The sequence below is a fragment of the Notechis scutatus genome, chromosome 2, assembly GCF_049901735.1.
Source record: "Notechis scutatus isolate UNSWTSFEM ecotype Mainland chromosome 2, rNotScu1.2, whole genome shotgun sequence".
Classification (NCBI taxonomy): Eukaryota; Metazoa; Chordata; class Lepidosauria; order Squamata; family Elapidae; genus Notechis; species Notechis scutatus.
Window position 1 is genome coordinate 73,114,955 of NC_142010.1, and position 71,298 is coordinate 73,186,252.

Here is a 71,298-nt window from a genome sequence, read left to right on the forward strand (position 1 = left end):
CCATGCCCAGTTTAGTGAAAGGGGGAAAAGTTTTGATACATCACATGACACCACCATGATGGTGTGAGTTTGACACCCCTGGTCTAGGAACCTCAGTGGCTCAGTGGTTAGAGTGCAGTATTGCAGGCTACTTCTATTGACTGCCAGCTGTCTGCAATTTGGCAGTTCAAATCTCACCAGGCTCAAGGTTGACTCAGCCTTCCATCCTTCCAAGGTCAGTAAAATGAGGATCGACATTGTTGGGGCTATATGCTGACTCTGTAAACCGCTTAGAGATGGCTATAAAGCACTATGAAGTGGTATATAAGTCTAAATGCTATTGCTAAGAGGAGGGGCTTCTCTGTCACTGTCCTTGCATTGTGGAACATCTTGCTTTCAGATGTGAAGAAAGCCCCCAATCTTTTGGCCTTCCACAAAGAGGTAAAAACTTGGCTGTGTAGCCTTGCATAGGTGAGATAGTGACCTACAGAACCATGGGGTAGTCTGGCCCCATGAGAATCTCCCTTCCAGCTGTAACAGCTAATAAACAGCTCTAAATTCCCCATCTTGGAATTCTTCACATTCTGACTTTTTTACGATAATTTTAAAGCTTTTCTTTTCATCCTAAATTATTCTGATTTAAATGTTTAATTTTGTTGATTATATTGTATACTGCATGGAGCCCTTCTCTGAGGAAGACGGATCATTAAGAAATGTGAAATACAAAGAAATAAACAAATGGTTATGGAAAGTATGATGCTAAAACAAGGAATGTCCAGCAGGGATAATCTTTGGTTCTTTTTGAAACTATGATGCTGCAGATGTCAGTGCATGAGCAGCTCTCCAGATGTTAGTGCCCAGGGTGGGGTATATTGAAATTTTCAGAAGGGTGCATAAGGTCCACCTTTCCATACAGACATGTAGATGTTACATTATGCCATGCTCTCATGTACAGGGTTTTACATGGCTTCCATCCTTCTTCTTTGAAAGGAAAGATGAGCATTAGCTCATAAAGCTAACACATTCCCTGTAGTCCACTAAAATAGGAAGATCCACGAACCATGAATTTAGTTCCAAGGACAGAAGCTTGCATCCCATCTGCCCAAATCTGAAGAGTAACCAACAAAACTGGTCACAGTGTGCCTTCTGGTGGCCAGTGTAACCATCCCAAAGATGCACTGTGTAAAAGCAGATAAATGTTCCCCGCACTCCACTAGCCCATATAATTAGTGGATTTCTATGACTAACTGTAAACTATCATATACCTGGTTTTGATTCAACATTGGCTTCAGTTAGATTGTTCTAGAAATAAACTGGAAGTCAGTGCAGATTTTAGTAGTACCAGCAAGATATAATCCATGGAGCGAGTAGCAATTAATAATTTAGCTGCTATATCCTGAATGTTTTGAATTCTCATAAGCAGTTCAATCCAGAGGTACATATATTCTCCACTATTAGCAAAAAGTACATAGGAGATTTTTGCTGTTGGAGTGGTAAGTGACAGCTGCCGAATTAGTAAATCTTCTCCATGGTGCTTATTTGTGACTGAGAAATGGAATGTTGTGTTCTGATTTATTTTCTCTATTTTGTGCATCATTAATACATTAGTTGAGTTCAAAACAGTTATAACCCAGATATTATTGCTTTGTTTGTAGATATAAATTGTATTCCACCACATTTTTATGGGGTTAAGTATCCAACAAGGAGTGGGTATGGGTGGATGGATGTGGGGGTGTGAAAATCTGACCCTTAGTATGAATATTGAAAGGCCAGCATAGGTATCTGCCCCAATGGACAAATTCTTGCTTTGATAATCTATTCTAGTTTTTATTGCTGTACTGTAATGAATTAGGAATGAGGATACATTTGGGAACTCTTCTAAAATAGTCAGAATGTAACAGCTAAATTATTAACTGATATTCACTCTATGGATTATATCTTGCTGGTATTAAAATCTAGATTGACTTCCAGTTTATTTGTAGCACAATTCAGTGAAGAGCCAGAGTTGAATGGAGACCAGAGATATACAGGATACAGTTATCAGTTAACTATAGAAATTTGCTGGGTGTATTTGGGCTCCTCATTAGTACTCAGTCCAACTTACCTTGCAGTCTTGATCAAGTAATAAACTAGGGAAAGGAAGTTGTACTGCAGCAACATGACTTCCAAAACAAAGTGACCAACATTTTGAAGAGTTGGAGATCACACCACAAGTTTTGTGACAATGTGATCACAAGGGCTTGCCAGTAATTTTGGAGCCTACAGTTTAGCATTTTGGGAATTAAGTTTAGGTATTGGAATGAAGGCATCTCTCTCTCTCTCTCTAGAGCAGGGGTGGGCAAACTTTTTGGCTCGGGGGCCGCATTGACTTTTAAAATTTGACAGACGGGCCGGGTCAGCACAAGATTTTTTGGGAATCGCCCCCTTCCCCCTCTTCTCCTCCTTCCCTCCCCTCGGAGGCCCCTGAGTCAGGAGTTGCTACCGCCAGCGCGGCTCGTGCGGCTCCAGTCGCGTTGCCTCGGGAAGGGAAAGGCAAAAAGGAAGAGCCGCGGCGGTGCTTTGCAACGGGAGCAGCGGCACCGGAGGCTGAGGCTCAGCGGCTCCTGGTTTTGCCTTTTCCTTCCCAAGGCAATGCGGGACTGGAGCCGCACGGAGCTGTGCCAGCGGTAGCAACTCCTGACAGCCCCAGCCGGACACCTGAGCGGAGCCCAGGCGAAACTGCCTGTTGCTGCTGCCGGAGCACCGCCGGTCGCCTCCTCCAAGCAGCCCGCCCACCCGCCGGGCTTCCCTCTGCCGTGCAGCTCGGGGCCAGCGCGAGCGCCCGCGAGTTAAAGGAAGCCAAAAGTTGCTGGGAAGTTGCTCGGGTGCTGGGAGCAGGCTTTTAAAGTGCCGCCCGAGCAAAGTTTAAGCAGCCCGCCCGCCCGCTGGGTGGAACCCTTCCTGCTCCTCGGCAGGAAGCGCTCCAGCCTGCAAGCTTTGCCTTTGCAAAGTTTAAGCCTGGAAGCCCGGAAAAAAAGGGGATCGCAGGGACTCACCTTCGGAGAGGTCGCATTCAAGGTGATTTGAACACCAGCCGAGGCCTTTGCAAATTTCTTTTCTTTCCTACCCCTAGATCGCTCCGCACTGTTTTGCAGCTTTGGGGGCCACGCGCACAGGGCAATACGCCACGGCCAGCAATTTTTTTCAGGGGCGGGCGGATTGGACAGACCAATGGCAGCGATTTTTTCAGGGTGGGCCACATTGGACAGACCAACGGGCGGATGTGGCCGCGGGCCGTAGTTTGCCCACCCCTGCTCGAGAGAGAGAGAGAGAGAGAGAGAGATATTCACACCATTAAAATTTGCAATCTCAAAATGTAGTGTAACAGTGTAATCTCAAGATGCTGGAAGTTGCCCTCTATATTTAGAGGAAAGGTGGATTATAAATCCCTAAAAAATACATGTTTCAACATATGTATTACCTTTGAATAATTGAAGTCACTTATTTCAGGAGAACCTGAGAAGTGACCTTCATCAAATGCACTGCTTTAGATGTTGCCAGTGTTTTTGATAACATTGTTATAGAAAGCTTTTCATACTTGCATAGAGAGCTGGGGGATGACCTTAAGACAAGAACCACCATATAAGCAGAGTGAGCTGAAACATTCCCTAAGATCTAGAGAAAAAATAGTATCAAAAGAGACTTAGTTAGGTTCCTTTTTAATTCACTGGGATGTAAGAGAGAGAGGAGTAATTTTTTACCATAAAAATTCTTCCAAACAATAATTGTCTTCATCTTAATAAATCCTTCTTAATTTCATTCCATATTTTAACATAATTATGACATGAATTCATATACTTCATGTTAGTTACGATACCCAAATATTTTTTTCAATCTGAAAGCCATTTATTTATTTATTTTTGTCTATCTTAATGTTCTTTGTCAGTATCTTTGTTCTTTTCCCTTATTAATTTTAAATCCAGACAATTCATCCAATTCTCTTAATTTTCCATTACTACACCTACTCTCCAATAAACAATTTGGTTTCAGAAAAAAACTATCCTGTAATCTACAACTCTTACACTGCAAAAACATATGGACGACACAACTCGACCAGGGCAAAGCAATAGACGCAATCTACATAGACTTCTGTAAAGCCTTTGATTCAGTGGTACACGACAAACTACTCCTAAAAATAAAATCCTATGGTATCTCTGGACAACTGAATAACTGGATAGAAGCATTCCTGTCAAACAGACAACAAATGGTCAAAATCGGGAGCGTCCTATCAAATCCAGTACCTGTCAATAGTGGTGTCCCCCAAGGCAGTGTTCTAGGACCAACTCTCTTCATACTCTACATAAACGACCTCTGTGATCATATTAAGAGCAATTGCGTTCTCTTCGCTGATGATGTAAAGCTGTTCAATACCACAGACAATACTGCTACCCTACAAAAAGATCTTGACTATGTATCAGAATGGTCAAACAAATGGCAACTTCAAATCTCAACAAATAAATGCTCTGTCTTACATATTGGCAAAAAAATCAGAAAATAAAATACAAGCTGAATAGTCAAGAACTTGTTGATGACCCAAGCTCTGTAAAGGACCTTGGAATACTCACCTCTAATGATCTAAGTGCTAGAGCCCACTGCAACTACATAGCCAAAAAGGCATTAAGAGTTGTTAACCTAATCCTACGTAGCTTTTTCTCTGGTAATATCACACTACTAACCAGAGCATACAAAACATTTGCTAGACCAATACTCGAATACAGTTCATCAGTCTGGAACCCACATTACGTATCTGATATTAGCACAATTGAGAAAGTCCAGAAATATTTCACAAGAAGAGTTCTCCACTCCTCTACTCGTTGTAGAATACCTTATGCCACCAGACTTGAAATTCTAGAACTAGAAAACCTTGAATTACGCCGTCTTCGGTCTGACTTAAGCATGGTATATAAAATCATACATTGCAATGTCCTACCTGTCAGTGAATACTTCAGCTTCAACCATAACAACACAAGAGCACACAATAGATACAAACTCAAAGTAAACCGCACCAAACTTGATTGCAGGAAATACGACTTCAGCAATAGAGTGGTCAATGTCTGGAATACTCTACCCGACTCTGTAGTTTCTTCCCCAAACCCCAAAAACTTTAACCTTAGACTGTCTACTATTGACCTCACCCCTTTCCTAAGAGGTCTGTAGGGGGCGTGCATAAGCGCACCAACGTGCCTACCGTCCCTGTCCTATTGTTTCTCTTATTCTTTTATTTTTCTTATATGTACCCATTTCATGTATTCACAACTATGTATACACTTATACTTATTATCTTGTAAACAATTGGCAAATCAAATAAATAAATAAAAAATAAATTTTAAATCCAGACAATTCATCCAATTCTCTTAATTTTCCATTACTACATCTTTCTTCCTAAAGAGTTCTTCTCCAAAATTAGAACCAAATCATCAACGAATGCCTTCAGTTTATACATTTCTTTCTTAATTTTCAGTCCAGTAAGTCTCGTTTCGATTATGTTTCTATTCAAAACTTGAAGAATCAAGATGAATGACAGTGGAAAAAGCAGCATCCCTGCCTCATTTCTTTCTGTATTTTAGAGCTTGGTCAACCCCCATTCACAATTATTTGTGCTTTTTGTGAAAATGTATAGATTTCACACATATAACGAAGTTCTTTCCAAAAATTGGTATATTCCAAATTTTAAACAGAAAAATCATTTAAATTGCCAAAACGAAAAGCTTTCTCTGCATCAAGAAATATTAACCTTGTTTTTCACTATTGTGCCAAGTACCCTAATACATTAAGTACTCTAATACATTAAGAACATTTCTAATATTATCTCGTCTCTTGGGTGTAAACAAAAATCCACTCTGGTCTTCATGGATAAAATCTTGAAAAACATTTTTAGATAAAATCACTGTGAATATTTTATAATTATTATAATTTTATAATTATTAGTAAGTATCCTCCTATAATTTTTTGGCAAAATCCATCCCTGGCCTTCTTTTGGAATGACTGCTACATATGCTCCTGACCAACTATCTGATACCTTTCCATTACCTAAAATGGAGTTTATCATTTTTTGTAAAGATAATAAAAACTCATCTGGAAAATATTTGTAAAGTCAATAATACATCTAGAACAGGGGCTATTTATTCATCTTCTTTATAGCATCACAAATTTCCCTTATTATCATTGGTCCAGTCATCATTTGCCTTTGGGCATTTGATAGATTTTATTTCTTAAATTCGTCATCTGCCCTTATCTCATTGTATAGTACTAATTTGCTATTAGCCAATCTTAATAAAGGATAGTCATGGTCTTCCTGTGATGTCCATTTCCCCTTCTGATTTTCCTTGAAGGGCTGACAATTGTGGCATTATTTATTACCTTTATTGTCAGAGTACCTGTGTACAATGAGATTGGCTGAGCCTCCCTTCGTGCACCCCCCCCCCAACTCACAGTGAGGACCCCTAACCCAGTCCCAATCTTATTACATTATGTGACTTTGTTGCACAATGCTCCAGCCCCGCAGGTCTATCATACTATGTTGACATGAAGTTATTTTCTGTTCAGAAGTCTGACAGCCCATGGGTAGAAACTGTTCTTCAGCCTGTTGGTGTGGCTGGCTATGCTTCTATATCTCAATGGTAGGAGAGTAAAGAAGCGCTGACCAGGATGTGAGTCATCCGAGAATTTTCCTTATTCTTCTAAGGCAGCGAGCCCTAGCAATGTCTTCTCGTGGTATCAGGGAACAGCCCACAATGTTTTGTGCTGTGCTGACGACTCTGTAATGTCTTTCTATCCACGGCTGTCAAGCCAGCATACCACACCATAATGCAATGTGTGAGGATGCTTTCTATTTGTGGACCGGTAAAAGGTGGTCATCAGTTGTTGTTCCACTTTATTCTTTCGCAAGATCCTAAGGAAATGGAGTCTCTGTTGGGCCTTTCTTGCCACCTGGGTTGTGTTGATTGAAGCACACCAACGTGCCTACCGTCCCTGTCCTATTGTTTCTCTTATTCTTTTATTTTTCTTATATGTGCCCATTTCATGTATTCACAACTATGTATACACTTATACTTATTATCTTGTAAACAATTGGCAAATCAAATAAATAAATAAATAAATAAATTTTAAATCCAGACAATTCATCCAATTCTCTTAATTTTCCATTACTACATCTTTCTTCCTAAAGAGTTCTTCTCCAAAATTAGAACCAAATCATCAACGAATGCCTTCAGTTTATACATTTCTTTCTTAATTTTCAGTCCAGTAAGTCTCGTTTCGATTATGTTTCTATTCAAAACTTGAAGAATCAAGATGAATGACAGTGGAAAAAGCAGCATCCCTGCCTCATTTCTTTCTGTATTTTAGAGCTTGGTCAACCCCCATTCACAATTATTTGTGCTTTTTGTGAAAATGTATAGATTTCACACATATAACGAAGTTCTTTCCAAAAATTGGTATATTCCAAATTTTAAACAGAAAAATCATTTAAATTGCCAAAACGAAAAGCTTTCTCTGCATCAAGAAATATTAACCTTGTTTTTCACTATTGTGCCAAGTACCCTAATACATTAAGTACTCTAATACATTAAGAACATTTCTAATATTATCTCGTCTCTTGGGTGTAAACAAAAATCCACTCTGGTCTTCATGGATAAAATCTTGAAAAACATTTTTAGATAAAATCACTGTGAATATTTTATAATTATTATAATTTTATAATTATTAGTAAGTATCCTCCTATAATTTTTGGCAAAATCCATCCCTGGCCTTCTTTTGGAATGACTGCTACATATGCTCCTGACCAACTATCTCATACCTTTCCATTACCTAAAATGGAGTTTATCATTTTTTGTAAAGATAATAAAAACTCATCTGGAAAATATTTGTAAAGTCAATAATACATCTAGAACAGGGGCTATTTATTCATCTTCTTTATAGCATCACAAATTTCCCTTATTATAATTGGTCCAGTCATCATTTGCCTTTGGGCATTTGATAGATTTTATTTCTTAAATTCCTCATCTGCCCTTATCTCATCGTATAGTACTAATTTGCTATTAGCCAATCTTAATAAAGGATAGTCATGGTCTTCCTGTGATGTCCATTTCCCCTTCTGATTTTCCTTGAAGGGCTGACAATTGTGGCATTATTTATTACCTTTATTGTCAGAGTACCTGTGTACAATGAGATTGGCTGAGCCTCCCTTCGTGCACCCCCCCAACTCACAGTGAGGACCCCTAACCCAGTCCCAATCTTATTACATTATGTGACTTTGTTGCACAATGCTCCAGCCCCGCAGGTCTATCATACTATGTTGACATGAAGTTATTTTCTGTTCAGAAGTCTGACAGCCCATGGGTAGAAACTGTTCTTCAGCCTGTTGGTGTGGCTGGCTATGCTTCTATATCTCAATGGTAGGAGAGTAAAGAAGCGCTGACCAGGATGTGAGTCATCCGAGAATTTTCCTTATTCTTCTAAGGCAGCGAGCCCTAGCAATGTCTTCTCGTGGTATCAGGGAACAGCCCACAATGTTTTGTGCTGTGCTGACGACTCTGTAATGTCTTTCTATCCACGGCTGTCAAGCCAGCATACCACACCATAATGCAATATGTGAGGATGCTTTCTATTGTGGACCGGTAAAAGGTGGTCATCAGTTGTTGTTCCACTTTATTCTTTCGCAAGATCCTAAGGAAATGGAGTCTCTGTTGGGCCTTTCTGGCCACCTGGGTTGTGTTGATTTTCAGGCAAGATTTTTGCTGAGATAAGACTCCCAGGAATTTAAAGGAGGAAACTCTCTCCAAACAGCCCCCCACCTCAATGTAAAGTGGGGCGGGTTCCTCTCTTCTTCCAGAAGTCTAACACCATCTTCTTTGTCTTGCTGATGTTTAGGTGCAGGTTGTTTTCTAGGCACCATGAGGATAATTTTTGAACCTCCTCCTGTATGCTGCTTCATCTCCACCTGTAATTAAAATAACAACGTCCGGATAACAGAAGAGTTTTAAACAAAGATTATATGTGAGGGAAGGATTTTGCCCTTGAATAAAGGGAATCTGAAAGCCTTAAATCAACATTAGCTCTCTTAAAAGTCCATGGACACACAAAAATTTCGTGGACACTAAGTTAAATTACCTCCTATTTTAATTCATTTTATAAGTCATTCAGAATTTTTAATTAAGAAACTAAAAAACAATAAATGGTATTTTCAAAACAATAAATGGCATTTTCATATGAAGAGTGAACTTTGTTCTGTAATCTACAAGGATATGAAAATACATAAGGCAGAAAGTTGCTTGTCGTTATAACTAAGGGAACTTTTAATTACGATCTGATACTTTTTGAAATCTAAAGTACACATGCTATGCAATTACTATTAAACGATCTATTTTCTGAGGTTTTCTAGTTTATGCATTTCTGAAATCTTATTAATGAACCTGAGTACGCAGGCAAATTTCAAGGATTGCAAGTTCTACGGAATTTTCTATGTACTCAGTAAAATAAATGAACAGGCATGCCATCTGTAATCATGTTTTATTGCACTGAAATTTCATTGCATCACTCATTTACTGTTCAGAAATATATTCCTTGTGAAGAATTGGAAGATAATGAAGAATCGTGAAACTAAATTCCAATTATCAACAAAACAAATGTATTTTTCATATTTTAATGATACATTATGAAAGAGCACAAAGTTTTAAAAAGCTAGTTGGAATATTAGGTACATTTTCTCTTAGTTTTGTTTGCTCAACATTGGGAATTGTTTTATTTACATCCAATCTTTCTTCTCCGATGAAATTCAATTTCCACAAGATTCCCAAGTAGTTTTCAATGCAGGCACTTATCAGATCAGGACAATGTTCTGCCTGTATTAGAAGTATTGGACATATTGCCTTCCACCATCCAATACAAAAAAGAAGTATCTTATTTTCTGACCACCATTCCAACTCTAAAAGCTCTCCATTAGCAAAAGCTCCCTTCCTAAATACCAATGTACAGCATAATATATGACTGTTTTCAGAAACAGGAAATTGAAAACTTATTTATAAAATGTACTTTATTTACATTTCAAAAAGGAAAATAGATACAGTGTTTTATGAGAGGTGTCATAGTGTATTAATTATGGTTCGTTTCCGAAGTTGTTCAACGTACTCCTTAGCCTGAACAAATCCAGTTTTTGCAGGCGCTGGAGGTGGAGGTGGTCCTTCAACTAATCTCACAAAGTAATGACATTTGACTTTGTTCATAATCCCAAAACAGCCTTTGCCATGGTAGCGGATTCTTTTTATATAGTGCCCTTTTCCAGAAAATGATTCAGCTAGAGAATATCAAAGGAAAAACCTGGTTACAACAGAGATCCAAAGAAACACTTAGTAGAACAGTCAGTTCAGCAATTCATTATCTGTTTAATGCATCTCAAAGAAAACAGAAAATGGTTCAGACTTCTAGGATAATCAAGCCAACAGAATAATAAGAATGAATGATTCAGGTGGTCCTCGACTTATGACCACAATTAAGCCCATGTTGTTAAGTGAGACACTTGTTAAGTGAGTATTGTCCCATTTTACGACTCTTTTTGCCACACTTGTTAAGTAAATGTATTTATTTATTGTATTTATTTATTGAATTTATATTGCCGCCTATTTGCTCATGGCAACTCGAGGCGGCTTACAGAATGTAAAACCATATTTAAATAAAAAACAATAAAAACTAACAAAAAGAATCAAATAAATTAATAAAGTACAATAGAACAAAATCTGGGGGGGGGGGAATTACCGCCAACTCCCACCCGCCACCCCGACAACAGCAGATCACACGAGCCATTTGATGGGCTCCATCCCATTCTGAGTTCCCCAAGCTTGCTGGCAGAACCAGGTCTTCAGTGCCTTCCAGAAGGGTATTAGAAATTGGGACATTCTAATCTCTGGGGGAATGATGTTCCAGAGAGAGGGAGTCACCACGGAGAAGGCCCTTCTTCCGGGTCCCACCAGGTATATCTCCCTCAGGGATGGGACCTGCAGCATTCCCAGCCTCCCCGCTCTAATGGGTCAGGTAGATGTGAGTGGCAAGAGATGTTTCCTCAGAGAACCCAGACCCAAGCCATGAAGGGCTTTAAAGGTGACAACCAGCACCTTGAATTGCACCTGGAACCAAATTGGCAACTTTCAATGCACTAGCAATCCTAAAGACTGTGTAAAGGGTTGATCCATGTGCACACTGGGCCCTTCTGAACTAGTAGGGCTTTTAGATTCTTCTCTTTTTTTCTGTTTTCGAAAAAACACAAGACATAAAGCTGACATTTTGCCTTCTTTTTTTCTCAACTGAGCTTCCAACTGTTCTTAAGCCAAGGGCAGTCTACACACCTGCCATCCCATTCAACCACAAAAGCATTAGAGGACATAGTTATAAATTAACATCTCTAATCATATCTATCGTCTTACTTTTAAGAAAGTTTCATATAATTATAAAGTATTTACCAATATATAAATTGGATTTAAATTCTACATTATATTTTGTCACTGCCAGTTCCTGGGCTTCCAGAAGAATCTATTATGAAAAAGGAAAAAATAATAAAGTCACAGAGGTCATGAACATTTTTAATTTAAGAGTGTAAAGCTCTACAATGAGAAACAAAGGAATATTTGAGGCTTAGCAAAATGGCCTGCACAATTGAAAATCCTATACTCTTCACAGCAGAAGCTTCCGCAATGGAATTTTTATTCCATGAGCCTTACTGCCAGATCACTGAACATTAGTTAACTTTTAGAAGTTCAAACAAGTCCATGCCACAGAGGAGCAGAAGCTGGTGGCATTCTTCAACTTGAGGATATGTAGGCATGTTTGTTCAGCTAGACTGGCAGGAGCTGGGTTGAGTAATGAGAGCTCCACATGTTGACAGAAGCATCTTTCCCACAATGCGGGCTCCCTTGGCTGAGAATCAGAAATAAGCACTGCCCCCTTGAGTCGGTCATGACTGGACAGGGGACACCTTTAAACCCTTTTTTCAACATTCAGCTACAACTTACATCATCCAACCCCAACATCCTTAAGATGGGTGCTTTAATAAGATTCCATCCCCCAACAATATTGAGTACGCCTTCCTGAACGCCTAGAATTTTAGGATTATTCTATTCATCCTACTGGCTTGTTGAGATATTTTGAACTCTTAAAAAGTAAGAAAAAAATTAAATAATTTTCAAGGAGCCTAGAACCAAAACTTTCTATTTTAAATTTCGCACTCTCATACAGGCACATCTGCCATACAATTCATGCAGAACTGCATGGTTATCCCAATTACCTCATCCCTAGAGCTTACCTATACAGCACAATCATATTTTTCCCTCTAATTCCATGTCTCCTTGAAATGCTTTTGTGTGCATATAAATGCGGCTATCCAGAATCTTTGTTTACTCAGAGTACTAACCTTGTTTATGCACTATGCAAATTGAACAAATTATGATTTCTTCAGTAGCCATCGTTAAGAAAACTAAGTTAATGAATACGCTATATAATAGTTCCATTTGTTAGCAGGGGTGGGATTCTACCGGTTCTGTCCACCTCTGTAGAACCGGTTGCTCTGAAGAGCAGCAGACATAGAACCGGTTCTATGTCTGCTGCTGTTGTGGCTCACACACCTGCCCGGGCTCTTACCTGACCTTTATTTCCTGCTTTTTCAACTGCAGCTGCTTTGCACGACACAGCTGCTGTTGAAAAAGCAGGGGGAAAAGGGCTTTTCCAACTGCTGCGCACTTGCACGCAGTGCTGCTCAGCTGTCTGGGCAGCTCAGCAGGTTGTAAATTGCACTCGCACAACTCGCACATGCACGCACGATGCTAATAGACAGAACCGGTAGTTATACCAGTCGGATCCCATCCCTGTTTGTTAGTGTGTTGCCTTAACACGCTTAGCTAGTGGCTAGATTCACACAATACTCTATGCCAGAAAAAAGCAAAACACATTTTAGCTCAGCATGTTTCATGAATCCAACCTACAATTGTATTCACTTTTCCTTTCTCCAAATAGTCCATTCCACCTTTATATTAAGCATCACAATTTTTTTCCAAGATTCATTTCTATTTTACACCTGTTTCCCTTTTCTGTCAAAACATATTAACCATATTTTTTTCTAACCCATTACTGTTTAGCAAACTTTCTTTAACTTTCTTGTATTAGCATTTTTTATTCTTCTGCTTTCTAACGCTTGGGACCCTTCCCTGCTTTGACCTACCCAAATATCAAGTTTCACCACAGCCAAATGGTCATATTTTCCAAAGTAAAAAACTCATTGGAAATTAAAGAGCCACATAATATACAGAGAAAATATACTGAATATATTTTCAATATGTTCAATAATATATTCAATAATAAATGTAATAATATATTAAATTTAAATTTAACAATAATATATTGAATAATATATGCATATATTGAATAATAAATATCAGAAAATCTCTCACATAAATGGCTTTAACCAAAACTGAATACATTTTGAAGAAAAATGTAACATACCTCTTTGATTATTTTTGCTCCCTTTTTATCATTGAATTCCAACTGAGACAGTGCCTCATCAATTGTCATTCCCCGTATCTGAAATGGAAGGAAATAATATTTTGTACAAAAAAAGTCTCAAATGATTTCAATGGCAAATATATTTTGGCATAAAAAGGCAATGCAAGCAGAGACTGGCAACTGTCGTTAAGCAACACAGTCGTAAAGTGAAACATCATATGACCATGTCCAACTTATGACAATAGTTTCAACTGGTTGTTAAGCAAATCACTGCAGTTGTTAAATGTGATGCCACCATGAAGCTTGCTGTCAAAGTCACAAATGACAATCACATGACTGCAGGACACTGTGATCAAAATAGAATGTGCACAGGTTGCCAAGCACCCAAATCATGATCAGGTGACTATGGGGACACTGTGACCAGTGCAAGTTCAAAATTAGTTGTAAGCCTCCTTTTTCAGTCGTTGTAACTTCAAATAGTCACTGTATGAGCAGTCAGTCAGCAAGGATTACTTGTATAACATTGGTTTTTACTTATTGCTTTGAGGTCTGAGTAAAACACTGAAGTATCATAACTATAAAATAACTATAAACTGATGAAGCAGGAAAAATTAGGATCATATAAACATCTAAGAAATCTACCAAAAAAAGCTCTTACCAATTTGGCCAGGTACCACATCTTATCCTTATCATATTTGATATCTCTTCGACTGTGGTATACTTCCTTTAAAAAAATGGGGAAAAAATGAAAAAAAGTGTAATGTGAAATGGTTATAGCAATTTATCCCTAAATGAATGTATCCATATTTGAGCACAGAAGAGACAGAACCAAGATCCTTCAAGACTCAAACCCCCAAAGGTATCTTTTTGAGTCAAATTATTTTAAATAGTACATATCAGTAACAAACCACAACCCTAGAACATCCTATAACATCTTGGACACTACACATGGCTGCTTTTGATTACAGTTTTAAAAAATAAAAGCTAGCTAATCTCATGAGATTTCTAGGAAAGACTGCAGAAATCTCATGAGAAGTGACTAGGCAATCATCTGAGATCACAGAGGCCGATCAGTTTTACATACTGGTTCATCTAATTGAATACTAGCTAACTAGAAAAAGTTGTCAGGTATCTTAAGAAAGTCCTGACGTTGTTGCTGATATTATTTTATATAAACCCCATTAGCATGGTATATTGAAGCAGTTAAATTTTAACACATTTTTATAGGAGATATAGGAATTAACTGCCCATGACCAGAGTCCACTCAACTATGCTATTGACATTCTTCTCTATTACCATTATGTCTTCCTTACTTTTCCCTTCCAGGTATTTTCAGTTGATCACTGGAAGAGAAAGGTCCAGTTGCTAAAAAAATAAATAAAATGCATTATCTTAAAGTGTGGACCTTCCCAAAAATGAGGGCTATTGACCTGCTGCAGTGATGAGTACTAGAATTGTTTTGAAAGAAGACATAGCAGTCTTCTATGGTTTTTCATACCCTATCTCACCTCAAAGAGGCCAAAGAGCGAAAAGGAGTGAATATATTTTAGGCCTATGAATTTAATTCAAATGAGATGCTATAAAATGCTCAACATTTATTTCATTACATTTATTATAACTGCTGTCTTCCAACAAATGTGCTCACTATGGACCACATCCACCATAAATACAGCACCAAGATCAGATTATTTAATGCTATTGTCACACTGACTGCCATCTATGCCAGTGAGATCTGGAAATCTACAACAAGAATTACTGATAAGATCAACTTCTTTCAACAATGTTGCTCCAGAAGGGTTCTTTGTATCCAGTATAGGGACTATGTCACAAATGAGAAAATTTTACAAAGAAGTAATTCCTGAACTCTCTCTGAGATGGTGACAGAATGAAAAATGTGCTTTGCGGACATGTGCTCCACATGAGTGAGAACATCCAGCAAAGATAGCAATCAATTGGACACCACCAGATCGTCAGAGAAAAAGAGGAAGTCCAAAGAAAACCTGGCACCAAACATTTCAGGAAGATCTGAAAAACATTAATCTTAAATGGAAGGATGCAGAGATTGTAGCTACAGACTGAGAACTGTGGGGTATGCTTGTAGACCAATGTTTAGCACAGGACGTGATGATGATTATAACTGCCAACTCCAACACAGATTTCAAAAAATACTCCTCATAAAATTAGGACTTACTGCTGGTCTTCGGGGTTCATCTGGCCCTTGTGGAGGATAGGTGATCTTGTTCTTTTCTTCCCACTTTGTACTGTACCCGAAAGATCTACACATATTTGAAAGAAGAGGAATGCAGGAAGATGCCAGGACCCTACAAAACAAGGTTTTGTCATTTTACAAAAGCTAAATCCTATCACTGGTTGCAATATACATAAAGGAGAATGTTTGTAGCTCAGGGTTGAAATGCAGGATCCTTGGTGCTCTCTGGGCTTGGCTGTTTTCTTGCAGACATTTCATTAGCCACTGATGATGGTATCTGTTTTAGGTAATGAAACGTCTGCTAGAAAACAACCAAGTTCAGATAGCACCAAGGACCTGTCACTGATTGCAACAATTATTATGACACTGAATGCTAAATTCATCCCAAATAAACTACATTTATTCTAATTCTTTAACCTAGTACCCAATAGAATACTTATTTTAGGCCAACATCCTCAACTGCACTGCAAGATAATATATCCACAAATATAGCTATTTATTAATATTTTACATTTATGTATAATCTAAAGATAAGGAAACAACAAATATAATTCTTTGGGGCAAAGTGAAATGGATATACTTAAGCCTAAACTCAACTCCTGTTAAAATACTGGGTTTTCAGTGGCAGCTGTCACTTTCACCCATTAAAAAGTAGCTTACTGTAGATCAGAAAGGGATCCATAGCAATCAATGTGGCTTTGAATATTGTATTAAGCAACCTTTTAACTGCTTTTTTTCAATCAACCAATAATCACTTGACTCATATTTATGTTATGCCATAAAATGTGGTTTAATACTGCACTGACTGAATTGGTATGTAATAGTAAGCAAAAATCAAAACATTTGACTTAGTAGAATGAGTGAATCTAGCCAATGAGATGACTATCGCTATTACTTTTATCAGTCATTCTTGCATTCTCTCATTTTATACTTACTATATTCCATTCTTTCTTCCATACAGTTTTCAGTTTCTTCTTTTTAACCGTGTAGCCTGGGGCTGGCTAACCCAGTTTTTAATCCTTACATTCACTCATTCATTTACATCACATATACATTTTAGGAATATTTCATCATACATAAACCTTTTTTAGTGTAGATAGTGCACATTTGATTATATTTATGTGACAAAAACAGACAAATACTAAATGTATTGTTTCAAATAAAGGAACTCACCCCTACTGTTATTTAATAATTTGAGTGTGAAATTACATTAGGCACACATATCTAATGCCCTTGAAATCTCTTTTTGGAATATTATATGGTAGTATTTGATTCCAATTATTTGAAAAGAATAGAAAATCAGAGCTACTGGAAAAAATTCACATTGATAAGAAGCAGTCAGCTGGTTGTCAAGTCATGTAAATCCTAAGCTTCTTAAGTTATAAAATTTTTGTATGTATCTTTAGATCTCTACTGGCTCTATACCAATTCTTAAATTTCATGGAAAGAAAGTTTTCCTTCAGTAACCTATTCTGTAAAGCATATATCTTATGCTTTCCAGGGTGTTCCAGTGCCATCTAGTGATCATAAGTATATAATGCTTTCATACTATCAGAGAATGTGAGATCACTCAAAAGCTAATTGATTTGAATTAATATCTATTCATTCAGCTACTCTTCAAAATTACAAAAGCACTGAAAAAATGAGCTTGTGCCCAGTGCTTGTACAACTGTTGTGGGACCCCCACAGTCACCTAAAAATTTGGGCCAGCCTGCATTTACAACTGCCTCCCTGCAGTCATGCCCCTAGCTGACCTATGTTGTGCCTTCATCTGCCTTCTCTCTGCTGGGTTCACCATCCAGGAGAGCATCCCATGTTTTTATTAAAAGACATGAAAAATAATTACTATTTCATTTGTATTATTTCTAATGTTTAAAACAAGTGAAAACATTTCTATAGTTCCCTACTTTACTTATTCTGATTAATGCTAATTCAGCCCCCATGGAATTTGTGGAGAGAAGCATCTGGCTATGACTACCACAGGACTATTCAAAACTGGGAGATTTTATATGATCAGTGTCTCATAGCAATATTAGCAAGGATCAATTTGTCAGCTTTTGACTACAGGAGAAGGTCACCAAAGAAATATTTTCCCTGCTGTTATATCACATATTTTCTGGCCAGATTACCTACGGCAGTGGTTCCTGATCATACAAAATGCCATAGGAGAGAACATGGACCATGATGTTATAAATGGCCTAGTCCTCTTCATTCAGCTGGAAGACATCAGCATTTGATAAGTCGTATTTTCTAAAAGTTAGTGACTGACGAAAAACAACTGAATTTGGAAGATACATTCGTTAGCTCAGTTTAAAACTGATGAGCTGTCTGGATCCATAAATATTGTTTCCTGTTGCTCATTTCTAAAGATTTGGGATTCATATTTTGGAATAAAAAATTTGAAAATGGTTTTAATACTGAAATCTGAAGGGTTTTTTTTAGGGATGGCAGACAAAAAGGTGAACAAAATATGGGACTTTTGTTTTTACAGGTGACTATGGCAGTGAGGTTGTTGTAGGCCCAAAGACAGAAGGAAATATATATATATATATACCTACAATGGAAGAATGGACTTTGAAATGGCAAATTAATGAAATTGCAAAATTGACTGTTTTGGTTACAGACAATACTTTGATTAAATTTCATGTGACTTGGAGGCCACAGATAAATTTCTTACAGGATAAAGAGAAGAATCATTTTTGATTTTGTAATTTGAAGGTTAGATTGGATTTGACTAGAGAAATACTGTAAGCCTATTTGCATTTGGTTACTTATTACTTTTTTAGTTTAAATTAAGGTAACATTTTAGGAATGCTGGTTTTTAGTATGTTAACCATTAGTATGATAACATATTTTCTAGATAGATGTTATTTCTTTAAACCTAGAGAGAGGTGATTATATCTCTGTATTAAAAGAAAGTCAGAGATCACCTGGCTATTTGTTAGAAGATTTTTGGCACGTCTAATGTGTTTTGCCATTTTCTGTTATATTAGCTTATATTTTAATGTATGATGCTGCAACACTGAGTTAGGATTTTCCTGTCTAATACAGGACTGGGATAAATACTCGGGCAACGCCAGGTTATCGGCTAGTATATTATAAAAAAAAGAGAAACTTATTGTATATCATTGACACTGGTTCTAAACAGAGATTTTTATTGGAAGTGAAGTGGATGATGGGAGCAAAGAATCATGGTTTTTCCACTACCATTGCTTCAGGAAAGTAGAATTCAGGAAAAAATATATTTGATCAAGTGGGTTCCTGCAATTTGAAAACTGTGGTATAGTATGTATGCCATATTTACAAAATACTATTTATGAAGTTTTAAAAAATGTATTGCAGCTTTTATTAAATTTAATCCATGCTAATTTGCAAGAACAGGAGATTGAACATAACCTGTTTTAATTCATTTGTTCATATGATTTCAATCCGTGATTTGAAAATGCAAAGAGTTGTGAATCACTCATCATCATTCTTGGTTACAAGGAGTTTTGCAGCATCTTAAAGGATATCAAATGTATTATAACAGCCATTGGGAATACTGGTTCAATATGCTGGATTATGATGTCAAACACAGCTTGAGGGCATGATATGGGGGGCCGTTGTATTATGCACTTATATTTCACTTGTAATTTGTAATCCATTTTGAAAACTTTAGTTGAGACAGATAGATAAAGAGAAAGCAAATGCTTGGAAGAAATGAAAATACAAGCAATATTGAATGGGTTAATTTCATTAAAATTCAAATAAATAATTACAGCTTTTCTCAAAACAGCATTATTGGGGAAAACACTAAAAATACCATGGCAGAGGGAGAAACAAATAAGGGGGAAAGGCAGCAATAGATCCTCCTAGCAATATCTTATTCCCAACAGATTCATCAGCTTGAGGGGGTGGTCTGTGGTCAATAACAGATTATTCCCGAAATTAATACAGCATTGCTAAAGATACCAGAAGAAACCAAGCTAAATAACTGTTTTCACAAATTCTAATTTCGTCCCTTGGTGGATTTCTTAACTTCCGCGAACTTCAAGTACCAAAGCTCACCTGCCGGCCCGAGGGCAACCGCCAAGGCTCCACCCGCGGGCAATCCCTGCAACAGAGAAAAAAGATGTGAGTCGTGGGATCCACGAGTACCTGCCCTTCGCAAGCCGCTCGCCCCTCACGACTCACCACAGAGCATCCCGGGCAGCGCCATCTCCCCAGCTCTCAGTCAAGGACCGACCGACCGACCGCCTTTACGGCAGAAGCCGGAAAATTAACCCAAAGCATCTGCCGTAACAGCGCTTCCCCTTGCGACAGCACGTGAGGGAGGTTAGAGCGGGCTTTACGGCGGTGCGTGGTGACCGCTGCCGGGAGCCTCCTGGAAGCGTAACGTGACGGCGACACTTCCTCGGCACTCGCGCGATGGCATCGGCGGCGGCGGCGGCGTTGGGTGCTGGAGCCGCCGAGAGCGTGCTGCCGGCTTCCCCTAACTGGTATTGCAGCCGATGCAGCGACGCTTCCCAGGACGGGCATCTCTTCGGCTTCGCGGCTCGTCACAGCGTGTGTCTCCTGGAGGTCCGCCCTACCGCTCCCACCTTTTATGGTAGGCGGCTCCAGGCTGAGAGTCCGCAGAGGAAGTCCTCCTCCATCATCCCCCTCGGTGGTGCCTGAAGCGGCTTGCGCCCTTTCTCTCAGGGCGGTCCTGGGAAAGAACAGCAAGTTCCCGCTTCCCGACTTAAAAGCCAGAATAAAATAGTCCTTCGGTGGATGGGGGCCAAATAGGAAAGCTTTCGGCAGACTTATCAGCCCAGTTTTCCAATTATGAAGACCAGCCTCCTGGGAGTTATAGTTCCAGCGTACTTTATTAAAACGATTATTACGTCTTGGCTCCCCTGCTACTAAATTTAGGTATAGGGTTACCTTTAGTTATAAGGTTAGGTATAGAGAGAAAATATGCACATAGGTCCATTTTACAAACTGACTCGGTAATACCTGTTAATTTCACTTACGTGAAATATGCTCTGTATGAAGGAGCAATGCATTACTTACTATATTTGGTGAAGGGAGCGTATCTGTTTAAATTTTGGAAACACTATGCGAACACGTGAGTTGGCTTAGAAATCTCCCTATGTAGGAGCAGTAGGCTTTGCTCTAACTATTTGTCTATTTTTACATTGAATTCGGAGTTCTGGTAGAGGTCCCTTAAAACTTGAAGCCAAGGGATTGAGAAAAATATAATATGCCACACATACCTGGTCAGAGTCTATCTATGTGCAAAGATCCACTTCTTATTTTCCCTACCAAGTAGAATTAGGTGGATAGCCATAATAGAAAGCGTTTCATCATTTGTGCCTCTTGACCTACAGAATGTCTTGCCCCAAAAGGCTGCCTCTTGTCAAATTAAGACAGTCTTCCTATCTCGTCCATTGTGGACATTTTGCTGTTCACTTTTGTATCTTTAAATGTGCTTACTATATTATGCAGAGCTGATGTCTGAAAATAATTTGAATCCAAATCCTAAAAAGATTGCAACATTGTGAATGGGCTGTTCCTTTAGCTGGGAATTAGGGAAGTTAATTGGGGTAGAATTGTTCAGAATAATACTTGGATCTATTTTATAAGAAGTATGTTTTTCATTGCAGGGGAATTAATAGGCCACACTGAAAGAGTTTCTGGCTTCACATTTTGCCCCTATCCTGGGCAACACTACTATTGTGCCAGTAGCTCTGATGATGGAGCTGTGAAAATTTGGAATGTCCAGACTTTGACTGTAATGATGGAACATACACTACATCAGGTAAAATACATGTGGAAATGATAGTTCTTGATCACTAGTTGGGTTGTGATACACATTTTACTATATTCTGGAGCAACTTTTCATAAACTGTAGGCTTGAGTTTGCCAAGCATCACTGAAATCTTTGTTATTAGAAACATGGAATTAAATATTTATCAAGATTTGTACTGTGTGTATATCGTCTGGAATCTGGATGATAGGCTGTGAGATAATGTGAAAAAAAAATTGTCATGCAGTCTGTTTATTTTATTGAATCCTGCTACCTGTCTTTCTCCTTTCTTTCTAATTTTCGTATCTCTTGGATGCGTAGATACTGAAGATATATTTTCCAGATGAAAGCTTTTCTTTGATATCAATAATGATAATTCTACTATCTTAAGAGTAAATAAAGATCAATATGATTATTACTGAAACCTTTATTGTCAAATGAATTGGTTCTCATCCTTATTGACGTGATTGGATAGGTCATAGATACTTAAATTTCATGTTTTTAAAATATAATATGGTTATTATGAAATGTTTGGAAAATATTTTTCTTAATTTCTTTCTATAAAGTACTCTTGAATTATTTTGCACTCTAGTCAATAGCTGGTTATTATTTCAAGAAAGAAAGAGATAGAGATCATTGTCTCAGTTTCCACCTTGGAAGTGATATGAGGCAGATTCATCTCCATATGTTACTGGCCTTTGATTGTTAACAAGTGCACCCACTGGACTCTGGAAGTAACTGAGAAATAGTTGCAAATTTAAATTCTGGCTTTTTATATTTGAATGTTTTACAAAACCCCAAAAATATCAACATCTAATTTTCCATTTAACTGTGCTGCTTTTTTCCCTCTAGAATACAATTTCTGCATTGCACTGGTCACCCAGAGCAAAAGATCTTATTGTATCAGGTGATGAGAAGGGGATAGTGATTTGTTACTGGCATAATCGAAATGACAGTCAACAATTTTTTCCAGAACCTAGAACTATATTCAGTCTTACTTGTTCTCCTCACCATGAAAATCTGATAGCTATTGGGTAAGGACCAAATGTTTATATATTTGACATAATTTATAATACTATATACTTACATGAGTAAGAGGTTGAAATATGTGTTGTTTTATCAATGGTGTCCAAAGGGCACTAATGAATCAGATTCTCCCTCATTTTTTGCATGTGGCCTGAATCTGCTTCAAACATTTGGGCCTGTTTAACCACACACCAAACTGTTCTTTTACTGCCAAATACTAGGGGAAAATGAGGAGTGTTGTGTTAGTTTCATAGTGTTTGTAACAAGTGATGAATTAAGTAATTGAATTCAAATTATTTTAGTTCCTTCTGTTTCAATCCTACTTCTAATTTTATAGCACTATCGGAAGTTATTACTCTATACATTGTGGGAGTTACAAGTGCTTAGTGTAAAAATGTTGGTTATGTTAACAACCAACACTCAATTAGAGAGCTGACAAGCAGAAGGCAAAGGGTTTGTTAAAAAAAGGGAGGAAAAATAAATGCAATAATAAAAAAGCCACGAGTTTTAAAATAGATCCTCATGTTTTACCAAAGGGCAATCAATTCTTTAGCTGGTTTCATTTTAATATACAGTAAAGATTTTTATTCAGATACACCATTTCAATATATAGAAAGCTTTGGCTAAATACAGGTTGGAAAGACCTGAATCATCCTAACATGTTTTAGTTAGGATTACATTGAAGAGATATATATTTATAAAACAAATATGTGATTATGGAGAAAAATATTTCAACCCTAGTCTGAATCTAGAATGCTGATTAATTCTACTTTATCTTCTTTCAATTACTTATATTTCTAGAATAATGGGGAAAATAAACAGACTAACTTAAAGTATGCATTGCTCCATATCTGCATAAAGTAATTTTACCAGACATGATATTCTTCCGATTAAAATCGGAATTCCGATTTTTGGAATCGCCCCCTTCTTCTCCTCCTTCCCTCCCCTCGGAGGCCCCGAGTGAGGAGTTGCTACCGCCGGCACGGCTCTGCGTAGTCCTGTCCGCGTTGCCTCAGGAAGGAAAGGCAAAAGGAAGAGCGCGGCGGCGCTTTGCAACGGCAGCAGCGGCTCCTGGTTTTGCCTTTCCCTTCCCGAGGCAACGCGGTGCGAGCGGAGGCCGGGCGGGCGGGCGGGCGGTGCGAGGGGCGGGCGGTGCGAGGGGCGGGCGGGTGGTGCGGCGGCGGGCGGGCAGGCGGGCGGTGCGAAAGGGAGCTGGGCAGCGATTTCTTGGCACGCGGTGGGGGGTCTCTTTTGGCCGGCCCTGATTTTTTTTTTCAGAGGGGAATATCATGCCTGTTTTACAAACTGATGTAATGCCACAAAAGCATATGCTTTATGTTTAGAAGCATCTGTTTTTCCCCATAAACTATACTGTATATCTGCAGATATAGAACATAGAATGCTTTCTGTTGTGTTCAGTATATAATTATTGGCAGGTTGAGAAATAATCCAACTGGCAAGCTTTGCTGTTCAAATTAATTAATTTCATGCGGAAACAATGAACTATTAACATTCTATGTTAGATTATGAAAAAAAATAATCATTTGTTTACAGTTCATATGGGCTGAAATCTCACTTTCTCTCACTTATTAGCCCGTGTAAGCACCTCCATCCTAAGGTTTATGTTTACCCCCCTGCTCTTACAAACAACGAAGATTACATTACAAACATGAAAGGGCTGCATCTAATATTGGGATTATTTATTGAACATGACTTATTACCTAAGAGATTAAATATTTCTTGCTCAATATAAATCTTTTTATCTCAAGCTATAAGGATGGGATTGTGATTGTTATGGACATCAGCAAAAAGGGAGATATTGTTCATCGCTTGAGAGGTCATGATGATGAAATACATTCTTTGGCATGGTGCCCTGTGCTTGGAGAAGATGCTCTGTTCAGTAAACAAGATTTCCAAGGTATATACAAAGCATAAGTATTGCAATATAACAGCAGTGTGAATCTTGTAATAATATTTTGTTCTATGGTGGAACCAAAAAATACAATACTACTTTTAACTGATTTCTGAATACTTTCAGAAGAAGATGCCATTACAGGAGCCATAACAGAAGAAGCAGGTGTAGAAAAAGGCTATTATTTGGCCTCGGGAAGCAAAGATCAGAGCATTCGTGTATGGAGCTGTAATACAAATAGAGGTAAGTCTGGAGAAATTATACATTATTTTGACAACGCAGTGTGGTATTTTTTTCTCTCTATTTTCTCTTTACAAACTTAATTTTTTATCAGTTAAGATTAAAAAAAGGCATTCTAAAAATAATTTGAAGAAAAGAGCTGCCTCCTCAAATGTCATTTAACATAACACCCAGTTCTGAATTTTGTGAGCTTAAATGTGTTGAAATGGCACATAGTCTTTCTTTATAATAAAGCCAACATGATAATTGCTAAAGCTGTTCAGATCCCCTTGGAGTTTGTACTCTGGGCAAGTCTTGTTGAAATGCCTGAGGCTCAATCTTAGCTGGGTTTGAGCTGGGTTGAGTTTGAGCATGTAATTCCTGAGGAATAAGAAAGGGTCCTTTAGACCAGTGGTCCCCAACCTTTTTTGTACCAGGGACCAGTTTCAAGCAGAAACACTTTTTCAAGGACCGGGGAGAGTCGAGTTTGGTGGTTTTGCTTGCAGGCGTTTCATTACCTGACTAGGTAACATCTGATGTTGTTATCTAGTCGGGTAATAAAAGCGTCTGCCAGCAAACCACCAAGTTCAAGGAGCGCCAGTGCCTCCTCATTGCAACCCTGAGCGACAGATATTCTCTTCTATTGGGACATTTAAAACGGAGGGTTTCAGCTGCAGATTCAGGAACTGCGCCAGGCTGAGGAGCGCCTTCAAAACTGAGCGCTGGGTGGCGGCGCCCACGGCTCTCAGCTCTGCCTTCCTCAGCCCCATCCCTCAGGTGTCTCCTCCTCCCTCAGGTGTCTGCCTCGTTCTCTCTCAGTCGCTCTCTCGCTCCTCCACCAGCCCAGGAAGAAACTGCTTCAAAGAAGCCAGCAGCGTGGCTTTTCCTGTCGGCGCAGCTCCTTCGAAGCGCCCGTTCACCCCACCCGCCGCCAGCGGTTCAATCCAGTGCTCCGTTCTGCCTGCCTGCCGGCTTCTTTGAAGCAGTTTCTTCCTGGGCTGGTGGAGGAGCGAGAGAGCGACTGAGAGAGGAACGAGGCGGGAGGAACCGGTCGCTGAGCCAGAGAGCAGGGCAGGCTTTGGTTGCTTCCTCCCTCCCCTTCTCTCCTTTGTGTCCTTGATCCCTGATCCCAGCAGCATTCACCGAAGGCGAAGAAAGCCGCCATTTTTAAATTTTATTTTCTTTGCGGCCCGGTACAAAGTGATCCACGGACTGGTACCGGTCTGCGGCCTGGTGGTTGGGGACCCCTGCTTTAGACTATGACTTCGGCCATTGTGCTTGTAAATGGCCTCTGGCAGAGCCAGAATGGGAATGTTGCAATTGTCTTGATTCTTGATCTCTCAGTGATACCATTGACCATCATTATGGATTGACTAGAACAATTGGGAATAGGAGCACTATGTTCTAATTATCCTTCCTCTGTGTGTGATTCCAGTCAGTATGATGAGGAAGAGTTTGAGCTCTTATCTGTGGGGTGCCTTAAAGCTTGATACTCCTGTTTAACATCTGTATGAAACTGCCAACATGAGTTTGTTGTCATTCAGGGTTTAGTACTAACAAATAATCAGATTATATCAATTTTATTACAGCTGGCATTGGCTGCCAGTTGGCTTTTTATACTTTTCAAGATGCTGATTATAAGGTATAAAGCTTTTCATGGCACATGCCCCAGTTTTCTGATGGGTCCCTTACCTCCTATTATTTTTGCCCATTTCGTATGTGTAGGCTGAACAGGCATGCTCCAGGTTTCATCAATTAAACAGTGTAATCTGTTGCAGGAAGTACACGTTTTCTTTCTTTGCTCTGTTGAAACTCAACCCCCACCCACCCCGTAACAAGATTTAACAATTCATTAAAAAATTTGCTTTCTGAACTTAGTAAATAACTAAATTTCATGTATCCAATCAGAAATAAGATGTATTATGTTCAATAACATTTATGTCTATATCAGTCTGTATGTTACAGAACTTGTGCAAAGGGTTTTTTTAAAAAAATAAAATTAAGTGAAATTTCATTCTGGAATTTCTCCTTTATTTTGATATTAAGGCAGACTTGAAGTCTCTTTTTTTTTCTTTTTGCTAGTGGTAATGAGCTTGAAATTGCCCTTTTTGAAAAGAAGAGGTGGAGGTGTTGAACCAATGGTCAAAGAGCGTATTTGGTTAACACTACACTGGCCCTCAAATCAGCCCACATGCATTCTCTCCAGTTGCTTTGGGTGAGTATCAAATGGCTGAGTGAAAGGCAAAAGTATAAGAAAATAGGTCCGGGGAAGCTGTTGATTAACTCCTTAGCATTATATATTTTCTGTGTTTACTGGATACACATCTAACCTTTCTAAGCAATTTGCTTTATATTTCAAAAAGCACCCTCTGGATATGTGAAGATTACAACTCCTAGAATCCTGCGGCTTTGGACATACAGGCTAAAATTCTCTTTAATTGCATCTTCAATATATCTGGAGCACACTAGTTTGGGGACATTTTGTATATGTCTCTATACTTGTATGTTGCATGTTTCCCAATTCTTAAACGATGTAGAAAGATTTCCCTGTGAATTATAATGAGTATTCTCTGTGTGTGAAATCTTTTTGGATTTCTGTTTTAAAATATAGCCTTCAAAACATTGCAGTTAATATTTGTTTACAAATATTTAATATTTTTTGCAATATGACTATACTTAGTGTAAAAGATTATATACTTTAAAAAAAAAAAACCTACATTATGAATTAATGGATTCTTGCTTTCTGCATGTTTATTTTTCATAGTGGTGAATTGCTGAAGTGGGATTTAGCCCAACCTGGGAAGCGGAAATGGGAACTCCTGGGGACTTCATCTGAAGGACAAAACCATTCTAGAATAGTCTTCAACTTGTGTTCTTTGCAAGTAGAAGACAGACAGCTTCTTTTTTCCATTTCAATGGACAGAGATGTAAGGATCATGTGTCTTGCTTACTTGTTTGTTTTAAAAAGTCCTTCAGAATGTTTTGATTTGAAGGTTCCACAAATGTCCCTGCTAGGCTACTATCAATGTTGATCAATCTTTCCTACTGATTTTAGGAATGTGTGACATTTATTCTTCTATTTTTCTCCATATCATTGCTGATAACTGATCTGCCTACAGAGAAAAATGATCAAATATTTGTGAGGGATTTTTGCAAGTTTGGTGGCATTTCCATTTGAATTACTATCATAAATCTGTTTTTTCTTTGGTGCATTACAATTCATTTTGATTCCTTTTCACGGTTTTTGGAACTGGACTTCACTTTATTTTGGTCTTCAACATTTAATATCTTAGCTCTCATGCAGAAGAATACATTGAATCAAATAGCACATTAGCTTTTTAAACCTTGAATCTAGTCTTCTGCCTGGTATTTGTAGAATTTGTAGAATTCTAGTGTATTTATCCCTAGAATATCAGGAGGAATCTAACTTTTAGAACAGACCAGTGCTTCCATTCAGAAATTATTTGGAAAATCTTCATAATTTTCCTATTGAACTTTTCTGTGGCTTTTGACTTGGTGAATTTTTACTGAAGGTCCATTTATTTATTTTTCTTTGTAGGTGAAGTGTTGGGATCTGGCAACTTCAAATTGCTGTTGGACTATGCCTTCTCTTGGGGGGTTTGTTTACAGCCTGGCCTTTTCACCTGTAGATACAGGCTGCCTTGCTATTGGAGTTGGGGACAGCATGCTTCGAGTGTGGAACACCATGTCAATTAATAATCATTATGATGTGAAAACTTTCTGGCAGGGCATTAAATCCAAAGTCACAGCTGTAAGTATAGTTCTGCTCCTGTTTTCAGTATAAATTTTATTTTCTCACTGAAAACAATGGTTTCCTACACTGGATATTACTTACGTTTTATGTACTATGAGTGCTAATTATATACATATTTATTAAAATGTCAGAAATAATAAATTTATTTAAAATAATTTCATTTTAAGGATATTATTTTAACGTATTAATAATAAAGCTTGCTGTTTTCATTATACTAATTAAAATCACTGTTTATGTCATGGCCATTAGATAAGAAAACAATTCTCAGCATAATTTGAGCACAGATGTTAAGATAATGAAAAAACAAAATCTGCTTTTAACAGCAACACTAGAAAGTGGTATTTAATAAATAATGTAATGAACTGCTATAATTAACTTTGATCATGAATCGTTAAGTTTAATAACTTCATTCTTTTACTGGTACCACGCTCTAAAAATACCACTATGGTACCACGCTCTAAAAATACTACACCTGCAAATCTATCTAAAGATAATGTAGTTCTAATTATTTTAAATTGTCAGAATACTTCATGTAATGCTTTATTTATTAGTTTGTTTGCTTACTTAAAAGTAGCTTCAATCACAGAGAGCATCCTGCACCGTTAGTTTTCTATTTATGGTGCTTTCTGCAAGCGAACAAGGCGAACGGAGAATGCTAACAAATGTCCTTTAGTATATATTATATGTTCTGCTGGTGTAGATATACTTTTAGTATATTTATATATCAGTTGTGTTAATGTCACACAGTGCAGCTGGAATATAATTTGCATTGATCCACAATTCTGACAGTAGTGTTGAAATCTTAAATTTCTGTTTGCAGCTGGCTTGGCATCCAACAAAGGAAGGCTGCTTAGCTTTTGGAACAGATGATGGAAAAGTTGGAATTTATGATACCTACTCTAACAAGTAAGATATAACTATATTTGTTCATTAGTAGTTACTTATGTATATAATGATGAACCATGATTAACTTTGATTATAATTTTTTTTTGAATGATCAATATATGGCTGGTTCACTATTCAGTAAACCATCACAGATGACAATAGGTGATAAGCCAAAACTGCCCAGATTTTGGCATAGTATGCACTCAAAAGTATCAAAATATATGAAGATACCTTTTATTGCAAGAGTCTTGGACCGTGTCAGCCTAATTCCATATGTTATTAGGGATAGAGACTTGATAGAACCATAGAATTAACATTTTAGTTTTTAATTTACTTACTTTATTTAAACCAAATCCAAGTTTATTCTAAGAAAATTTTCTGAAAGAACTTCTTCAGACCATGTTCCAATTCAAAATCTTCCAGAAACCCAGTTCTTTCTTAGTTCTCGTCATAATTTGTTCTGTTGCATCACAGAGTTAGTATTACTCTTTAATTATAATGCATTTATTTGTTCATTCTTATCCTTCACAGAAGTCACAGAAGAGGGCAGAATTTTATCAAGAGGGGGTCATTAATATTGTTACTGTTTCTTATATTGAGAAAATACAAAGGAAATTGATGCTATTCTTCTGTGCTCAACCAGTCATACTTTTAAGGAGTGCAGTAGGATTGTGGAAAATGTTGCTGTTCTAGCTTAAAGGAATTGTTGGACTTTTCCTCATTTCTATTGATATTTTAAATAATGCTGAAGGAGGTTACTTCAGATATTGTCATGTGTTTCTTTAAAAATGCCAGTGTTTTGGTTTGTTTGTTTTGTATTTTATCTTTTTTATGATAAAACAATAAATAAAATAAAAAATGATGCCAATTTTGGATATTTTTTCCTATAAGGCCTCCACAAGTCTCCAGCACATATCATAAGAAAACTGTGTATACTTTAGTTTGGGGACCTCCAGTTCCTCCACTGTCTTTACGTAAGTCATATAAATTTGTTTATAGTTTTGCATTGACTTTTTTACTTGGTCCACATGTTGTGATAATGCTCTAGAAATAGCATTATCTTCTCCCCCACCCATGGTGGACATGTTCAAACTTTATTAAGATCTTCCCAAGTTTTGAAACTGCTTCATAATATAATCATAAACATTAGGAATACTCAAATTGACCATTGCACTTTGCAGTAATTTGATTATTTAAATCATCAGCTATTTTGCATGATAGTGCTTTGATCCAGTAAAGTGTGATGTAATTATTATATTAAAAGAGATATTTGAAATAACAAGTTTTAGATTTTTATACTGATTGCATAAAAATATACATGTATAAGAAATAATTGTTTTCTTATTTATTTTAGGGGGAGATGGTGATAGACCTTCCATAACCTTGTATAGTTGCGCGGGAGAAGGGGTTGTTTTCCAACATAATCCTTGGAATCTAAATGGAGAAGCCCATGATATCAACAAACTCATTCGGGAAACAAATTCAATCAAAGTGAGTAAGAATTTTGACCTAGGAATGAAAAGTGCTTGTTATTTCTCCATCTGTATTATATTTCAAGTAGAAAAAAGTAACGTCTGATTTCAGAATAACTTTCGGTACACTGGCATAGAATGCTCAGTTTTGTGTGAACTGGGCTGTTGGCAATTCACCATCTGTAACAAAATAGAAAGAAGTTAGACTGAGATTAAAAATCTTAAGACAGGTAGAGGGCCTAGTAAGGAAGAGGGCCTGGTACAGATCGTTAAGAAGCTGTGGGGCATGAAACTCACTCAAAGTGATTAGCAAAAAGTTCAGAACGGAACTTGATTAAAGAAGGGTAATAGCTCATGTTCAAGATTACAGTGAGGCTGTGATGACCCAGAGTATATCAGAAATATAACAAAAACCAAAACATAACTAAAAGTCCTTTAATGCCTTCAACTTGGCTTCACTGTTTAATTGTTCACAGTGGAGGAGTAAACTATTTTCAAAATAAAATTTCAAAGGAAAGAAACACAGTTCAAATTCAAAGAGCTGATAACGAAGCAAAAAACCAAAAACAAACCACACTGAATAAAGTTTCACAACAGACCAGGATAGATAATTGCCAACTTCAGGAAGATAGCCAGGTACAGTCCATTGGAAGAACACCAACCAAGATAAACCTTCTTTAGGAATAAAACACTAATTTGTCTCCAGCGTCTGTTAGCACACAGGTCCAACCTTTTATGCAGATCTCACACCTGCAACCCATGAAGAGGGTCATGGCCCTCTCCTCCCGAGTAGACCATGTTTTAGGGGATGGGCCTGGGTCGTCCTCTGACTGCTCAGCTTGCCTCTGCCCTTCCCCAGCCTCCTCCACCACCTCTGGAGCCACACTTCCACTCCCTGTTGGCTGTTCCTCCTCTTCCTCAGACTCAGTCTCCACCAGGGGCATGACAGGCATTATGTGTGACAACACAAACTTACTTTTCTGCCTTACTGTGTTAGTTTTCTGGCAGTTGAAGTTCACATGTCTTAAAGTCGCCAAAATTGAGAAACACTGTGCTAGGTTATTGTAAAAATTGATACAATTCCCTGATTCCTCTATTCCCCTGAAAACCTTCAGTTGACTATTTTTACATTATTTATCAAATGGATGTTGGTATTATTAAGGCTCTATAATTTTATTTACTTTCTTGTAGCACAAATTACCAGCACATACAGAAATCAGCTGGAAACCAGATGGCGCTCTTTTGGCTATTGGTAACGAAGATGGGTATGTGCTGAAATTTTAACTCAGTGCTAATTTGCCATTTAGTAGAAAGTGTAGTGGTTGAGAATCAAGTATATTGACTTGCCTTCCTCATTTTTTATGACAAATTATCTTTTGAACTCCTTTACTAGGCAACAGAATCAGTATAACATTCTTCAGTGATTTAAAAATATATATAATTAATTAGTTCACTGAGAAATTTTCCCAATAGACATGAGCAAATAAAGTAAAAGCAGACAAAATGACATTTCCAGATACTTAACTGATTGTGTTGTCATGATGTGTTTTGAGTGCCTGACTATATGCTCTTGACTTATCACTGTGTTAATATATAATTGACAAGGTTAATAATTGGATTCTATCTGGCTTGAGCCCTTTTTGTGTCTATCTAATACCATTTCATTTTAATATTATGGAATAAAATTTGCCAAATCTTTGTATTCATCAAATGTAATGATTTAAGGCATCCCTATATTCATAAAATTATTATACCATGCAAGCAGATATAACTCATATCAAAAATATGTGCATATTTACAAATAGAGATGGCTGTGCTATTGTAATAAAATATTCCAATTTGCAGCATATTTAGAGTGGGATTGTAATATATTTGTATGAATTGTTTTTGAAGAACAGAGACTAAAGTTCTTATTTCTCCCATTTCTGTATTAACTGATACTTCCTTTTTAATTTTGCAGATCAATTGAAATATTTCAGGCTCCTCATTTGAAACTGCTGTGTACCATCCAGCAACATCATAAACTTATCAATGTTATCCGTTGGCATCACGACCATGGGACACAACCAGAACTGAGTTATATGATAGCTTCTGGTTCAAATAATGCTACTATTTATGTACATAATATCAAGAATGTCATAGGTGACTATGTTTCCAATTCTTGCCATCAGTCATTGTTTAAAGTGTTGTTTCTCACCTTCTTCTATAATATTTTGAATAAGACCACGTGTTTAATTGTTCTGGTCTAAAGTAAAACATGTTTACAGCTTCACCTCCTATAAGATAGCCAGTCCACAATGGATAGATTGATCTCTTCATGAAAAGGGTCAGAATATTATTCAGGAAGATCCAGTGCAGCAATAATACTTTCACCGTATTTATCGGGCGTATAACACGCACAGGCGTATAACACGCATCTTCATTTTAAGAGGGAAATTTCAGGAAAAAATTAAATTTCTAAATAAAAACTTTGAAGCAAAATAAGGGTAGCTCAGAACTTTTTTTTTATTAATATTATTACCACTTATAAGGTAAATCAGTGGTCCCCAACCTTTTTGTACCAGGGACCGGTTTCAAGCAGAAAATTTTTGCAAGGACCGGGGAGAGAAGAGAAGAGAGTTCGCTCTCTCGCTGCTCCACCATCCAAGGAAGAAACTGCTTCAAAGAAGCGGGGGGCTTTTCCTGTCGCCGCAGCTATTCCGAGCGCCCGTTTCACCCCCACTCCCACCCGCGCCGCCTTCAATCCACAGTGTCCCATTCTGCCTGCCTGCCTGCCTGCCTTAGTTTCTGGTTGTTTGGGAGCAGCTTCGCTGAGAATAATAACTATTCGCTCTTTTACTCAGCCGAAGCTGTTCCGATTCAACCATTAACGAAGGCAGGCAGGCAGGCAGAACGGAGCACTGCGGGCGGGCGGGCGGACGGGGTGGGGGTGGGGAGAAACGGGCACTTCAGGGAAGCTGCGGCAGGAAAAGCCCCCCCTTCTTTGAAGCAGTTTCTTCCTGTGCTGGTGGAGGAGCGAGAGAGCGACTGAGAGAGCTGACCCAGAGAGAAGGACAGGCTTGGTTGCTTCCTCCCTCCCCTTCTTTCATTTGTGTCCTTGATCCCCGATCCCAGCAGCATTCACCGAAGGCTTCTTAACATTATATCGGGCGTATAACACGCATACATCATTTGCCCCCTATTTTCAGGGGAAAAAAGTGCGTGTTATACGCCGATAAATACTGGTAATTGTTTTCTTCTATCTCATCTTTCCTTTCTTCCTTTATAATCTTCTGTATTATTTGTTTGTTTTTTTCCCTTTGGCTTCCTGTATTCATTTTTTTAATGTTCTAAACATGTTCTAAAATTATATAAAAAGTAAGTTGTAAGATTTGAGCTCATTCAAGCATTATGTTTTCTCTTTAGAGAGTTCTCCAGAGAAGCCTGTAATAATCACAGAGCCTTTTCGTACTCTGGCTGGACACACAGCCAAGATCACTAGTTTGTCTTGGAGTCCACATCATGATGGAAGACTGGTATCTGTTTGCTATGATGGCACTGCCCAGGTAATGCTTGTGAATTTATTTTAGTGGATTTTTCCTAATCTAATCCTGGGTTCTTCAAAATGGTCAGTATCAACCTCACAAAGGTCAATGGGACTATCCATTATTGTTATTGTGCAGTAATATTAAATAGGTATAGTAATTATTTTAATATAATAAATGAATGTTTTGGGTTGAACAATCTGAAACTTCATGAAAGGATTTATGAGCTGAAAAAAATGGGGACTCCTGATCTAATCAAATCAAATAGATAAAAAAATTAAGAATGCCTTGATTTTAAAAAAAAATAGGAAAACCAAACTTGGAAAAGCAGATTCTCATACTACTTTTTGTATATGTTGGGAATTCACAACATTGATTGCATAAATTGTCATTCTTTGGAATATGTAAGAATCTGTTCCACCTAAAAAGCAGAACGTGCAGGATTTATTTATTTATTTAGTTTTTTTTATCATTGTATATGTTTATGATTATGAAAGATTTAGTGGATGAGTGAATGCCATCCTGTCTGCTGCTTTTGTCTTGCACCTTCCCATGGTTAAATGGCCTCCATAGCACAAATATAAAAAGCAGGAGCCAAATTTTAAAAGCATAATACAAATTAGAAACAAGTTGATAGAGGTGATGGATTAGAGCTTTATATGGGCTTTTTCAAATAATTGATTTCTGTGGCCTGAAATAGAATAGATTTGGGGGGTTCACCTGATTTAACAAACCTGCAGTAGACCCATTGCCCTCTTGACAATAAGATAAAAAGCATGTAAAGGCTAAGTTATATTATACAGAAAAATACAAGTGCCAGTAAGTATTATCTAATTTTAATTTAATATCACATCTTTTGAAATCAGAGATTAGTAGGAAAACCATGTGGGACTGATGAGACATTTGTTTACAGGTCTGGGATGCTCTCAAAGAAGAGCCTTTGCACAATTACAGGGGACACCGAGGCCGTCTCCTCTGCACACAGTGGTCACCTGTGGAAACAGAGTCCATTTACACTGGGGGTGATGACTTCTCTGTTCATAAATGGATAGCTTTAAAGCAAGAGCACATTCGCCCTCCCCAAGGTCAGTAAATTATTAATTCATACTTTGACATGGCAAGAAGAATTTTTTTAAAAAATCCAAGATTTATAATGATGTTATAAACCTTCTTTTATAAGATTATATATAATTGTTCTTTTATTTAGTCATTCTTTAGTATATTTATTCCAGAATTAGTAGGAACAAAAGCTTCCTAAAAATGCAATATTCATAGATTGAATGTTGGACTAAGATACAAGGAAAGAGGCACGGAGAACAGAGAGTATATTCCCACTGTAGTTCTTTTGATGAAAAGGAAATAAATCCCCTAACGTGTCTGCATGTGCACAAACCATTTTCTTTCTCTTGCCATTTCCTTCATTTGAGGGAACCATTTTGTATCTACAATTATTTTTATTGGGGTTTTTTTATTTTTAAATTTTGCTTGTGGCCCAGAGTCACTTTGGTGATGGGGGAAGCTAAATAAATAAATAAATTTCTCTTCAAGCATCATCTAACCATGATTCCTGAAAACCAGCAGGATAGTTGATTGTAGAATAGGGCTTGACAAATAGAAAGACTAAGGAAATCTCTGATTCAAACAGAGGAACAGAAAATCTCATTCCCTTCCTGTGTGATGCAACCACTCTCATTTTGCATCATTCTCCTGTCTCCTCCCCTTGCCTTGCCCTTTCCCAAGTTTAAATGTGCCCTCTGGCCTCCAAAATATTGTCTTCCCCCACACTTTGGAGATAAAATTTAAAGAGCAGAAAATTAGTGTACTGTCTCTTGTAATGCATTTCATTTTTTGTAATTCTTTCAAAGGAATCAGTTTAGTGCAGTGGTTAAAGCATCAAGCTAGAAACCAGGTGATCATGGGTTCTAGCCTTGTATAGGCATAAAGCCACCTGGATGACCTTGGGGCTATCACTTTTTCTTAGTTCTAGGAAGTGGACAATGGCAGTTTTGAAACCTTGTTAGAAAACTGCAGGGACTCATCCTTGCAGTTGGCAAGAATCAAAAAGTACGTATGAGAGAAGAAAGAAAAAGATTAAGAGGAATCTCTAAAGCTTTTAAAAGCATTTCTGTTTATTAGGCAAGAAGAGTATTGAGTTAGAGAAAAAAAGAAGCACTCAGATTAAACAGAAAATGAAGAAAAAGAAGAAACCTTTGGGGAAGTTGCCTTCTGCACAGAATATAAATGACTGGATGAATGTTGGTGAAAATATGAAAGAATCTCCCTTGGAAGAAAATGGGGTTTCTGACCCAGAAGGAGAAAAGGAACAGCATGAGCAAGAGGCAGCTGAGAAAATTTCCACAGAAGGTACATAACAGTTTGCATCTCTAATCATAGCTATGTTAATTGTCTTAATAAACTGAAGAATAGTGTTTAAACCACGGATCTTCAAACTTAGCAGCTTTAAGACTTGTGGACTTCAACTCCCAGAATTCTTGCTCCAGTCATGTTAGCTCAGGAATTCTGGGAGTTGAAGTCCACAAATCTTAAACTTACCAAGTTTGAAGACCCTTGGTTTAAGCTGTAGAAACTTAACATGATTATGAGAGATGACTATTTTATTGCTCACCTCTAGAAAGGCTAATAATTGACATTCAGCCAGAGTAGAATCTCTTGGTTCCTTTGAATCATGTTTGTTTTTTTAAATAAACACTGTTCTTCAAAAGCAAATGACGTACCATCACACTATCAAGTTTTCTTTCTTAATGCTGAAACCTTGCTTGATTAGCTGAGTCACTGAGAGGATAGCCTTTTCTTAGCTCTCATGCAGTTTTCTTGTTTTCAATTACATTGACAGCTAGAACTAATGAATTTAGATAGACAAAGATATGCTGCATATCTATTTTATCCTTGTATAGTTTCTCTGTGGCAGTTTGTAGAAGAATCATTACTGTAGGCATTACACAAATGTAATTTGTTCTTTCACCGCAGTTGACAGTGATTCAACAACTTGTCTACCATCTGTCCATGGCCCGGATAGCCTGAAACCTGCTGTTTTGGTTAAAACTCCACCCATAAGGAAGGATCCAGTTAAGCCAGGTTTGTACACGTTATTTATAAATATAGAATTATTTACATATAATCCCTTAAAGTCTTGGCATAGGGATCAGCAGTTGTAGTCAGGATATGAGGTTGTAGCAACTCTCTTTTCAGGAGCGGATATTTCTGTGAAGAGAAAAAAGCCTCGGTCGATGCTGCCTCTGAGCACATCTATGGACCACAGGTCGAAGGAGGAGCTGCACCAAGACTGTCTGAGATTAGCGCATTTCGTACATTCCAAAGGTAAGACAGGAAGTATGCACCGTAGAACAATAACTTTTTAGATAACTTCATATCTTAGCCTGACTTTGTGGCTTTTTCAAACAATATATAGCAGAATATATTAACACGTTTGTTTCCATAGTCCCATACTGTTGACATTAGTAATATGAGAAAATTGTATATCACAAAAATAAATGGCAGTGTATAACTGGGGTTGGAAACCTTCTGACCCAGTGGCTGGATTGCCAGCAAGGGCTTGAACTTGCAACAAAAACAGGGATCTTGGAACGATTTCTAGAGGAGAAGAGTAAAAAATCTGTGCTTTTTACCAAGTGATATTTATCAAAACTGCTTTTTAGCTGCAGTCCAGGAGGAAAAGAGTCATCTTAATTGGGAAGGCTTTAATGCCACATCCCCAGCAGCCTCATCCCTAGATACCTCTTGTTCTTTTCAGTCTACCCTGTTTGGAAAACTAAACAGAGCATGGTTTCCTCCCCCCAAGCATGATGTTTCAACTGGAAGAACATATATGTGTAGTGTCTCAATTATCTGGGTATGCATAAGTTTCTTTTTTAGAACAATATATGAAGATCTGTTCACATCATGTAGTCAACGTAGCCAGGACTCTTGAAGCTTGGTTCAGCTGCTTTGAAGCCATTACAATCTAGTTATATGAGCAAACATTTGGATTTAGTGGCAGTACATACTCAGAAGCCTGGGAGAGGAACTCTGAAGCAACCAGAAGCAGTAGGTTCAGAACAGGGTACACAGTGCTGCTAATTCTTGCAATAAGAAGAAATAAACATGTTAACATATGTTAAGAATTATATAAGCTACAGGAAGCACTTTTCTTTTATCACAAAGATCATAAATGTGATAAAACTTTTGTTACTTTCCTGGTAGAGTTGAATGAAGATTTGACCTCTTCTTCAAAAGATCCTATCCATTTGGGTCTGTTCACTGATAGACCTGCCCTATATAAGATGATGGAAGCAGAAGGTTAGTATTTGAATCATTAATCACTTCTCTTGGTTTTGATAAGGATGAATAGTAAATAGGATGTAATATTTGTATGTAAAAATTAGTTGTTAAGCTATGGCTTATAACCATGGGTTGTTGGCACAATCCAGGATCACTTTCCAGATAAAACAACAATTTGTTTGTGGATTGTTTTCTCTCTGTTTCAGTTCTTGCCTTGAACCACTGTGGATTGGTTAGTGGCTTAGGATAAAACACTAACAATAAACTAGGAAAACATAACCAGACTTTCTATTAGTATACAATGCTGACCTATAGTTGTGGTCAGTACTTCCTTAACCAAATGTTACAGTTTCTTTGGCCTTCCAGTCTCTAGTCCTTGTTTCTGAAGGATTTCATTCTGGCCTCAGAAATCTTCACTGAATTCTCAGTTATTTTTTGGAGTTGCCCAACATACCCTTCCTTGTTTCCTTTTTCTTCCATCTCTAAAACTTCCTCAGTATTGGCTCTGAAGTAATCCTGGCAATAGGTTACCATCATATAGATTTCTGTTTCCATAAAGTTCAGTTATTTTGGTAATCATGGAAGGGAATTAAAAGTCATATTCAGATAGAATTTGATTTTTTACATACCATAGATTCTGCTTCTAATTTTATTTGAATGTTGGTGGCTATAGTGGGCAATCAGATATTTAAAATTGCAATTCCTAATTTTTTGTGGCGGGGTGTACTGTTTGGATTATAACTGTTTTAATCTTTGAATAACTCAGATGAATTATCACATATGAATGACCACTGATTAGATAATGATTGTTATCTGTGGACTTCTCCAGCCCTTATCTTGTCTGGTTTGTGTTGTTTTTCCCCTCCTTCTTGTAACTGCTTGCGTGGAAATTTTTGTCTTCGGTCAAGGGTATTTGGAGCTTGGAAGCAAAGTGAAGGAATAAAAGGGGCTTCACCTGTTTTTTGTGACTGTGTTTATTTGGTACCCCACCCTGGGTCATCATACCTTGAAAGCCAGCTGATGACTTTGGGCCAGTCACTCTCTTTCAGCTCAACCCACCTCACAAGGGTGTTGTGGTGGGGAAAATAGGAGGAGGAAGGTGTGTTGGGTATATTCTACACCTTGAGTTATTTATAAACACAATAAAGACAAGATACAAGTAATAGGGAGATGAGCAGTTTAGAAATATGAAATATAAAGAAAGAGAAATAACTCTCAGTTCAACTAATTGATAGGGTTGTTACTGTGAGGAAAAAGGGAGCATTTAATTTTATCAGGAAAATAGAACTGAAATAACGAAAAGAGTTGGATTAGGAGAGAAATCTAAAACTTATAGAACAGTCTAGCAAATAAAAACTACATAGTCATTTGGATTCAAAAGCATTATTAAACAGACAAGAAATAATAGCAAAGTTGCAAAGTAGAGGAGTATATGGATTTGTTGCTTTTTGATGCTGCTGCTGTACACATTGTTCAGAGCATATTGTACATAATGCTTACACCCACAGGAAAAAGTCATTTAGGAAATGGACATCCTGAGCTATTTCAACAACTCATGTTGTGGAAAGGAGATCTTAGAGGTGCTCTTCAATCAGCTGCAGAAAGGGGAGAACTGACAGATCAACTTGTGGCCATCTCACCAATGGGTATGCATGACACTGAAGAAAAGCTGCTATTTTGCACCCAATACTAGGCAGTACTGTAAAACTGATGCCTTGTTCTAAAGCAGGGCTGTTAAACTCGCAGCCCGTAGCACGTGCTGGACATGCCCACACCCGGTTTAGCAAAGAGGAAAAAGTTGTGATACGTCACGTGATGACACCATGACGATCCAAGTTGGATACCCCTGTTCTGAAGTACTTCCCTTTCTTAATTTAATAATTTTACATTTGTTTTATAGTCCCAGCCAAAGTAGCTGCAGTGGAAGTAGTCAGAAGTGTCAGGCTAGGATTGGGGAAATTCAAGTTCAAGTGTGGATTTGACCCTGGGTGTTCTGTAGTCATTCTCTCCCAATCAAACATCTTATGGGTTCAGTGAGATGAAATTTGGGAAGGATCCTCCTACCCATGTTTCAACAACAACAAAAAGTAGGGTATAAATGCAACAAATAACAAATAATGTGTTTATTTCTCTCCATGTTACTTTATTTATTGTTGTTCCCCTCTTCCCTTCAGCTGGCTACCAGGCCTGGGCCTCTACTGTAGAAGCCTTTGCAAAGCAGTTGAGTTTTCAAGAGCAGTATGTCAAGGCTGCCTCCTATCTCCTTTCTCTTCATAAAGTGTATGAAGCTGTGGAACTACTGAAGTCTCATAATTTTTTCAGGTCATTAAAGTGCTGTTGTTTCAATTAGTTTTGATATAGAATTGAGAATCTTTCTTTTTGGAAAAAGAAATTATTATCTTCTACCGTAGCTTTTCATGTAAATCAGAAGAACCAGAACAGCATAGTTAGCATTATCAAGGGATTATTTTATATCAATTTACTATCATGTTTAATGTTATTAATTTCTCCTGTAGTCTATTATTTAACATTAAAATGGGTATATCTAGCTATTTTGTATTTATAGTCTAATACTTCTCTTTATTCCAACTGTTTTACATGGGAATCAACATTAGATAATTTGATCCCATTTTCCCGATATCCGGTAATGCTTGTGGAGGTGTTCATATATAAATTTCCATTAATGCAATACCAAGAGCACAGTTGTAAAATGAAAGGGTAATAGGAATTATATTAAAAATAGGAAAATATAGTTGTAAAGTAAACCAATGAATAGGAATACTTCAAAGATGTATAGTTAATGTCTGTTAGTAAAAACATTTTAATGGCAGCTGATAGCATGTGATTATATTCTAGGTGAGGGATGTGAGAAATGTTTGCAGCTGTGTTTTATAAAGAGTTGATGCAATTACCGTATTTGCTGGCGTATAAGACGACTTTTTGCCCTGAAAACATGCCTCCAAGTGGGGGGTCGTCTTATACGCGTGTAACATACGTTGTCACTAGGTGCAAGAGCGACGGGGGCAGGGCTCCGCAACTTCTGCGAAGCCCCTTCAAGCCCAGCCGAGTCTCTCTTCCTCCTCCTCCCCCTCCGCCCGGCTCGGGCGCTTGCGGAGGCCAATCTGGAGGTGGGGTGGGGTGGAGCGGGAAGGTCTCTGGCGGGGCCGCGCCCAGCCAGCCCGAACCAGCGTAATGGCCCGGGAGTGGGAGGGAGAAGGTGGTGGCGGTGGACTGTGGCGCCCTCCTTCTGGGCAGCGGGGCGGGGCGGCAATTTGCTCCTCCGCTTCTCCTCTCTCTTTGAAAGACCGGGAGGGCTGTGCTTGGGGCGGGGGTGTCCTCAGGAAGTTCCTGATGGGACCCCGCTGGGCAGGGCCACCCGGCTCCCGAGCACGGTACTTTTATTGCATTTAATAAAATAAAGTAATTAGTTTTCTCTAATCCTCAGTTTTACTAACAGAATAAGAATTCTCCCATTTTGCATGGCTCAGGCTAATTCAAATATGTATATTCATCAAGCAGATATTTCTATATATGCATAAGCTGTTGTGATTGAGTTGCCACATACAATTCCTTTCACTCTCATATTCAGCTAAAAGTCATAATCTGTTCATTTAAATTATAAAGTACTAGCTTGCTTACTTGTTGCAAGAATAAGTTGGGCATGCATTTGTCTATATAAGCAGAGGTTGGGTCCTGCCTTGCTGATTCTCTCAGTATCTTATTGGGGAAATAATCACAATAATTATTTTGAATTTAACTTGATTTTCACGTGAAAGAGATCAGTTAAACTGTGATTTATTTCAAACTAGTTATCTCTCTTCTTCTGTCTCAGAGAAGCCACTGTAATTGCCAAAGCTAGATTACATCCTGAAGATCCAGTTCTAAAAGATCTGTACATCTGCTGGGCAGCAGTACTAGAGAAGGATGGCCATTACTCTATGGCAGCCAAATGGTATGAGTTGCTAGAAAATATTATCTCTTCAATATGTTGTTGTTACCTTTCTACTAAGCAAGATATTCTCTGTTTCAATCTCTCTCTAAATACAGAGACAGAGAGAGAAAGTGTATTTTTCTGTGGTAGTCTTCAAATAGGCAACATAAAATATAGGAAGAAATAAATGATACAAATTACTGTGCCATGATCTTTAGAAGGATAACGTGCACTAGTTTATGACTTCAGTCAGGCTATAAATGTCCAGATTTGTCTTTCTAAGGAATTTTGTAATGTCAAACCTAACACCACTCTTCCTTGAATTAATTGAGTTAATAATATTTCCAATACATAATAAGTTATCATTAACATTTTTTCTGGACTTGACTGTGCTTTGTACATTCTATCAACTGAAATTCACAGTCCTGGAAACAATACAACCAAAATAAAATCTTAGTTCTTGTATTTCCATTTAAGATTGAATTGCAAAGAATACTTGGTAACCTCTCAATTCCTCTTCAGTATACATTAATGGACAAAGTACATATTTCCAAGAGAAGAAATAAAAAATAGAACTTACGATCTATCTGTAATTATAGATGTACTCAAATGTTCACCTAACCCTTGCAAAATTTGCAAAATGTGAATCCTTTTGTAAGTAAACATGAACATGAATGATCTCAGACATGATAGCAGTCTTCCTTGGAGGGGTTACCATAGAGAAAAAGGCAGATATTAATTACTGTTAAGGCACAGGTATGGATAGTTACCCTTCATTTCCATCTCAACCTGTGTATGTCAGCTTTAGTGTATACTGTATTATTAGCCCAAATATTCAAGAATATACAAAGTTTTTAACATTTTATTCTTTCCTTTATTGTCATGCTTTGTATAATAATTGTGCTATTTTATGTGGCCTAACACTTTAATTTGAATCACATTACAAATGTTTAAAAATGTGGGGTTTTTTGGATCACTCATATTTACTTACACAATTGTTGGTATCTTACAGATTTTGTGAGGAGAATATAAACCTGCGAGCACAACTATAACTGCATTAAATATATATTCTTAATGGTTAAATTTGATCCAAATTCAAATTTAATTCTTTGTATAAATGGTTTCATTTCAGTTACCTTGGAGCTACCTCTCCCTATGATGCTGCCAAAGTACTGGCCAAAAAAGGAGATATTACATCACTTAAAACTGCTGCCGAATTGGCTCTGATAGTTGGAGAGAACGATTTATCTCTGTCCTTCTCCTTGAGATGTGCCCAGGAGCTTCTTTCATCTAAAAATTGGGTTGGGGCACAAGAGGTTCTCCAGCAGCATGAGAGTTTGTTGGTCAGTGAGCATTATTTGTATTATGTCATAGTTAACATGAAACAGTCATACATTGGATTTAGGATAGTACAGATCTTGAAATTGATGCTGTTTGCCAGCCACAAAACAGTGAACATATAATTCTACAAATAGGCTGGTTTGGGTTAAAGGTTTGGATAATGACCCTTTATGTGTAAAAGCTTGAGTTAAAATAAACATTTGCCATATTACTGAATAGTACATATTGTCAGTATAAAAATACAGACTTTTATTTGTATATAAATCAAATTTCTATCGTTCCATCTAGTTTGTATTGCAACAAGAGTTTGCTGATCAGTATCTTTTTTTGCTTTTAGAGTGATTCATTCTTTATCTCTTTATTTTGTTTACAATCTTATACCTATTTTCAACCATATGAGAAACAGTTTGGTCTACTGGTTAAGGCATCAGGCTAGAAAGCTGAAGACCGTGAGTTCTACTCCCACTTTAGCCATGAAAGCTGGCTGAGTGACCTTAGGCCACTCACTCTATCTCAGCCCAATTCACTTTATTATTGTGGGGAAAATAGGACGGTATATTGGATATGTTTACCACCTTCAGTTATTTCTACAAATAATAAAGATGGGATACAAATAAATATGCATATGTAGGTTATATTTTTATCAAGTTTTGAGAAAAATATTTTCTCAAGCTGAGATTAAAAAATTTTTTTCACTTAAAGGGGCAACGGTTGGTATTCTGTGTTCATGAATTGCTTCACAAGTGCCTCAGTCAACGGAATCCAGTGGGAACTCGATGCCTATCCACACCTTGTTACAATAGCTGGACCACCAATCAAGATCTGAGTTTCATAGATATGGTTATCGATGTATGGCAGAGTGCATTGGGTGTGAACACACCTGAACAGTTTCAGAACATATTCGAGCAGCTGAGAACTCTTGAGTACCCTCCTGCTACTAGCAATACGCCTCCCAAGCAGGTAATTTGTTTATGAATTTTGTAAGTATAATTTTCAAATGGTAGTTTGCTATGAGGCGACCACAAAGTACTTGTACTATATTCACAACAATTCCTGACAAATTAAAAGCCTGTCTAGAATCATAGAATTGTACATTTGAGCAAAGGACAAAGGATTTAATTTGGCCTTCTGCAATGTGCAGAAAAATCAACCAAACCAACCATAGATGATCGTCTAGCCTCTTTTTAAAAACCTCCAATAGAGAACCACAAACTTTATAGACTGTTTCAATTATTTTACAGATCTTAACCTACTGTTTCCACTCCCAAGTATACATGGCTATGAAAAACGTTTCAACATATTCCCTATAGTTTTCCTTAAGATACCTGAACAGAGTGTCCCATAATGTTGTCTTCTTTTTCTTACTAAACATCCCATGTTCCTTCCGCCTATCCTATAGGTTTCTTTCCTCAAGTTCCTGACACTTATTCAAGCTCCTTTGTAATAACATGTTAAAACTGTTATAATGGAAGCTAACTGATAATTGTCCATAGGTTCCATCCACTCCCACGTATTGAGATCTTTAAAATCTATCTTTATTTTCTTTCTTTATCTAGCTGATGTTCCATATTTCCCATGAGTTGACACTAGCATTTCTTAGCCTTCAGATGTCTTCCTGGGAGGAAACTGTGAAAGCTACCTTACAAGCTGTGATGCGAAGTTATGAGGCTGGAAACTTCAGTCTTATGCAAGAGATATGCAACCTCTGCTTCCCTACAGGTGATGGCTAATTTTTCCTTGGTCTCAGTATTTCCATAGGTCCAAGAGTACAGCCTCCAGCTTTCATAATCTGTGTTCAGTTTCCTTCAAAATCTTGGTGGGTAGGAGGCAACAGTATGATTAACTTTCCCTATACTACCGAGCTGTGAAAAAAATATTTGAATTGCTTTTGTTAAATGGGAAAAATAAAATGAGTTCAGGAATTGAGACGGCCCAGAAGGCAACAAGAAACATAATTTTGGATTTATTGATGTCTACATCACTATGTTGTGGATTCCAACTACCTAGGATAATGTTTTCCTCAGAGGCCTATCAGATGCCATCAAAAAAGTTACCATACTGTAGAATTGTATGAGAACAGAGATTCTGAGGACTGCTTAATAGCACTCCTATCATGGCACAGAGCTATTTTTCTCCTTTGATAAGAATTCTGACACACACTTTTTAATAGTTCATTTTGAGAGAAAACCTTCATTCCGCTTTTTGAGAAAAGGTGAAGATGCAATTCACATTGTCATTTTTTAAACAAGTCCAATGAGACATTTTTGATCTCATTTTCTACCTACAGGCAAGATTGCATAAAAACATAAATTAGTATGGCTAGATGCTTCTACAGTCACAAGTAAAAAAGAGAGATGCAAACCCAACCACCCTGTTGTTCTCCTGCCACTGGCATTCAGCAGGCTGCCCCCAACCCCAAAGAAACATTTGAAGCTTCATGATCAATAGGCCTTCAGGAACCTGTCCTCCATGAATGTACTTATACCCTTTCTAAAGTCATTTCAGTTATGCCTGCCATTTCTAGTAATAATGAATTTCACTGGAAATTCTATGTTTAATATTGAATCTATTTTATAAACTAAAACTGACCTGTTTTCCTTATAATGGCAAAAATTCATAACAATGAAATTCTAAACACTGCGTTTTGGGAAAAGATTGAAAAGCACAGTATTCCCAATTATGTTTGTCTTGTTCAGTAGGCTGCAATCATGTGAGAGACCACCTGGACAGCAGAAATCCCGAGAGCATGACAGCTTTTAGAAGTTTAGAAGCATTTGTGGCTTATGGACAGCTATACAACTTGTGGTGGAATTCCCCTGAGAATACTGGCTTAGAATCCCTGAAACAAACCACCGAAGCTCATTCTCTTATTGATCTTGAACAGAACAGCATTAATACAGTTTGTTTGACTGAAGAAATTGTAATCAAGCCCACCAAGACTGAATATCCTTTTTATGTGGATTCCAACGGAGTTGCCTCAGAAACTTATTTAGCAGACCATTTAAGTTCAGAAGACAGACAGATGAAACTGAGGGGATGTAGAGTGCTTCTTTCAGAAGACCACGCTGAAGTCCAGAGTTTACAGAGGGATATTTCTAGAATTCAACAAATTTTTGCAGAAATGATTCATGAGCATCAGAAAACCAATTTCCATCAAAGTGCCGAGGGGCAGGAATTAGAGGCTAAGTCTGCAATAAAGCAGGATCTGAAGTAAGATTTGCTAAATAATTTCTGTAGAAAGGATCATGTTCAAAAGAAGCAGAAACCCACTCTGCTGGATTTGACTCATAACTTAAAGAGTACATTAGCTTTATGGCATGGTTGAGATTCCTCATTTGTTTATTTAGCTGCCTGTTGAGATTCCTTTTCTACCTACCTATTTATCTATCTGTTTTTTCACCATAGGGTGAATTTAATTGAGATAGATCTAGGGAATATGCATTAATGAGCAGCATGATGGCCTAGTGGTGAAGACACTCCCCTCCCATTTGGAAGGTTGAGCGTTCAATCAAGTCGCAGTTGTTTCTCTCCTGGGGGGCAAAGAAAAAATAACTGCTACAAACTCTGCATGATGTCAGGAAGGACTCTTCCCCCTTAAATTAAGGGATACAGGGTTGTAAAATGGACTTTTTTAGCAGACCTTGCCATAGTACAGGAATATTGCTAGGAAGATGTAAGGAATTAATAATTGATAGCCGAACTGCTGTGGTCCTGAATTCATACATTTTCAAAGGGAGCTTTAGCTTTAAATATGTATTATTCTAACTCCAAAAAAGCCCTTAAAATTTGTGATTATTATTAAAAAGCTTTAAAGGACATACAAATGCCCTATTTCAAACATAACATCATTTGGATTGCTTTTGTATGATTTGTTACTAAAAAATTGAAATAACTTCTCTATATTACAGAACTATTTAATTTCTTCCAGTTTCACTGCCAAAATATATATTGTAAATAATTCATTATGACTATATTATTGGAAATGAGATCTTTTAAATTTAATTTCTTTACAGTAAAGATCAAAGGAAGGAACTAATTTGTCTGCCAGATCTGACAAAGCAACTTACAGAAGCAAATCAGAAACTTGCAGAATTTCCAGAAAGTATGAAGGTAAGACTTAAGATTTTTTTCAGCAGTGTTTTCTCTGCTTGCCATCAATTATGTTCATTATGTTCTTTCAAATTCTTCCTCCATAGAGTAAATCTATGATTGTTCTGCAATTAGCAAAGATCTAATGTGCTTGCACTCCAAGCTGTAAAATGAAAAATAATTTCCAACCCAAATGAATAGTAGTATAATTCAAAATTCTTAGAATATAGACAGGTGTGATAACTTTCCAATTTTATATAGCTAATGTGGATGATATGTTTCTCTAATTCTAATTTAATCAGGCATGATATTCTTCCGATTAAAATCGAATTCGATTTTTTGGGAATCGCCCCTCCTTTCCCCCCCCTTCTTCTCCTCCTTCCCCTCCCTCGGAGGCCCGAGTCAGGAGTTGCTGGCACGGCTCGCGCGCCCAGTCCCACGTTGCCTCAGGAAGGGAAAGGCAAAAGGAAGAGCCGCAGCGGCGCTTGCAACGGAGCAGTGGCTCCTGGTTTTGCCTTTCCTTCCTGAGGCAACGCGGACTGGAGCCGCGTGGAGCTGCGCCGGCGGTAGCAACTCCTGACAGCCCCAGCCGGATACCTGAGCGGAGCCCGGGCGGTGCGAGCGGAGGCCGCTGAGCGGCAGGAAAGGGAGCTGGGCCAGCCACAGACCAGCCTCCGTGCAACACGCCACCGCCCGGCCCGGCGAGGAAAGCAGCGGGCGCTCCCGGGCGCGCGGCGGGGGTCTCTTTTGGCCGGCCCGATTTTTTTCAGAGTGGAATATCATGCCTGTTTAATAGTTTAAACTATTTTTAAATTGTTAAAACTGATGCTGTTTGAATGGCATATGGCAAATTTTAATTTATTTTACTCACATATGAGAGTTATATATGTTAAAGCATTGCTAATTTAAATATTATAAACTAAAGGATAATATACCTATTTGGGCTTCTAGTTTTTTCATTTATTTACCTATTTATTTATAGGTTTCCCCTTTCCCTGATGTATTAGAATGCTGCCTTATTGTGCTTCACATGGGTGCACAATGCCAAGTGGATCTGATTCCAGAATTGCAAGAGCAGTCATTAAATCTACTTGGGAAATATGGAAGAAAACACATATATAAAGAAGCTTCCAAGAAATTCTTTATATGAAATTCTTATCTTTTTCTCCTGGGTGTTAAGGATGGTTATGAAATATGTTTCATTCTACAATGAATGATTAGAAGACTACTGTTATACAGTCATACTGCACAATTATTGAGTGTAATCAAATAATGTGGAATGTGGGGAAAAACAAATACCTATTTTTTGCAAGCACTGCTAAAAATATTTTCTACTTCAAAAGGAAACTTCAAAAGCACCCCTCTAATAAACATGCTATATGAACTATCTGATCATCTCTCCTTTTAAAAGATAGGTGTTCTATGAATATCTCCTAAGCATATATACATATACATTCTAAACCCATTGAAATACTCTTCCTGATCTAAAATTCTTCCAGTATTTGAAGATACATTTAAGAAAATTACAGATCTGAGGAAATATTACATATAGAAGTCCCCAGGTTAAATACATCTGACTTAGGGACAACCGTAGTGATGAATAGGTTGCTTATTACTAAAAATGGTACACAACATTGTTCTTCCTTCAAATGATGAACTGCTGAATCCACACAATATTTTGATGGACCACCGAAGCCGCAAATTTTTAATATGCAGCTATTTTCAGAGGTTTGTAAAAATATTGCATGGCTTCCAGTGGTTTGCCAACTCGAAGAACAATGCTATCCAGTATTTTTAATAGTAGGTACCCTGTTTGTAACTACAATACAGGTAGTCCTCAACTTACAAAATATACAATTCTTTTTGTTAAGTGAGACAGTTAAGTGACTTTTGTCCCGTTTTCGGAAATGGAAAATGGTCTGTCACTTTTTTCATTGTCGTTTTAACTTCAATCACTAAACAAACTGTTGTAAGTTGAGGAGTATCTGAATGAGCTCTGACTTATAATTAAAAAGTTTTAATTATAAAGTTATAATTAAAAAGTTTTAATTATAAAGTTAGTTTTTAAGTTAAAAAGTTAACTTAAAAAGTTAAAGACGGGAACGGAACGGGATTTCCTATATATTGCATGTCATGCTTGCAACATTATTTAAAATATTTTGGACATAAAAGAGGAGAGAACTCATGCTGACATGAAATTTTTTTAGAGTAAACTAGTAATTGTTACAATTTGAATTATGCTAAAACCCTCACTTTTCAAGTCTGGATTATACATACACACAGGATTTTTACTACATAAAAAGTAAAACAGACTCAGGAACCTTAATGAAAATTTGTATAAGCAGGAGGATTAAAACTAGCCTCTGTAAGACTTAAGTGTTGCATCTGGGAGGTTTTATCTCTATCTAGTGACTAAGTTCCTTTTGCTGACAGTTTTTTTTTTTTGACACAAAAACAACTAACGAACATTCTTTTTAAAAAAAATAAAAATAGAACTCCAAGTCTCATGCTTTAAGAAAAGTCTTTATTTTACAAAATTAAGAACCAATTATATACACAGATGCATTTAACAGCAGCTTGTAATACTTTACATAATGGGGAATTTATTAAAATTTCACACTTGTCAAGATCCCCTTCTGCCCCCAAACAGGATTTTTGTTTTCAGGATGATGACACTTGCAAAACTATTAAATGAACTTTTAGTCTACATCTATAGGGTTTCTCTTCAAAGTAGTATAAAATGGTAATCTAAAAGTTTTAATAGCCCATTATTACTAGATATTTGTGATTTTACCCAATTACTGTCCTATTCACAAAAGGGTTAAAGTATTTCACTCAACATGAAACTATTTTTGGTCCCAATTATTACTGCAGTCTCAAGCATGCTGACAGTTTTATTCTATTCTAAAATTATTAAGATGAAAATTGCCAATACGATATCATGGCCCAGCAAGCTAAAGGAAGGAAGAACTAGTGATAATACCATCCAGGACCACCATTATGGTGACTTCTAGCATATAGTTACATTATGTTCATGCAGTCTCCACCACCAGGGCTGAATGGATCACTTTCACAGACTGACACAAAAGATAAAAACTAGCAGAGGGCTTAGAAACGCATCACCCTCACAGAGAGCAAAAGAAAAATTTAAAATAAGCAGCCAAAACTAAATCTGCAAGTGCATGAAAGAACTTCAGCTCTGCTGAAAATTCTGAAAGAATTACTTGCAAATTCAGTAAAGTTTAAAATAAAAAGGAGTTATATACATAGTATGTAGCTCGAGTCTGATTTTTTTTTACATACAAGACAAAACTCCAGCCATTATGAAATCACTTAATTGGAATCTACCAAGATTCAAAGAAAAGATGCTTTTTCCCTCTTTAAAAAAACATTCATGCTTTCCCCATGTCTTGGAAAGATGTGAAACAGTTTCAAGAAGGAAGTTTTACCTCTGTGGACCCATGTTAATATCTTAAAGTAGCAATCTTGTCACTGGGGCATATTGTTGATAATAGCCAAAATACTCATTTTCTCTTGGGCTGTTTCTACATCTTCGGTCTGTTTCTGAGCTACTCCTGTGCCAAGGCCATATAGTCTCCCACAATACTTTGCATCATCAATTGTATCCTCAAAGAACAACTAGGAAAAAATATACAAGTGGTCATACATTTCATCTAACGTTTTGGGATATATCTTTTAAGATTTAAGACAGTCAATTCAACAGTGGCTGACCTTTGCAGAACCCAAAGAAATTAAGAATAGTATAGCATATTGCAAAAGATGTTGAAGAGGGTATCAAGAATAACATCAAACTGCAAGCCAAAGATTTGGAAAGAAGCCAAATGAGCCTACCTCTTTCATTCTGAAGAATGCCATCCCTGTAAGTAAAGAATCTGACCCTGCTTGGTGCTGCCGGCCAATACGCTGCAAATCTAGCTGGTCAGCAACTTCCTGAAGCCCTCCCTGCAATAAAGGAAGAAGTCTGAAACACCAGAGCCAATGTTCCATCTGACCTCTTTTGACTGGTTAATGGGGGCTATTGGAGTTAGTAGAGACCAGAATTTTAAAAGAATTTTGAAATTGTCAAAGCTGCACTTCGAACTTACATATATAATTAATCTCCAGCAATAACTTGATGGTTACAAATGACTGCTTTGAATAAGCAATGCTCCTGAAAGTATATGACTTTTATATTTTTATAATTGGGGGATTTGTGTATATTTGAATGTATTTGATTTTGGAGTGTTATACACTGATCAGAATTGCTTTTTGTGAGATAGGCGGTCATAAATGTGATCGATAAATTCTTGCCAAGCAATCATAGGGTACCATGATACAAAAGTTGGATCCTGCTTTCCCCAAATGGCATTTAACTTGCAGAGAATTTGTAACTATAATAAAATTAAAAGCAACCATTGAATAAAGCCATCATGCTTAAATATATAACTTGTTAATTACACCTTTTAAATGATATCTACAAATATTCCTCATTTTATTTTACACTTCATGATTTGCAATTAACGATAAAATGTACCTTCAGGTTTTTGCAGCTCTTCATTAAATACTTAACATCATATATAGATGGAAAGAAAAGATTCAGGATATGAAAGAACTCGTGTTCTTCTTCTGGAAGCCTAGAATCTGTCAGCAGTTTCACCATATAACCAAAGTCATAGCCACTGATGAAGTAATAGTAAAATGGCACATGTTAGTTAACAGCAATATGACTAGAAATAGCAGACTTTACTATTATGATCTATTTTAAGTCAATCTTTTCCAATTCAGCTTATAACTGTTGACAGTGGAAATTGAACTGGAGATAGGTCCTCAGCAAGTAGAATTAAATGGAATATACAAATAAATGCTGAGAACAAAAAGTAGTTGTTAAATGCACCTCCATGATTACAGGGATTTAGTAAGAAATTGAGTGGAAAATGCAACAACAAAACAAGGAACAAAGCTGTGTCTCATAATCTGAGCCATATGTTCAATTCCAGGAACAAATAAACAGCTGAAAGTTGATACCTGCAAAAAGTAAAGCCAGTAAAATATAAATTGCCTTCATCATCATTTGGTATTTACTAGATTTGGGGATAGGTGAGGTGAATTATGGAATAGTTTAAAATGTTGACAAAACTTACAAAAGCACCATTCACAATGAGACAATCCAAAAAGGCTAAAAGAAAAGGTAACATCTGATAATTGGATAAGTTTTGAAAATAAGGGAGGTGTGCGTTTAATTATAAAGTATGTAGAGAACTTAAAACATTAAAACATTAAAAGAAGTTATTATAACAAGGTAGAACACATCAATGATAGGGAAAAAACAAATGTAACCATTGCTCAACATGTGCTGTAAAATGTATGTATGTATGTATGTGTGTGTGTGTGTGTGTGTGTATATATATATATATATATATATATATATATATATATAGGTGTGTGTGTGTTTATTTGTATGTTTTTAACTGTATGAGTATTAAATAAATTCTATTTAGAAAAATAATAATCTACAAACCATTTAGAATTCCAGTTTTTCTGCCACTGAGGATCATTCTCGGATTCATATACACCAACTGTTCACCAAGGCCATTTGCCCAGGCATTCATTTTTTTCCAAGCAATTCCAACATACAATCTATACCTGTTTTATGCTAGATCAAATAAAAAAGGCAAATAAAGTTTACCGACATATTGAAAAAACAGACTAACCTATGAAATGAAAGCCATTTGACACTGTCACTGAGCACCACACCAGAGGTCATTAGAAGTTCCGCAAAATGTAAAGTATCAATCCCTTCCTCCTCGTGTTTCTGAAATTGTAATCCCGAGCTTGCAAGGAGGTCTATTGAATCCTGAGAATACATATCTTCCCTAATGAGAAAGACAAATAAATGTTAAAACTAGTTTGATTTTTCCTAAACAATCACTGGGTATCATTTATTTATGTTACTACTTCCAATTCATTATTTACCATGACATGATTTAGGTAAGTTTATGGAACCCTTCTGTCCAACACATACAAAAGGTCCAGTTTATATTATATTTTTATTACAGTAAAATGTGGATACACACCTTATCTTGTTGATCTGAAAATGGCCTGTTTTATCTGAAATCAACAGGTTATTTTCAAAAATATTCTTTTACAAAGTAACACATCTTTTAAAGAGATTAACAGCTTCTACTGTGCAGACTTTGAAACACACAATTTTTTTTACAAGAGAATGGAAAATTGACAACAATATCTTGGTTCTCTGTGGCCATAAACTCAAGTTAGAGAAATTATTCTGCCGGTTAGCCAGACTTACGTAAGATTGAACTTGAAATTGAACTGCCAAGTATTGATTCCTACAGGATATTCTCCTTTTTCATTTGTGAAGGTCAGGCCTAACTGGATAATTTTAAGCAGGTCAACGTTACATCGGAGCAGTTGATATTGATAATCTATAGAACTGCGAAATTCACCAATTGGTCGAACAACAACCCCAGGAAACTCTGTGTCCTACAAAGGAACATAAGAAAACATTAAACCCAAGCAAAAATAAAATCTGGATATTATCTCTATACAAATATTGTGGTTTTTCAAATGTACGATTATTCATAATTCACACAAAATTAAAAGAAAAATATAAATATTTTTATAGAATCTTGAGTTTAGTAATTTAAGGTATTTTAAATACTGGTATTATTTAAACATAGAAAGAAGTTCCTGTATTTTATTACTATCTCTGTACTATAAAAACTCAGAGATAATTTTGTTATATATTCATTTGATATATATTTTTGACACTTTATAATTTGTCTTGTTATTCCTTTACCCTTTTTCCTTTATGTTACTTTGTATTTTGATCTCCCAAAAGAAATGGGAAGTATATGCATGGGTCCCTTCTTATTTGCCACAGACTCTTCTTCAATAACATACTCTCACTGCATTTAATTTATTTTACTGGAATCATGCAATTGCTTTAAAGGCAATCAGGAACAGTTTATTCATGTGTTGAAATATTTCTGATGAATTTGGAACAAGATGTTTTAAGGTTTAGGCTTACAATATTTTTGCGTATATTTAAAGTGTTTTGGGAAAGCAAATATACTAATAACATAGAATAAAAATAAATGGAATAATTAATCTGGAATTAATTTATTGATATATATTTCAGAACCCATTCTGATACAGTGGTACTTTGGTACTCAACTGCTTTGAAACTCAACTAATTTCATTTTGACATGAAAATTTTGTCCCAGTACTTATTGTTTGTTTGGTATTCAATACACAAGCAAGAAATTATCATGTTGGCTGCCTTGTGACCCACTACATTATGGGAAAAAATTGTTTGGTATTCATCATTTTTCATACTCATCACACCTCCTGGGACCAATTAACAACAAGTACTGAGGTTCCACTGTATAACTAAAATTTATATGTTAGAGAATGGCAAATCTACGTAATCTGGCACAATCTAAAACATCCGGCCAAATGGTCCAAGATTTTACAAATAAGCTGTATATAACGAAGCCCTGAATATTACTACAGAAATGTCAAATACATCAATGTTTATACAAAAATCTACTTTTAAATTACATAGCGATTATACAGGAATTTTATTAGGATCTAATGCAAAGTTTGCAGATTTGAATTCCATAACTCACTTAAATGAAAGATTTAATAGAAGTAAAAATGCTGAAAGAAGCATCTTTAAAATATCAAGTGGATTCGAGACTGAACACAACACTGATTTAAACTACAATAATTGACTTATCTTTAAAAAAAAGTATGTCAGAATTAAAGCTGCACAGAAAGCATAAATTTACCATCGCAATGTAGCTGTAGCTGAGAACAATTTCCCGAATTTTTCTCATCTCTTCCTCTAGATTGTTTGACCATACTTCACAGATCACTTGACTATTTTCAGCAAGTGCTGCTGGCATCTTGAAGGATTTGTATACAATTACAATGGAAAACCGGTGCTCCAATAACTCAAAATATCTAACAATTGTTGATAAAGAGGAAAAAAGACAATATGATTGTCAGGATTCCAAGTAATAGATCCATTGCAAGCAAGAACTCAAGGCAGGTGAATTCCTCAAAGGATAGCTTTATTAGAATATCTCATTTGCACATATCTGATGAAAACCGACTCTAAGGGAGCCCCTGGTTTTCACCTAAGTAAAAGTAAAAGTTTTTCCCTCAACCCCAAACAATCTGTCACATGGCCCAATCAAGGCTGGTCTGGTGACATCACTCCTCTTTCCTCTGGCCAGCTGTGGGAACGTCCTTGGTTGCCAAGAGAAAGTATTTTATTTTGACTACGCAACCCAGCTATCTCTAATCCCCCCTCCCTCGCTCCAGTGTGGCAGCAATTGAGTTAATCTGAGCTGATCCAGGGAATAGCTGTATAAATGGAGCAAGGCAAAAATTCTTGTTAAAAGCTCTCAACTGCCCGGACAAGAATCACTTTCATAACAAAGGCATCAAAAAGGGGTATGTATGGCAAAGATGAGCTGGGAGGCAAAAGCCTGTTTTAATAACAGAAATGCTGATCAGAATTGCTCTTGAAAAGGACTCACTTCTCAGCAGACTCCTTAACATTCTTCTGCAAGCTGCAAAATCAGATATTAACTGCTGATAAAAGTTAAAAATGACCCAAAGCTTTACCAGCACAAGTGAACTCTCTTTGGCAGGCCTTTAGAAGCCCTCAAAAAAAGCTGCAGGATCCAAAAACAGATAGAGCTAAAGCACATTTCTCATCTAAAGCTTAAGTTGTGTTGGCAAAGCGGCTCAAACATAGTCTGGACATGTTCAGTGTGGGAAGTTGAATCTAAATAGATAATGAAATTAGGCTCCAAACTGTTACAAAAAACATATCATCTTTAAAATGTAATCAAGTTTGAAGAAGCATTTACCAAACCATAAGGTATGATTATGGACTCAAAATATTACACAGCACATGACAAAAACAATGTATTCATGCTCCTCCTTTATGTAAATAATGTGATAAGTTCTCCTGAGATCCATCTTGGTAAAAATATTTGGGGGAGGGGGAGAATAGCAGAAATAACAATTCAGAAGGTGGAAGCTTCTTAACAGTTAAAGTTCAAAATCTGTCCACTATCACAGGCATTTTAATTCTTGACAAGAATGTTACTGAGCCAATATGGAAAAATATTTAGTAAGCATTTACTCTATACATTTATTTTAAAAGCCCAATTCTTTGGAAGATATAAAATATTAATTTTGAGTATAAATTAATGCTTTGAAAGGGTTAATCTTTGGTTATAAGATGTTTGTGTTTGCCTGTATACTGAGGTTTACAAATTCAAGTATTCTGTATTCCAAAGAAATCCAGGGAATTTCCAGAACCCTGGCACTCTGACAAATTATCCATCAATAGATATTAGACACAGATATTAACAATATCTATGTAACGAGACAATCAACTAGCCAAAAGGGAACAAAAAGACCCAAGCACCTCTCCACCAACAATCAGCACCCAGATCAGCATACATTCACTCCAAGAGTAACAATCAGATCAACAATCAAGTAAACAATTCCCCAACCAAGAAACTGTTAAAGAAGCCCCACAGTAAACAGCCCAACCCAAGAATCTCTAAGAATCTTCACCCCCACCAACACTGACAGGGCAAGCCACTAAAATATAAGGATATACTGAGGGCATCAAACATCTGCAAGAAAACAAGCAAGCTCAGAGAGCACCAAGTACCCCTTCCCTATTCAAAAAGATATTTAGTTGCTAGATGCCCTCTCCAATATTGTGTGTCACAGCCACAGTACAATAAACAATAAATACACAGATGGATAAAAATTGCAAGTAAAAAAATGCAACAGCGAAGCTGCTAATTAATGTAAGATATACAGACCACATGATGCCTGCACTGAAACATCTGCACCAGAAAAGTGTTTAACTGGTAGAAACTGAGTTACTGGCATGAACCTTTAATGACATGGAGTCTGAATATCAGGAGAAAGACTCATTTTAAAGATATCTCCTCTGTAGGAATGTCAGGTATCTGATAGGAAAACACCTTTCCTATATTGTTCCCAGACATTAGAATACAACTTCTCTAGAGATGTATTTGATTCTAACCTCTCAACGTTAAATTACTATATATACAGGTAGTCCTCAACTTACAACAGTTCATTTAGCGACCGTATGAAGTTATAATGGCACTAAAAATGTGACTTATGATCATTTTTTCACTTTTATGACCATTGCAGAATCCTAGTCATGTGATTTACATTGGGATGATTGACACCTGTTTTATGTTTATAATGGTTGCAGTGTCCAGAGGTCATGTGGATAATTTTTGTGACCTTCTGACAAGCAAAATCAACGGGGAAGCCAGATTCACTTAACCATGCTACTAATTTAACAACTGCAGTGATTCAATTATAACAAATGTAGCAAAATAAAAGTCATAAAATGGGGCAAAACTCACTTAACAAATTTCTCAATATAAATTCTAAGCTCAATTGTAATCATAAGTTGAGGACTACGTGTATGCTATAAATTATATTACATTATATTGTTATTAAATTTTCATGCCACCCATTTCCTGCATAAGGTAACTACAGAAGGCTTACTTTATTATAAAAAGATAGCTAGAAGTAAACATATTAAAACTATGCAGATTAAATATTTAATAAATTAAAATAAAGGTACAACTTTCACCAATTATTAATTTATTTTAATTTTTAATTTTCAGTATATTTTTTTAAATTTTGTTCATCTCCCATCCCTGCTCTTCTGAGCAGAAAAATGGGATGTAGCCTGTGTAATAGAATACGCACATTTTCCCTCGAACTTTAATGTGTATCCTGTTAGAAAAAACACACACCTGTACACATACACACACAATGTTTTCAGCAGGCATCCTTAAAAAAATTCCTTAAACTAGGAGACAAACTTTTCTCCCCCTCCCAAGCACTTCATCTCCTATTTCTGAGCGACGGCCGCCAATCCGGTCCGCCCAATGCAAACCGGCAAAGGTTTGTGAATCCACCTTCCCTGGACAATCGGCCGCAACCTCAACAACAAAGCTTCCTTCTTGCTATCCCAAATACGAATTGGGCCCAGGAAACTCCGCCTCTCCAAGGCTCAGTTTCCCCGGGACGGAATGGGGGGGGGGTTTAACCCGGGGCCACACTGAGGGATCGGGTGTTAACTGCTTGTACGGCAATCCCCGTCACCTCAGCCAGCGATATCTGTCCGATGGAACACGGCCCCGTGAGGCACTGTTTGTTTCTCCTCAAGCAAGAAGCATCTGCCAGGCCGTTTCGATCTGCCCTTTCAAAAACGGAGCCTTCCATTTTAAGGCTCCCCAGCGTTAAGTCAAAGAGGATCTGGCTTCTCAATTTCTGCCCCGGCTCGCTGAGGAGGGCTCAGTAGGGAGGAGGCAGGCAAATCACCGTGGGGACCGGCTCCCGGGGATGCTCGGCTTCCTCCCCCGCAGCAACAGCAGCAGCCCTCGCCTCCCCCCCCCCTCCGCCGACGCCTCTGGGAAGTCGAACTATGAGAGCGAGCGAACCGAAACGCCTTCCCGTCCCGAAGACCCAGGACATCCGGTCTGCAAAAACAAAAGATCTGCTCCGCTCCGGATTTTCGGGCCCTTCCGCCCTGCCTTTGAGCCTCCGCTCCGGGTCTGCGCTCGAAAAGGAAGCCCCCACCCCCACCCCACCCGCTGCGCGCGCACGCCGCCTCACCGGGACAATCGAGCGCCGGACCGTTATCTCCCCTTTCCCCGCCGCCTTCGTGGTCTCGGTTAGAAGCCGCTCTAGCCTGGCCTTTTTTTGTTGTTTGTTTGTTTTTACATCGCTCGATGGTTTGAGGGATATATATATATTTTTTCCCGCTTTCTCCCTTCCTTGCACGCATGCGCTTTGCAATAGAGCCTGCTGACCCTTTTCAGGCAAAAAACTTCCGGGCGCCTCGGAAAATCCCGGAAAGACGAAAAGGCTGCAGTATTGCTCATGCGCATGGCCAGCGTGGCTGCCCAGTGACTAATGCGCACCCTGTTCTGACTTGTGTTTATTAACCAGTGAAAAGCGCCGATGATGGTCACGTTTGTATGTTGCGTGGATCTCATATACGGCTAATGCAAGGCGGTTTGGCCTTTGCACTTAATAACCCTCAGGTTTTGCTAACGCGTGCCTGGTAACTTTAAGCTAGTACGCCGCAGCAATGAAGGCAATCTAGTTCACATCCATAGAAGTGAACGGTGTCCCCTTCTAGTATGTTAGGGCAGCAGATAAAGCTGTCTTTACCCCAAGTTTGCGAGGTTAAAGATCCATTTACAAGATCCATTGAATTGCGCGGGGCCATATCCCGGGGAAGCGAAGGTTGTGATCTGTGCTCATATTAAACACACAACTGGATTCCTTATCTAGTTGTCATTTCATGTTTCCTTAAGTGTAAACCCTAGTAAGTTAAAAGTATTTAAAACTCTTGACTTAGGAGCCAACCCTATCTAGGCTAAAAGTAATTGCATAGAATTACGTCAGCCCTGAAAGCGTTTGGTCTGGTGGTTTAAGGCATCAAGTGAAAAACGGAGTGACTTTAAGTTCCAGTCCCACTTTAGGCACGGAATCCGTGAATGATTTGGGGCCAGTCACTCTCTTCGCTCTGCAAAGCAGACAGTGATAATTCACTTCCGAAAAATTTGACTTGATGGCATGCAAAAAAGTTATCAACTATGAAACAAGCCCTTTTGAAACCTAATGGGTTTTATTTCAGGTTCCTAAAATTTCTACACATTAAGGGAGGGATGAGTAGGATGTAGATTAAATTGAGAGAGGGATTATTATATACTACTTGTTAGGTATTTCTGTTCATTTTTACTGAACCTTTGCTGATTGATAGAAGCTGAAGATTTAGAGATCAGTTTATAGCAAATGTATTGCATAGAGTGAAGATGTATTTTAAGAGACAGTGATAAGGTAATGTTAAATATATTTGCTATGAATGGAGTTTTTCTTACTGTCTCCCTTTGGAAGATTCTTCCACACTTAATATTTTTGTATTAGGTTCTTGTATTTTACCTGTTTAATATAATTTTTATTAAGATTATTGGGAAAAATAGAAATTCTACCCAGAGCCCTCAGATTTTGGGGGCTGATGATCAGCAATTTTGAGCAGTGTCTGGGTGCTAGTTCATAAAGTAGGTGTACTGGGGGATGTGCCATTACAGAGCACAATTTAAAGAGAGCAACCTGCTGTCCCTTCTATTCCCCCCACCCCCGTCATTCTGTATTACTCCAATTTACTTTTTCACTATGTGGGTACACTTTCAAATAACTGATACAGATTGACCCATGCAGTGCTTTGCAATGCTGAAAATGTTTCAGAATGTAGCATTTGTGTAACCAAATCTTTCCCGGAAGGAAAATAAATTTATCTATAGAAAATAGAAAAATTCCCTGAGCAAGTGCATTCTTCACAAGAAAACAACTTAGCAACAGATACTATTTTAATAAAGTACAATCAACAAAGCTCTCAACCTATTATAAAAACTTACAATCAATGTATAACATAACAATGTAACCTTTTCAACTTGATCCCTGATTTGTAAATGGGATAATCAGGTGGATTACCAGATTGAGAAGAGCAAATATTATTTTTAAGAGGAATTGGGTAACTAAATACCGATTAGCTCATTATCCACAGCACATCAGCAGAATACTTTATTTATTTGATTTGTAAGCATTTACAAAATAATAGATTGCTTACAACAGCCAGCATGGATTTATCAACAGTAAATCTTGCCAAACCAGTTTGATACAGATTGAGCAATTCAGTTGACCACAGGAATGCAATGAACAGCGTACTTTGACATTAATAAATCGTTATGAGTAGAGAAGATGGGAAAATACAAGTTAGACTATGCCATCTGTAGATGGAGTCAGCGGATTAAACAATTGTACTCAAGTACATGTTAATATACAATCAGATAATTGGATGGGAGACCCTGTGGTTGAAGCTGGTCTCTAGGGCCAGTTAATTGCATTGGCTTCCCTGCTGCTCAAGAACATTCCTGCCTTAAATTGCTTGATTCCATTGCTGCAAGATTGTAGAGCCAAAGATCTGAAGTGGTTCAGTTCATGGCAACCTTGGATATATACCATATTACAGATAGCCTTCAACTTATGACCACAATTGAGCCCAAGCAAGTTTTGTCCCATTTTATGACCTGTCTTGCCAGTTAAGTGAATCACCGCAGTTGTGAGAGTTAATCTCATTGATGTTGCCTTCTCAGGTTGCAAAAAGTGATCACATGACCCCAGACACATTGCTAGTCAAACACATGCGTTGCCGTCGGAATTTTGATCACATGACCATGGGGATACCGCAAATCCTCTGGAAAACCATCAGTCTTCAGAAACTTTGTAATTTCTATCGGTCACTAAATGATTGATTGTAAATTGAGGACTACCTGTGTTGAGAGCCTGCCGCTTGACCTATACTTAGGTTCAGACATTAGATGTTTTGCGTTTCAGGACAGATGACTAACCTGAAAATTACCATCAGTCCTTCCTTATGGTAAGATTGCTCAGGTTGCTTTTCAGCTGACTAATGCTGTCAATTTTTTGCAAAGAATTTGGGCCTATTAGATTAGCATGCTCTAGGCAACTAATGGAGCCTGGTTGAATTTATTCTTGCTTGTGCACAGAATCAAATCTGGAGTAGGTAGGGTGTGTGTGTGTTTGTGTGTGTTACTAGGACTCAGAGAACCTGATATACTGAGATGTCTTTTATTCTGAATTATCTTAAGTATGCGCTTTCTTCTTAGTACTTTTCACCAACATTTCTAAGAAGTTTGAGTGTCTGGCTTGCCACAAGTTTTGGCCATTTTGAAAATAATTGAAGTAACTGGCAGTCAAGATTCATTCTGCAGCGTGGGCACAGGGACATTCAACCCAGAACTAGTAAAATTGAGATTAAGTGTAATTTCTTACCTGACAACACCGTATCAAGTGGTCCTTTTCTATGGAAGATCTGATCAGGATAGGAGGATTGGATTTCCACAATGGGCACAGAACAGTGAATGCAATCAAAGCAATGAAAATGAAACTACATGGTCTTTTGAGCTTTTTATTTTTATACATTTTTGTATTAAAAAGGAAAAAGCATAATTACCACAAATTACAAAGGACTAAAAGCACTACTAGAATAATGAGTCACATCAGCCTATAAAGCAGATACTCTGAATAATATTACTGTTTATAATACAGGCTCTCATTCAAGTATTTTACAATTTTCCTCTTCCTTTCCCCCCTTCCCCAATGTGATGATCCTAGCACATGGGTCAAGAATTATATACTATTAACAGGAGATGGGATTGTGCATGGTAGGCTATATTAAGATCTTTTCCTCCCAGGTGATATATGGTAACAGTTGTTTTTAAAGATTCCCCACCCCACCCCCAAGAATAAATATAGCTGAAAGTGAATACAAACTCTTATTTGGTTTGTCTTTAGCAGCAAGCACACAAACATATGCATCCTGCTCACGGAAAGCAAGTATACCAGATTTTCTTTTCTACTGTGAGAGTTTCACCTGTGTACCAAACAATCATGGCACATTTTCCAGATTGTTCATCCAACATTTTCAGCAGCTTAATACAGACTTCACACCAATGAAACTCCAAATATCATAGTTGTGCACTACTGCAGGAATCAATCCAACAATTTTGAGGGGAAAGATTTGGCCGTCATATAAATGCTATTATCAGAAAGTGGTCTTGGAGGGCAAAAGCTCAAACCAAGGATATCATATCCTTAGCTGTGGGATCTCAATGGCCCAAGCCATTTTGTTGTACCATGATACAGAATGTGGAAAAAAGAACAATAACCAAAATATGAGTCATTTCTGTGAACATGAATACATGCAAAAATAATGTCACCAAAGGAGGGTTTTAGAGGGCCAGACTTGGAAGAACGAAATCTGTAAAACCAAACAGGAATGGTTAAGCCCATGCCCTTTTCATGTATCCAGTCATAGAATATGCTCATCACAGATAAGTCGGTCCTATGTTCAAGTGTCTTCAGAAAGTGAAAATGTAAACTAGCAGAAAAGGTATCGAGATTTTTTTTAAAAAAAGTGTCCAAACCCATGTTGCTGAGATGAACTCTCCCACCCCCAATAAACCACTCATTTGAAACTGATTTTTTTAAAGATGGAGGCATCTAACAATACTAACTATACATTCCCTCTTAAGCCTTTCTAATCGTTTGACAAATCCAAGTTTTAGAAGATTGATATGGATAGACAGAGACCACCAAAATTTGTTGTATTAACACATTTGATTGTTTAACAAAAGAAAATAAGCAAGGCATAAATAACTCCCAGCCCAGCCCTGTTTAAACAAGTAAATAAATGAACAAAAATGTATGGCAGCACTCGAAGGTTTTGATGTTGTGTATTAATAGTACAATCAAGCTGCCAGGAGCAAGAAAGGCAAATACAAATCTTTGCACTATAACTGGAAAATTGTGAGGAAAAGGGGTAGAGAGACATGACAGCACCAACATATAATAAAGGTCACTTACTTTCCTGTCTATTCTAAGCCAGATTTCAACTTCCCCTTCTACCCGACCATAAACGTTTAGACCTATCCAGAATGACCAGTTATTTTTAAAATGCATTTTGCTTTGCACTGGGGAACAGAAACTTTCTCAGATTTAGTAATCTCAGGCATTAGAAAACCACAGAAACCTTCTAAATCCCAACTGAAAGCTTCTGTTCCCAGAAGGTACTTTCACACGTTATGAGAGCATAGCATACTCACAATTTTATTAACATCCACTCACTTCCCAACAAGGTATTCGAGCCTATTTTTGCCAAAGAAATCTCTTCTATTTATAGGATTGATGTGATGCCTTCTGACTTACGGGTAAGCCTATAATTACATGACTACAACATATTCTACTGATGTCTTTTGAAGCTGGTGCAAGAGTCTGTCATCAATAAATCTTCCCAAACCTTCTTTCAGTGATAACTTCTCTCAACAAGTAAACTTTTATACAGTCAACTTGTAGCATTGTCAGATTGATAAAAAAATCATGTGGCATTCTTACAGGTTCATTCATTCTTACAGGTATCACAAGTTTTTAATAATGTTATTTTTCTTCTCCTACAATCTACTACTGCTTTCTTAGTGCTCATCTTAAATTTGCAAAAGTGACTTTTGTATAACCATACATAGCAGCGTTCGCATTCAGAAGAGCCCAATTCTTCAGTGTTTGCCAGAACAAATGTCCAGACTCGCTTCTAAGAATGCTTTTGAACAAGTATCCCATTGGTTTTGACACATAAGCATTTGCTTCTATCTCACAGTTCCCAAAGGTATGGTTTATTTCATGTTGCAACTATGATACTTAGGTTTACAAGGTTTGCATGGCAAAAATTACTGATGGACACTACATGGCAGCATATCTTGTAGTTGCAATAGTCCTAATGAAAATACAGGCATTCCAATCCACCTGCCTAACTGCCCATTGAAATCCTGGGATAGTAAGGATTTCAGCCAATTCATGAAATGGCCGCGTTTTTCCCAACTGTTAGTTCCATTTTAGCATGGTTCTCCTAATGCAGCATACTCTGCAACATCACAATGTAATTGCACCTGGTGAAAACAGTGGAATGCTCGTTTTCATTTCTCATGCCTTAATGACAAGATGAAGGTTTGTTATAACAAGTGACACAGCAAAGAAAGCAAGCAATACCCTGATGCTATTCAATCATGCTAGAACCATAGTGTGTGTTTTATGTGGCCGTTGCACTATCACTCATGAATACTCTGTGGCAAACTCCCATTAAAGCAAGCTTGATACAGCTAGAAACAGTAACATCAGACAGCACTAACCCAAGGCAGAAAGTCCCATCTCCTTAGTTATCTACGTATTTAGTACCAAACCATCCACAAGAGGTTATAAATCAATGAACCGCCCTAATATCACACTCCTTGAAACACTAAATTAACGCTTATCTGCTCCAAACGACTAACTGCGGGACTTAAGGTCTGTTATTGTCTCACAAAAGTACTTTCCAGCACTTAATATCAAGGATACACCTGAAACATGAAATCTAAAATGTGGAAATAGCCAAGATATATGACAGTTCTGCCAGAAGAATTCACAGAAAAGATGCAGTATGCCTTGCCCCACTTTTTCTAAGTGCATGAGGTACAGGGAATGGAGGATACCAATTCTCAACATTACAGAAAAGCTCTCTGCACATGCTTTACCAAGGAGGGGGAAGAGGAGGACTGTTTTAACTTAAGCCATAGTACATAGGACCACATAGTACATAGGACCTGTTTACAGTATTGCACCCTTTTACTACCATTTATCCCCTTTTGGAGCTATATGGTTAGCAGGGGTGACATAATGAACTTCCTCCCCCTGCTGATTTTTCTGCAGAACACCAATACTACATTAGGAAAGTTAACAAAATGCAGGGAGAAACAAACCAGGTTGTCAAAAACATGATATAGCATGTATTTCCTTCTCTGCTGTTCACACCAATAGTTCAGAACATAATTTCAGCCATGCGAATAGCCTCTGAAAGTTCCAGCAGTTAGCCCAATAGCAGCCAAGATAAGCTTGGTGCTTTCTATAAAGTGGTGTGACACAGCAAATATGGTTCCAATTCATGAAGTGATTTTTTTTTTTTTTTTGTCTGTACGTGTGATGCCTGCAACTAACCAACAGTCTAAACAGCAGCATCCTTGGCTACATGGTCATTCCAGGGAAGGGAGGCAGCTTATCATAGTTATTGTTAGAAAGAATACAGAAAGGGAATCCTCTGCAAGTAATCAAAACGAGTAAGCTACCTCAAATTCAGAAATGATTGGACATAAAAATCCTACTTTGTTTAGGATAAAACTGTTTTCCTGTACACACGTTCTTCAACCACATGGATGAAAAGGAAGGATGTATTTAGACCCTCACTCTGTGTATTACTCTTTTCCTGGTGCAACTGCCTGCCTATCCTGGAATAGGAAGTTTTGATGAAACAACAAATGAGATCCTGTCCTGTCCTGGTGGGAGAGAGAAAAAAATGGTGGTGCACCTGGAAGTCCAAGTGAAGCAATGGCAGATGCAGTTGTAGCAGAAAGGACACTAAAACAGTTGATACACATACATCAGCATCAACTACACAATAGCAGAAGTTGCAGGCTGAAGTGCCCCAGTATCCCCCCTGCTCTGGAGAGAAGCTGTTCGTGTGGTGTGAACCAACATTCAGCTAGATCTCAACAATATTGTTCCAGTTGATGCAGATCACAGCTGGGTTAAAGGGAAGACAGTCATCAGCTACTGCAGACAAGAGTCACTGAACAGGAAACAGAAATATATCAGTCTGGCTGATTCCCAAGGAGATGCCATTTTCCCAAAATGCTCAAGTCAGGGATGCCTACAAGTTCCCAACTCCACAATAAGGCAACTTATTAATTTTGAAGGAAGGAAGCAAAAGAAACAGATTTTTTTTTAAACAAGTTTTTTTGTGTTTTGTGTTTTTTTTTTTAAGTGAAAGCTGTTTTAGCCAAGTCTTAGCATTCCTATGCGAGGGGAGACACTGTGCAAGTTTATGTTCTACCCATCACGCAAAAGAACTGGGCAAGCCCAGTGTAAGTGGGCCCACTTTCAGCCAGGGTCCTTTGGTTCATTTCCAGTCGTAGGTGTCTGATGGAAAAAATGAGCAACATAGAGGAAGCCACAACAGAAGTGGTGGTGATAGTAGCAGAGACTCCTCTTGTGCATTGCTATATCCAGAAGGGGCGATGCCTGCTGAACTTGGAAAGCCCAAGGCTAGTTCTCCAAATAACACTACATTGTTCGGTCCAAACTTCCAGCTTACCAAGTGGGCTGCATAGTTGTTAAGTGTTCAGAGGGAGGAGAAGGAGCTGGATTGTGAGGCTGCATGATGCAGAGTAATTTTGGTTTATCCAAACAAACTTCTATCAATAATTTAAAACTTGATATATATATATAATATATATATAATATTTATATTTATAAAAAAATCTCCCCTTTCCCAACCCAACCTAACCCCTGAAAGGCGCTAAGACATGAAAATGTGATGGTCTGGCTCCAATCAATGACTTAATCACAGCGAGGGAAAAGATGCATTCAACTTGGATCATCTTGTTTTTCCAGCCAACAAGAAAAATAATATGCACTGTATTGCCCCACCTCCCAAAAGCAGCCTGGTCTTGGACTTTGACATTCCAACTCCTGCCCCCTTTTCCACTGGAAGTTCTAGTATGTCTACTTCCCCACTGTTTGGGTTTCCACTGTGGCTGTGGAAACTGCATGTGGCTGGCTCAGGTTTTTGGCATCTTCCTGGCTTGATGAGTTGGAGACTTGGCTGGATGAGGCAGACGTTTGATTGGATGGAGTATGGCCAACAGTCTTGCTAGAAGACTGAGATGGGTATCGCTTCCTTCCATCCACTCCTATGGTTGCAGCATATCTCTTGTGGCTACTTTCTTCCCCTATAGGAGGCTGAAATGAGAAAAAAGCCATTAGTTCAATTTATGTAGCATCTCAATATTGCTTCAAGATTCATGATTTACAAAGAGAAAGAGAGAAAAGGAGGGAGGGAGAGAAAGAGAAATATATAGAAATATATAGAGTTTTGTTATAATATTTTTAAAAAGTAATAGTACTTCACAGCCCCACCTTTCTTTAGTACTTATTGCTTGGCCCACACTTTTAAAACTGAGGTCTTAAAATTTTTTCATTCTACTTTGAAATGTTAAGGGATTTTATAGTCATTTGGCAAAAAAAAAAAAAAATTTAGGAGAAAATCGAAGAGGATAGCGACCTGCAGCACTCAACTTTGTCATGTCAGAACTGGATAAACTAGAATGAGCCCTCAGGAATGTTAGTCCACTTCAAAATATGGTTTCCAATTCTAGTTCCTAAAGTCTTGATATCCATACCTTCATTCAAAATTATCAGAAGATATATGAATGGGCTATTATTTTTTTAAATAACTATTGTTATTGTTTTTTCTGCTTAGCACTTTCAGGCAAGTGTAGGGTTCACTTTTTTTTTTTTTCTAAATCAAATTTCAATCCATTGGCTGGACAGGAATTGACCAACTCTGGCTTGTTTCCTGAGCCTGGTGTCGTGGGCTGAGAAGTGACTGGTCCAAAGCCACCCAGCTGGTTTTCAAGCCTAAAATGGGACTACAACTCATAATCTCTAGCCTGATGCTTTAACCACTATACCAAACTGGCTGTTATTTATTACTATTACTATGGTTTAATGCACAGTCAACCAGTTGTTTAAATTGGATTTAGCATTTTTATCCCCCACCGAATTCTTCCCAAAGATAGATATTGTTGTTTGGTAGTGTTTTTATTAATATATTTATTAATATATTTTTATCTTGCCCTTTACATAATCCGTGGCTTACAAGCACAATAGAAATAGAATAGAAACTGGAAAAATTGTTAAGTAGTGTGGCACTTAAGTGAGACATCATGTGACTGTACTTTTTCCAGTCGTTAAGTGAATCACTGTTAAGGCAGACATCATGTATCCATGACTTATGACCTTCCCTGTAAAACCCAATTTTACCTTCTTTTTCCTCATAGCAACAATCTTATAAAGTGGGTTGGCTGAGAGTGTGTCAGGCCCAAAGACACTTAAGCCAGTGATTGCAATTAATTTACAAGCAGAAGTTCCCTATCACTTCATATTATTTCAAACACATTATTATTAACCGACTCTGTTCACATTATGCCTGATATAGCCATAAACTTTGGAGTAAACACAATCATTAGAAATATTTTTATTACAAGGAAGAAACAGTAATTTGTACCCACATCAACTCTGAAGTCTTCAAGGCGGCGGAATTTGCTGAGGTATTCTTGCAATTTGCTGTCAATGTCCAAGTTTTTGGCTTTGGAATATTTTAAGAAGGCCCAAAATTTTTCTAACCCATAAAGCTGGCCTATTAACAAGGGACAAAAAACTAAGAATAAGTCTCATCTCACAAAGGAAGCCATAGCAATTTCATTTCAACAAATGTTAAGAGTGACAAAAATTGGCAACTTAGCAATACACGAAAACAGACTTTTTATTAGCTATACACATACCCGGGGCCATGTAGGAAAGAAACAGACAAAGGGGACAAGAAAGCAGCTGGCCTTCTCTTTACTTAAGACAAAAGAGCATAAAGCTAAAGGTAATCTTGGCCTCAGAAGTCAGCAGCTTCTCATACTAAAGTTTTGGAATCACAGAGTAATCAAAACTCCAACTATTTATTCTAAAGAAAGATTACATAGTTATGGACAAATGTTCCACAATTTATTTGCATAAAAATTCCCCGAAATATCAGCCTCTGTATGTTCTACCAGAAAAAATATCACTTACCAGCCTCAAAATCTTTTATAGTTTCTTCTTGGAAATCTTTAAATATGTCAGGCCGGAATTTTTTCTCCAGTCCATAACTGTAATATCTGAAGAGGCACTCCAATCCATACCTGCAAGACCATACTATTTGTAACACCACTACTTCCTTCAGATGCTCTAATTTTTCTTACATGAGTTTATTTGATCAAGTCAAATTATCCATGTAATATCCCTTTAAAAGGGCTATTACCATATTTTTACTAAAGCCAAGATCAAGCCATGTGTCCCTCTTTCTATATTTAAAATGCCAACTATAATGATGCAATAAACAGGTTTAGACCTACCTGTACCCTTCCTTTGCATCCTCCAGAGCCAGTTGCTTAAATTCCTCATACATTTTCTTGTTAAAATGATCCCGGAGGAAAAATGACCAGAATCTAAAGAGAGTATTCATTTCCTGGGACTGGCCAATGCCCAGTCGTTTCCGTTCTGGATAAAAACAAAGAAGAAAACACTTAAGAACTATTTTAAAGTGCAAGCTAATTAAAATACTTTATTTCATCCTAAAGACAAAATACACACAGTCTCCATTATTATGTTTCTGTTATACACAAAATCTGCTGAATGCCTGAGCCTTTGGATCTTGAAGCCAGATAAAGAACATTTTTGTAGCAATGTGATTTATAAAGCAGCCAAAGGATTGTAATCTTAAATGATATTACATAGTGAATGGAAAAAGACTGGCTTTAAATGAATGGAAGCTTTATCTTCAAAACGGCCCACATCAATTAGAAGTGATTAAATTACATGCTCGCCTATTGCTTTGTACAAGTGAACAGATAACCATGCAGAACAGAGGTTTTTCCCCCCCTCCAATTCACAATAAGCCATGCTCATTGCACTACATGCAGATTTAGTCTACAGATTATTACTTCAAACAATAATGAAGATTTGCAAAGAATA

The 71,298-nt window shown here is 37.5% G+C and overlaps 4 protein-coding genes and 1 long non-coding RNA gene across 22 annotated transcripts in view; 2 read left to right on the plus strand and 3 right to left on the minus strand.

The window, feature by feature from the left end:
• Window positions 1–9,511: 9,511 nt before the first annotated feature.
• MRPL22 (mitochondrial ribosomal protein L22) lies at window positions 9,512–19,973 on the minus strand. Its single transcript, XM_026685690.2, has 7 exons — window positions 19,886–19,973; window positions 19,760–19,805; window positions 15,695–15,824; window positions 14,162–14,227; window positions 13,504–13,581; window positions 11,472–11,541; window positions 9,512–10,312 (listed from the first exon to the last, which is right to left on the minus strand). The coding sequence occupies exons 1-7, from the start codon at window positions 19,908–19,910 to the stop codon at window positions 10,101–10,103; spliced, it is 627 nt and encodes a 208-aa protein (XP_026541475.1). The 5' UTR covers window positions 19,911–19,973; the 3' UTR covers window positions 9,512–10,100.
• A 68-nt stretch (window positions 19,974–20,041) lies between these two features.
• GEMIN5 (gem nuclear organelle associated protein 5) lies at window positions 20,042–49,344 on the plus strand. 4 transcript variants are annotated; one of them, XM_087955100.1, is made up of 28 exons: window positions 20,042–20,300; window positions 21,340–21,494; window positions 22,335–22,516; window positions 24,278–24,426; window positions 24,547–24,663; window positions 26,722–26,854; window positions 27,404–27,566; window positions 28,199–28,411; window positions 29,235–29,320; window positions 30,191–30,273; window positions 30,654–30,790; window positions 31,963–32,036; window positions 32,732–32,913; window positions 34,177–34,316; window positions 35,209–35,380; window positions 36,432–36,659; window positions 37,284–37,391; window positions 37,506–37,634; window positions 38,517–38,612; window positions 40,103–40,240; window positions 40,769–40,916; window positions 42,427–42,546; window positions 43,658–43,868; window positions 44,569–44,826; window positions 45,423–45,585; window positions 46,563–47,076; window positions 47,880–47,976; window positions 48,938–49,344. In XM_087955100.1, the coding sequence occupies exons 1-28, from the start codon at window positions 20,120–20,122 to the stop codon at window positions 49,103–49,105; spliced, it is 4,545 nt and encodes a 1,514-aa protein (XP_087811226.1). In that variant the 5' UTR covers window positions 20,042–20,119; the 3' UTR covers window positions 49,106–49,344. The 4 variants fall into 4 exon arrangements, with proteins under 4 accessions (XP_087811226.1, XP_087811227.1, XP_087811228.1 ...); XM_087955101.1 differs by having other exon boundaries at window positions 46,566–47,076; XM_087955102.1 differs by having other exon boundaries at window positions 20,065–20,300; window positions 24,550–24,663.
• Window positions 49,345–50,459: 1,115 nt separating this feature from the next.
• On the minus strand, window positions 50,460–59,919 carry CNOT8 (CCR4-NOT transcription complex subunit 8). 6 transcript variants are annotated; one of them, XM_087955106.1, is made up of 7 exons: window positions 59,874–59,919; window positions 55,767–55,941; window positions 54,263–54,456; window positions 53,667–53,828; window positions 52,490–52,634; window positions 51,808–51,918; window positions 50,460–51,594 (listed from the first exon to the last, which is right to left on the minus strand). In XM_087955106.1, exons 2-7 carry the CDS (start codon window positions 55,881–55,883, stop codon window positions 51,445–51,447), a joined length of 879 nt encoding a protein of 292 aa, XP_087811232.1. In that variant the 5' UTR covers window positions 55,884–55,941; window positions 59,874–59,919; the 3' UTR covers window positions 50,460–51,444. The 6 variants fall into 6 exon arrangements, with proteins under 6 accessions (XP_087811232.1, XP_026541512.1, XP_026541519.1 ...); XM_026685727.2 differs by having other exon boundaries at window positions 59,677–59,884; XM_026685734.2 differs by lacking the exon at window positions 59,874–59,919 and adding an exon at window positions 59,383–59,638.
• On the plus strand, window positions 53,245–53,503 carry LOC148132084 (uncharacterized). Its single transcript, XR_015747574.1, has 2 exons — window positions 53,245–53,351; window positions 53,394–53,503. It is a non-coding gene; the product is annotated as an uncharacterized LOC148132084 (long non-coding RNA).
• A 3,128-nt stretch (window positions 59,920–63,047) lies between the features above and the next one.
• Window positions 63,048–71,298, minus strand: part of LARP1 (La ribonucleoprotein 1, translational regulator) — an 84,005-nt gene continuing 75,754 nt past the window's right edge. For all 10 annotated transcript variants that reach the window (XM_087955109.1, XM_026685754.2, XM_087955108.1 and 7 more), the window contains exons 16-19: window positions 70,680–70,824; window positions 70,357–70,466; window positions 69,807–69,934; window positions 63,048–68,475 (exon numbers count right to left, since the gene is read on the minus strand). In XM_087955109.1, the coding sequence (XP_087811235.1) occupies window positions 68,239–68,475; window positions 69,807–69,934; window positions 70,357–70,466; window positions 70,680–70,824 (620 nt within the window). In that variant the 3' untranslated portion in view covers window positions 63,048–68,238. The remainder of the gene's footprint in view (window positions 68,476–69,806; window positions 69,935–70,356; window positions 70,467–70,679; window positions 70,825–71,298) is intronic.

What these genes read in the sequence shown, in the direction of transcription:
- CNOT8 (XM_087955106.1), bottom strand. Translation starts at nt 55,883, where the DNA reads ATGCCAGCAGCACTTGCTGAAAATAGTCAAGTGATCTGTGAAGTATGG. An exon ending in AAATGGCTTTCATTTCATAG is followed by an intron (nt 52,635 to 53,666) that starts GTTAGTCTGTTT and finishes TTACTTCATCAG; the next exon opens with TGGCTATGACTTTGGTTATA. An exon ending in CATTCTTCAGAATGAAAGAG is followed by an intron (nt 51,595 to 51,807) that starts GTAGGCTCATTT and finishes ATTTTTTCCTAG; the next exon opens with TTGTTCTTTGAGGATACAAT.
- GEMIN5 (XM_087955100.1), top strand. Translation starts at nt 20,120, where the DNA reads ATGGCATCGGCGGCGGCGGCGGCGTTGGGTGCTGGAGCCGCCGAGAGC. An exon ending in TGAGAAAATTTCCACAGAAG is followed by an intron (nt 36,660 to 37,283) that starts GTACATAACAGT and finishes CTTTCACCGCAG; the next exon opens with TTGACAGTGATTCAACAACT. An exon ending in GCATTTCGTACATTCCAAAG is followed by an intron (nt 37,635 to 38,516) that starts GTAAGACAGGAA and finishes CTTTCCTGGTAG; the next exon opens with AGTTGAATGAAGATTTGACC.
- MRPL22 (XM_026685690.2), bottom strand. Translation starts at nt 19,910, where the DNA reads ATGGCGCTGCCCGGGATGCTCTGTG. An exon ending in ATGAACCCCGAAGACCAGCA is followed by an intron (nt 14,228 to 15,694) that starts GTAAGTCCTAAT and finishes ATTTTTTTAAAG; the next exon opens with GAAGTATACCACAGTCGAAG. An exon ending in TGTGGTACCTGGCCAAATTG is followed by an intron (nt 13,582 to 14,161) that starts GTAAGAGCTTTT and finishes CTTCCATTTCAG; the next exon opens with ATACGGGGAATGACAATTGA.